Source organism: Eulemur rufifrons, chromosome 8 (genome assembly GCF_041146395.1).
Source record: "Eulemur rufifrons isolate Redbay chromosome 8, OSU_ERuf_1, whole genome shotgun sequence".
Taxonomy (NCBI): Eukaryota; Metazoa; Chordata; class Mammalia; order Primates; family Lemuridae; genus Eulemur; species Eulemur rufifrons.
In genome coordinates, this window is record NC_090990.1 from 60,893,934 (window position 1) to 60,966,022 (window position 72,089).

The 72,089-nt window shown below is 36.9% G+C and overlaps 1 protein-coding gene across 1 annotated transcript; it reads left to right on the forward strand.

Moving 5' to 3' along the window:
- The first annotated feature begins 9,631 nt into the window (after positions 1–9,631).
- Positions 9,632–46,919, forward strand: PTGFR (prostaglandin F receptor). Its single transcript, XM_069478114.1, has 2 exons — positions 9,632–10,429; positions 46,629–46,919. Exons 1-2 carry the CDS (start codon positions 9,632–9,634, stop codon positions 46,917–46,919), a joined length of 1,089 nt encoding a protein of 362 aa, XP_069334215.1.
- Positions 46,920–72,089: the final 25,170 nt, after the last annotated feature.

The window sequence follows — 72,089 nt, forward strand, 5'->3', positions numbered from 1 at the left end:
ATCCAGGGCTCTGGAGGGAGTGACCAGGAGCAGGGTCCTGGATGAAGGAGCGTTGGGGGAATAGATGGTAGGTGTAAGAGGGTCCGCACTGCCCTTGTATCCCCTGAGTGAGGCAGAAAGAGCTCAGCACTTCATGGTTTGGGCTGTGTCTCACTTTCATCACAGCTGTGTGATCTTGGGCAAACAAGTCACACTCTTTAAGCTTCAGTTTCCTTATCTCTGTTCTGTATAATGAGAGTAAACACAACCACCTGATGGCATTAATGTGTGCATTAAAAGAGCCTGTCACAGTATTGGACACAGGGTAGAAAACCAATAAATACTATCTCTGTATTCAGCTTTCTCCCAACATTTCTGTCTTTTCCACCTCCCAGACTTTATATTCTGTTCCTGTGATGAAGAGTTAAAAAAAAAAAAAAAGTGCCACTGTTGGTGAGGGATATTGTGAAAGAATGTTGATGTATTATTGAAAAACCTTCTGCACTGAATGAAAAACAATACAGACATCTGTCCTTCTGGTGGTAGAGTTAGCAGCAACAACCTTGTGTGTAAAGGACAGTATTTTATGTTTTATTAAACCCAGAGGCAGTATGAAGACTTGGTAAGAGTATGGGTTTTGTGGTCAGACAGACTTGATTTTGTCACATGTACTTGCCATTCCAACCAGCTAAGTTACTTACTTCTTTGTGCTTGGGTTTCCACATCTGCAACATATCTACTTCATTTGCTCATTCATTTATTCGTGCATTCGTTCCTGAGCACCTACCATAGTATGTGAAGATGCTGGAAACACAATGATGTTGACAGACTTGCAGTTAGGGTGGGGTACAAAAAGCACACTAACTCCTGGCGTGCCGAGCCCTGAAGACCGAACAGGAGTCAGGCACTTCGTAAGGGGTGGGAGGAAGGTTGTTGAAGATACAGGGAATCGGGTGCATGAAGGCCAAGAGAAAAATTTCAGGAGCTGAGAATGTCAATGTTCCTGAAGCGTAGAGTTCCAGGGGTGAGAAATTAAAGAATTCAGAGTTTATTCTAAGGCTGATGCTAGAGCTTCCCAAGTAGTACTTTCCAGAGTTCAATGAGACCCACTGAACATTCTCTCCCTTCCAGGATCTTCACATACACATTAGTACCTGTTAAGTTTCTACAGTAAATAATTCTATTTAACATTTGTTTAATAGCTTTCCTAAACCCAATTCCTATTTAAATATACATATTATACTTTTATGAACTAAGGCTCCAGAGAACCCAGTCGGGGGGAATGATGAGAAATGGGGAGCCATTTCAGGGTTGTAAGTTGGGGACCAGCATAACCATATTTGCATTTTATAAAGATATCCTAATACCTGCCACATATGGAGCTTCAGGTACTCTTCAAAGGGCTTAACTAATTTAATTCTCATAAAAAGTCTGTGAACCAGATAGTTATATTTTTTGCATTATTAAAATTAGGACACCGAGGCATAAAGGAATTAAGCAACTTCCTAATTACAGAACTGGTTATAAGGGGAAGGGCTTGAATATAAACTTGGTCAGCTGGCTTTGGAGCCTGTACTCAACAGGTCAGTCTGACTACAGGAGAGCAGCGGAATCCAGCAAGATGGGAGACAATTAGGAGGAGGTTGTCCATTTGGAATTCGTACAACTGTTTAGAGGATTAAATATTACAACATAATTAAAGCACCCAGTATAGTTTCCACTCTATTGTAGGCAGTCAAAAAATGATAGTGTTCCCATGCATATATGGAAACTTGATAAATGAGAGATGTATATTCTGAATTAGTGGGGAAGGCAGGGTGTGTAAGTGTGCTAGGTCTGCCATAACAAAGTACCACAAACTAAGTGGATTAAAGCACAAATAACAAATAAACAAAAAATTTATTGTCTTACAGTCTGGAGGCTAGAATTCTGAAATTAAGGTATTGGCAGTTTGGTTCCCTTCTGAGGGCCATGAAGGAAAAATCTATTTTAGGGCTCTTTCCCTGGCTTGCAGATGGCCATCTTCATGTTCACACTGTGTTCTCCCTACCTGGGAGTGAATCCAAATTTCCCCTTCTTATAAGGACATCAGTCATATTGGATTAGGACCCACTAATCTAATTAGTACTAGATTAGGTACTGGGCATTAACAATGCAATGTATAATTTTTGGGGGACAAAATTCAATCCATAATAGAGTTATTATTTATTAGTAGCACCACAAAAATTGGTTATTTGTATGGAGAAAAAAACCTCTGAATTCCTAACTCACGTTACATTCAAAAATCCTTATTTAAATATTAAAAACTTAAATGTGAATGCTAAAAATGGTAAAATATTTAGAAAATATATAGTAGAGTATCTTTATAATCTAGAGGTCTGGAAGAAATATTAAAATGCAATGCAAAATGCTAAAACACAAAAGATGATATTTAAAATATTTAAATTTGATTATATTAAAATTTAAAAAAAGACAGTATAAAGAAAAAAGAAAAGGCAAGCTGTGATTTGGGAAAAGATATCTGCAAAACATATAACTTATAGAGCATTAGTATCCAGAACACGTAAAGAATCAATAAGAAGAAAGATGACCCAATAAAAAATTGGGCAAAAGAGAGGAACAGACATTTCATACAAGAAGAAAAATGAATGGCAAGGGAAATGTAATTTAGGTACACAATGTGAAATCATTTTACAACCATCTGGTTAGTGAAAATTAAGAAGCTAGACAATTCCAAGCATTGTCATGAATGTGGATGAAGGGAACTCATATACACAGCTTGAGGGAATGCGAATTGATACAAGAGTTTAGCATTATCTTGTAAAGTTGAACTCTTATGATTTCATTCTGGTACATGTCCTAAAGAAACTCCTATACAAGGTAATGGATATAAGACCATTCATAGCAGAATGTTTCATAAGGATAAAAAACTGGGGAAACAGCCCCAGTAACTATGCCAGAATACTATTTCAAAAATTCGAACATCCAAAAGTTAGGATACTACGGAATTTTGTAAATGAATAAACTACTGCTGAATACATCAATATGCATGAATTTTGAAAATCTTGCATGAAAAAAGCAAGTTGTAGAAGAGTAAGTTACAAACCAAGAAAAATTAAATAATATATTGGTTCATTTGTGTATTTCTGTGATAAAACAAGATAAAACTGTGAGAGAATGATGACACACAATTTAGGGTAGTGTTTATCTGGGGGAGGGATACAGAGAAATGAAATGGAAGGAGAGGCATACAGGTAGATGTAATATGGGTAATGTTCTAGTATAGTCCTTGTTATGGGTTCAACTGCTCCCTCTCCCTAAAAAGATTTCTTGAAGTCCTCACCCCTCATATCTCAGAATATGACCTTATTTGGAAATAGGGTAGCTGCAGATATAATTAGATCAGATCAGATTGTACTGGAGTGCAGTGGACCCCTAATCCAATATGACTGAGGCCACATGAAGACACAAACACAGGGAGAACGGTATATGAAAATGAAGGCAGAAGTTGTAGTGATTCATCTACAAGCCTAAGAATGTCAAAGATTGCCAGGAAATCACCAAAAGCCGGGCAAGAGGCATGGAACAGATTCTCCTTCATAGCTCTCAGAAGGCACTAACCCTGCTGACACCTCGATTTCAGACTTCTAGCCTCTAGATTGTAAAATAATAAATTTTTGTTGTTTAAAGCCATCTAGTTTGTGGTATTTTGTTACAGTAGCCCTAGAAAATGAATGCAGTCCTTAAATCAGGTAGGAAGTTCATGGGTGTTTATTTTACAATTTACAATGTATAAATGTCTTACAGATATTACTTTTATGTATCAAATAGTTACATAATTGTGCTTGCTTCGGCAGCACATATACTAAAAAAATTGGAACGATACAGAGAAGATTAGCATGGCCAAAAAAAAAAATAGTTACATAATGACAATAAACATAAAAAAGTCATTGTTATTATTTTTATTACTACTGAACTGGGGCACGTTTGTACTATTAACCTTGATGGCAAATTCCAACAAAGCTTTTCCAGACAATTTTATTTAAACTATAAAAGTCAACTTCCAAAAACTCCCTTTGAATTTTATGGAGTTTTTATTTCAACCTCAGTGACACAGAGTCCCTGTTTCTCCAACTTTAAATATAGTGGCACACCTTTTGAGCAAAGTGTCCTTCCTCTAATCCTGAATGAAGGTGATTGCCAAGCACACACTTGTCATGGAATATTATCTTCTTGTGGACAGGCTGACATCAGCTTTGCCTTTGTTTACCATAAAGGGAATCCTGGACATCTGAAATCACATCAAGGTTTTGGACATGTATGCCACAAAAGTAAGTGCATTTTTCTAGCCTAGAAGCCACACCAGAGCAGGGGCTTGGGTGCTTTGTTTACACAGCTGTATCGCTGCCTCCTAGAAGCAGTGTCTGGCACAATGTAGGTACCCAATGAATTTGTTGAATGAATGTATAAATGAATAGTTCTGTTAGAGTGTCCACTTCTTAGAAGTAACAATTCAAACTGTACTATTCAAGAGTTTATCAACCATCCTCCACCCTCTACTACTTTTTGGTCGATTAGTTCCCTTCATCTGCTGATTCACCAGTTCTTTTTCTTCATATAAACACTCCAGGGCTGTCTTTGGGGACTTTGAATAGAGGGTCAGTTTTGGGTCTCATAAGGCCGGGCACAAACACATTTGTGTGTGTGTGTGTGTGTGTGTGTGTGTATGTTGCTATTGAAGGTAATTGTTTATTCTTCCTTCTTCCTTATGGATTGGTAACATGCTCTACTAATAGTAATGTATTCTACCTTGAGGAGAAGATATGTAGGTGTTTTAGAATCTTTTATTAATGCTTAGATTAAATGTGTCTCGATTAAGGAATGAATTCTAAAAAAGGAACACCAAAGATACATGAAAAGTTGATATTTCTTTTTTGCTATTCTATCCTTTATTTATTTTAATTTTTAAATTTTTTTTATTTCAGCATATTATGGGGGTACAAAAGTTTGGGTTACATATATTTCCCTTGCCCCCCTGCCCCCCCGAATCAGAGCTTCAAGCTTGTCCATCCCCTAGACGGTGTGCATTGCACTCATTATGTATGTATACACCTATCCCCTCCCCCCCACATCTGCCCAACACACAATTAATGTTGTTCCTAAATGTGCTCTCAGGTGATGATCAGTGAAACCAATTTGATGGTGAGTACATGTGGTGCTTATTTTTCCATTCTTGGGATACTTCACTTAGTAGAATGGGTTCCAGCTCTATCCAGGAAAATACAAAAGATGCCATATCACCATTGTTTCTTATAGCTGAGTAGTACTCCATGGTATACATACACCACATTTTATTAATCCACTCTTGTATTGATGGGCACTTGGGTTGTTTCCACATCTTTGCAATTGTGAGTTGTGCTGCTATAAACATTTGGGCGATGTCTTTTTTATAGAATGTCTTTTGTCCTTTTGGGTAGATGCCCAATAATGGGATTGCTAGATCAAATGGTAGGTCTACTTGTATCTGTCTAAGATTTCTCCATATTGCTTTCCACAGAGGTTGCACTAGTTTGCAGTTCCACCAGCAGTGTATGAGTGTTCCTGTCTCTCTGCATCCATGCCAACATTTACTGTTTTGGGACTTTTTGATAAAGGCCATTCTCACTGGAGTTAAGTGATATCTCATAGTGGTTTTGATTTGCATTTCCCTGATGATTAGAGATGTTGAGCATTTTTTCATGTTTTTTGGCCATGTTTCTGTCTTTTTTTTGAAAAATTTCTATTCATGTCCTTTGCCCACTTTTTGATAGGGTTGTTTGATTTTTTCTTGCTGATTTTCCTGAGTTCTACATAGATTCTAGTTATCATCCCTTTATTGGATGTGTAGCATGCGAAAATTTTTTCCCATTCTGTAGGTTGTCTGTTTGCTCTCGTGACAGTTTCTTTGGCTGTGCAGAAGCTTTTTAATGAGAATTATCTAGTACTTTGTGAAAGGATTTTATGTTATTTTGAATATGTCACATAATGAATGTTATGATCTGATATTACATTAATAAGAGTTTCTTCTTTTTTTTTTTCACAGTAGCTAAAGCAGCTGATGTTAAGTGAGGTGCCCCAGTGACAGCCTGAAAGATTTCAAGATCCTGAAGTATCATACTGAAGTGCTCACTACAGCATTTACTAATGCAAACATTTAGTGAGTGTCAGGCATTGTCTTAGGAGAGGATAAAGAGATGAACTAGACCTCTGCAGGAATTTCAATGGGAATTTCAGTGGGAGAGACATAAGTAAACTGATAATCATAATATAATGTGATTAAGTGTTATTAATGATTAAAGGAAAGAATAATGCTCAGTGTAATTCACATTTTCAGTGTGGCTTGTTACATGGTTGTTCTTTGTCTACTGGTCATCCAGGTATAGTAGTTCTCTACCAACCAGGATATTTGATTAACCAAAATATTTAATTCCCTGTCCGTATTTTTTTTTTTTTTTTTTTTTGAGACAGAGTCTCACTCTGTTGCCCGGGCTAGAGTGAGTGCCGTGGCGTCAGTCTAGCTCACAGCAACCTCAAACTCCTGGGCTTAAGCGATCCTCCTGCCTCAGCCTCCCGAGTAGCTGGGACTACAGGCATGCGCCACCATGCCCGGCTAATTTTTTGTATATATATATTTTAGTTGTCCATATAATTTCTTTCTATTTTTAGTAGAGATGGGGTCTCACTCTTGCTCAGGCTGGTCTCGAACTCCTGACCTCGAGCGATCCACCCGCCTCGGCCTCCCAGAGTGCTAGGATTACAGGCGTGAGCCACCGCGCCCGGCCCCCTGTCCGTATTTGAGTAGCAGTTTATTTTACACATTATAATCATATCTCAATACCTACCACAGGAGAAAACTGCAATCATTCTTTTCTACAGTTAATGGCTAATTTATTTTATCTCACTTTTGTATTTTATGATCCTTTCCAATTTTCAGGAATTTAGAGGCCCCTTTTGATTTCAGAATGGAGAAACAAGGTTTGTTTCTGTGTGGCACTGTTTTTTTTTTTCATAGGTGGTGGCATCATTTTACTAAAATGAAAAGCAAAAGTCAGTAATAGATTCACATAGTGTTTAGCTAGAAAAATGAGACACAGTTAATAGATATGGATCAAAAAGGTATGGATCAAAAAGCAATCACCGTATAAAAAATGGCTCAAATCATAATTCTTAATGAAAAAGTGGATATTTCTTTTCTTCATCGTAAAATCATCTCCACGAAATTTGTTAGATGCACATCTCTTTGGGTATACATATCACTAGAAAATTTCTCACCAATGGACTTGAAAAATCAATAAAATGTTACTAATCCCTTATCTGTAGGTGTTCTTAAAGAAGGCATCTGACCCCTCTCCCTTCTCACATTCCTTGGAAAACTGGAAACAGTCCAGTTCTCTGTGTGACGGGGAACCCTAAGGCTGTGAGTGTTTCCATTCAGAACACTTGGCTTGAATACCTGTTTTTAACTCCCTGGGGATATCTGCCACAAAGCCTTCCCGCAAACACAATACCTCTTTCTACCTGATTTCTGTATACTTTTCGAGCTGAACTTGGAACGAGTTCAGTCTGCAAGCTACAATCTGACAGCCCAACACTCTCTCTAAGCTTTCCTCAGTTCTCCAGACTCCTATCTTGCATCCTCAGAGATGACTCCTTTCGCTTGCAAATGAGTTTAAAACAAAACTTTCCCTAGCTGGTCCAACGGCTGAGAGGGCAGCTCCGCCGCTGATGGAGTGGCCATAGCATCCGAGCGCGGTGCCCTCGTCTCTTCCAGTCCTGCTCTGTGCCCGTGGAAAAGGGGGCGGAGAGGAGCGAGAAGAAGGGGCGGAGGTCACCCGCGCCCTCCATCTCTCCCAGACTGCGAGCGCAGCTAGGTGCAGAGGGACCGGAGGGCCCAGCTGGCAGGTTCTGCGCTAGGGGACCAGCGGCGGGACGCGAGCCGGCGCCTGAGCAGGAGTGGGGCGCTGCGCTTGGTGGAAGCGGCGGCAGCGGCGGCGCGGGGTCGGGCGCTCCATGGCGCACAGAGGGGCGCGCTCTTCTGCTCCGCGGCGAGCCCGGCTGGCGGCCGGCGATGCCAAGGTAACCACCCCTCCGGCGGCTGGATTCCCAGGGTTCGGCTTCCGGATGCCCAACCCGACCCGGGTTTAACAAACCCACTCCCGGGGCGCCCAGCGGCAGCTGCAGCCGGCTGAGCCGAAGGGCACTTAGGCTGCGCATGGCATCGAGTTTGGACTAGATTTCCAAGCTGGGGAGACTCGCAGAGACAGAGGGGTACTTGGGCCGACTCGTCCCCATTCTGAGCTGTGCAGATGGGGACTGGGTAGCAAGGGTCTCAGAGGAGGGAAATAGGCAAAGAGATGGATCCCCTTCTCGCCGCGTGGTTCCCTGCGGGCGACACCTCGAGTTTCTCACCCCGGACAGGCGCAGACCTTTGGCGCCCCCCAGGGTGGTAGGGAAAACAACTCTCTGGTGTTTGAATAATTGCAGAAAGTTTCAGGGTGTTAGTTAGTAGATTTGGGGAGGATGTTGCAAGGCGAGGCCTGGGGGTGGTGGGGGTAATAACCGGCGAAAGTCAAATTGTGAGTAAGACCTGGAGGAGGTGGCCGCCCTTCGGTCAGTCCACGCAGTCCCACTCGGGCCAGTCCCAGGAAAGGCTGGCTCCGGAATTCCCAGCCTCCGGGAAAGCTGCTTGGGAAACGCCAATTCAATTAGCTCGGGGCAGGGTGGCTGTGGTCGCGTGTATCGAGTGTCTGTGACTCAGGCCTCAATTCCCCTCCCCCTAGGGAAAGGGTGACAAATAAATACTTTTCCTTGCATGTTGCTACTCCGAAGATGTAACTTAGCCTGTAGGGAGAGGTGCACAGAGTGCGGCCCGCCCACTTCCTCATCATGAACCAGGATTTCTGCACAGGTGGCAGCTAGACCAGAAAACCTTTCTAGATTCTCACCACTCTGCCTTCCATGCCTCCGAGATGTGTGTGTGGTTTGCTATTACTTGATTTAGGCTTTAGAAACATATTCGGAAAAGCTCCATTTAACATGAGTAAACTTGCTGGTTCTCTCACAAAGTTTGGAGGAGATTATGTCTGCCTGACAAACAGGTAGTTCGGCTAAGGAATGATCTGCAGTTTGGGGACAAAGCCCATCATAGAAAGGAGCAGAGAGTTTGAAAGGACATGTAGTTATTTCAGTAGGCTATTATGGTTTTTAAAACTTTATTGGGTTTAAACCTAATCTTGTTGCCGATTTTGTAAAATTTAAAAGTTTTACGGTGTCAGTGAAGTGTCAGGAAGACATTTAGGAGGTGCCCATTTGCAGAGAGGCTACAGAGGTTAACCAAGGGGTCTCAATTTTGGCAGCTTCTTTACCTTGAAAATGAAATGTGGAACCACAGGCAGATGTGTGCTGCTTTCAGTATGATGCAACCTTGCTCATGATAGGCCAGATAAATCCAATCCCACCGCAGGGTGCTGGGGCTCTTCAGTCATAAATGTCAGATGAGCCGTAATGCCGTGTTCATAATTCCTTTCTCTTTGTGCTACAGATGCTTGGACTGCAAGGCTGCACAGTTTTGAGAGGGAGATGACTTGAGTGGACGACTTTTATTTCTACAACAATGTCCATGAACAATTCCAAACAGCCAGTGTCTCCTGCAGCTGGGCTCCTTTCAAACACAACTTGCCAGACGGAAAACCGGCTTTCAGTATTTTTTTCGATAATCTTCATGACAGTGGGAATCTTGTCAAACAGCCTTGCCATTGCCATTCTCATGAAGGCATATCAGAGATTTAGACAGAAGTCCAAGGCATCGTTTTTACTTTTGGCTAGTGGCCTGGTGATCACAGACTTCTTTGGCCATCTCATCAATGGAGCTATAGCAGTATTTGTATATGCATCTGACAAAGACTGGATTCGCTTTGACCAATCAAATATCCTTTGCAGTATTTTTGGTATCTGCATGGTATTCTCTGGTCTGTGCCCACTTTTTCTAGGCAGTGTGATGGCCATTGAGAGGTGTATTGGAGTCACCAAGCCAATATTTCATTCTACGAAAATTACATCCAAACATGTGAAAATGATGCTGAGTGGTGTGTGCTTGTTTGCTGTTTTTATAGCTTTGCTGCCTATCCTTGGACATCGGGACTATAAAATTCAGGCGTCGAGGACCTGGTGTTTCTACAACACAGAGAACATCAAAGACTGGGAAGATAGATTTTACCTTCTACTTTTTTCTTTTCTGGGGCTCCTAGCCCTTGTTGTTTCATTCTTATGCAATGCCATCACAGGAATTACACTTTTAAGAGTTAAATTTAAAAGTCAGCAGCACAGACAAGGCAGGTCTCATCATTTCGAAATGGTCATCCAGCTCGTGGCTATAATGTGTGTCTCCTGCATTTGCTGGAGTCCATTTCTGGTAAGAGCCTGATGTTTTGACAGTTTTGGCTTTCTTGGGTTTATCCATGTTGAGTTCAAGATTTGTTGTCTTTTTCAAAGTTGTTAGTCTGTAAGTTCAATCTTTTAAATACTAGCATTCACTCTTACCCCAAATTTATGTCAGCACTCAGCTCTGGCTTATTTTCCCACAAGTCTGGAATTGAAAGAAATGTGCTGCTACATAGTTATAACCATAGTGTTACCTGCTTACAGTGCAGTGTAAAGTAGTTTTAACAGAAGTAATATTTGTAATGTACTGCATATGATTAGTTTCTAAAATGTGAACAAAGTGACCAACAATAATACAACATTGGAATGGACTCCAGTAGGTCTTGGTAGAAAGTCACACAGACTTTTAACTTGTAGACATGGCATATTTGCTGCCAGGTTCTTCTAAACATGCAATGTCCAGGCCTCAACTAGCAAGGGGTAGTGATGCGTTGAGATAGTTGGATAGTTCAAGTGAAGAAATTACTAGTTCACTAATCCAGGAACAATGCCGCTAATTTTTTTTTTTTTTTTTTAATGTAGCCTGCAGGTATATGTGGTAGCTTGATATTTTTATTTGGAAATGAAGGCTAAGGTTGAGGAATTAGCAACAAACATGAATATTTCATATTACCTTCCAGATAGAAGACAACTCCTTCCAACATTTTACTTTATGAAGGAAGGAGGGACAACATGATGTGAATGAGAAAAATCCTTCTGTAGGGAACAAGTGACAGCAAAGCCGTTTTCATTCCTTTTTCTGTAACAGTGGGGAAGTGGGCTGGCATCCAGAGATAGTCATACAGGTCATGCAAAGGTGGAAATGAGACAAAGGTAGAGGTGAGGCAAAGGCTGTGGTCATACCTTACCTGGTAGAACGAAGGTGCTTGTTACTAATGAATTTTCCTAAGCCTCAGACAAGTCCATGGCCCCCAAATTGTTGCCAGTGAAGTTTTAATAAACAATGCAGATGATTTTTATACATGTAAAAGCTTGTGAGAGCTGCTGCCGTAGACAGATGCTACGATGAAGTCCATTGTATTTTACAAATTGAGTTCTACTTTTCTAATATTTCTTTATTTCTATTCATATTATTGCCTCACAACCAGAATTTGGCTTCTTGAATTGTTAAATTATTGAAATATTTTTTCATGTTGTTCTTGAGTTGGCCAGATCTGAAGGACCCACCCAGGGGGAGAGTGAGCCTATCAGTGGCTAGTCAACCTTTAGAGATCTGCTTATTGTCAATTTAGGAGTCCTTAGGTGAGCCCAACGAGGCTCTGATTTGTGCTTATAGTATAGTTGTTTGAACTGAATAACAGAGATCAGTTCTAACAACACTGGAGCCACTTCACTGTTCATTTTTGGGGAGTTTAATTTATGCCACTTGACAAAAGGAATTTCCTGAGGGCAATGCTTTGTTTTCCTTAGTTAAGTTTTGAAATAAAGTAGCTTTTCAAAACAAAAAGTGAATCTGAGTGAATTGAAACTAATTTGGGGGTTGTAAAGGGAATACAAAGAAAATGAGAAAAGAAGTGGCTGAAAATGTTTAAGGAAACTTTTCAAATGAAGGTCCTAGCTCTGGAGAAAACCTTTAAAAGATGAAATAGCGAACTAAATGAGAGACAGATAATCTGGACAACTGAGGTAATCAGTTGTGTTTTGGTTTTTGTTCTGAGGTATCTTAAAAATTCTGTTTAGTTCTGGTTTTTGATTTTGAGCAACAGGAGTGATAGACTACTGTAAGACCATGGGAGAAAGTGAAATTTTAGGCTCTTGCCATGAATATTTTGAGTTTATGTTTTTCCCTAATTTCCTTTCCTGGATTTTTGGTTTCCTTCACTGTTAGAGTAGATACTACAATTTAATTCACATTTTGGACCTATTTCCTGGTGGAAACATAGCTTCATTTTTCACAAAACATTTTCTGAGGCCTATTTGCTCTTTATGAATTGTTGATACGTCTATCACACCAACATAGCAATATTTCTGAGATGCTTTTTCATATGAAAATTATTTTTGTGTTAGAGGGATAGGAGGTACACCACAGAAACTCCTCGATGGGTTGATTGTTTGAGTTGTTTTAAGCATTCTTTTCATTCCTGGTTTCTTTTGTGGAGAATTGGGTCTTCATGGCAATTTCTGACTAAAGGATTTATAACTTTTGTGGTCTGGGCACAAGTGCCTTGGGGATTAAGTTAGGGTCATCAGGCAGGTATAAGTGGAACTCTCGTAAAAAATCTCAGGCTTGAGAATACCAAAATAACACCCGACACTAAGACATCAGGTGAAACATTTCTCCTTTCCCCCCCAAATATCTAGGAGGATTTTAATAACTGAGCCATCACTCTCCTGCCCACTTCGTACTTTAAAAGCTTTTTACTTTTTAAAATGCCTTGGAAATCAAGCTTCTAGAATCCCATAGATACACAATGATGGTGACAGCTTTTAGGCCAATGCACTGCTTTATACCATGTGCCTTTTCTCCATGATTGATAAACCCGAATTGTTGGAATTGTGATTCGAATGAGCATCTGCACACACCCTGACCTGTGTTCACTGTCATTTTCTAGCCTCAAACTAGAAAAAAGTTATAGGTGGATACACTAAAAGGAGGAAATGAGAAAGGTGCAGATGATGGTGTCTGTGCTTGACAGAATGTAATGTGTTAAAACTTATCAATAGTGGCATCATTTCTAAAACTACATAAATTTACTTGGAAGGGAATACTTATTAGTGATTGTTTGAATACTCTCTTTTTAATAGATTATATTTTGTTTTTTGAGTAGTAAACCTTTTCTAGGTTTACAGAAAAATGAGTGGATATCACGGAGAGTTTACATATTCCCCCACCCCAGGGGAAATGTTTCACCTGAGGTATTATTAACATCTTGCTTTGGCACATTTGTTTCAGCTGAGGAGCCAATGCTGGTACATTATTATTAACTAAAGTCTGTAGTTTACATTAGGGTTCTCTCTTTATGTTTTATATTCGTAAGTTTTGAAAATGTATATTGACATGTGTCCTCCATTAAGTGTCATACAGAATAGTTTCATTGCCCTAAAAATCCCCTGTGGCTTTAGAAAACTTTAATGTGTTTTATTTTCCCAAAAGGGAAAAATGTGCTTTTTTTCCCTCAGTAAATGACATTTAGGAATGTAGTAAAACATAGTATTTGTTTAAACTGTAACATGCAGAGGACTTTTAAATTTTATAATATCTGACTTTTATAGTTTTAAACATGGTTAAGTCATATAAATTCATTTAATTACAATCTCAACTGAAAAGTGCAGGAAACTACAACAGGCACTTATTAGCTTATGATTCTGTTTAGCAACAATTTAATTTCAAAAATATTTCAGAGTGAAACAACAATTATAAAATTGTTTCATGTGCATGATAGGTGAATCACTTTTCCTTAATAAGTAAATCTTGAAGACATTCTTTTGATGTTTCCATTATGAGGGGAAAAAAGGCATTTATCAGCATTTTCAAGAAATATTTTCTTAATAATATTTGTTTCTGCCTTTATACAGGTAATGATTCTTTTTAATGCTCCATTTCTAGAATGTGTAACTTTAAAAAGAATAAATTATTATTGCTATGAGTATCTCGCCTATTTGGCAGAGCAACAAATACTTGTTGACTGGTTGACTGAAACTTACGTAGTATGGATGTCAAGAGATTGGAAATGATTGACCAGAATATGGATTCTGAGTTTTGTAGGTAAGAGTTAAGCAAATACTGAATACTGGTAATTTTAATCTGTTCCCTAATCAGCAACTGTAGACTTCAGACACTATTAAACTTCAGCTGTCTTTTAGTAGAAGGCCATACATTTGTTTTACCTTTTCTTCATGGATAGAAAATCATTTTGAATTGGGAAAAAAAGGCTGTGTGGGTGAGTTTACCCAAGAAATGCCTTCTCTTGCATATGCAGGTTTTGAGTGTGGGTTTTTCTAAGGTTACTTTTATGCTAATACTTCCATTCAACATAGTTAAACATTATTTGGTCACTAAGGTGTTTGTCAGATATAGATCAAGTAACTGGGTGGCTAATTGAAGTTTGAGTGAAATTACTAACAATATTGGCATCATAATGACCAGATCTTAGAGGGCTAATGGCAAGTGGTGGAGGAACATGACATCATAAAGCATTTTCATATTAGTGAAGATTGTTTTCTTTGAAAGGCTGACCCTCTTTGTCATATTTAAGAATGGTGTAGTGGGAATCTGTGTATGGGTCTTGAGTGCATGCCTCAACACCCAAAGGATGGTGAATGGATGTACATTTATATGTTTTAAGTGAAAAGAAAATGTATAAACATGCAAATACATAAATGTGTATGTGTATATATATTCTGTATGACATGTGTGTATATATAGTGTATGTATTTCTGTATATACTTATGTACCTCTATATATATATACACGCACACACATAATTGTTAAATTATTCTTCAAATTAAAAAATTAACCAATCCAGTGTTGGATCTGATTAGACCAAATAATTAGGCTTATAAAGGCTGGCATTCTAAAATTTAAAAACACAATGGACTCTTTTATACTGTTGCATTAGATAGTGGAATGTGGATCTTTTTGTTTTATTCTTGGATCTCTGCTGATTTTGGAGGCAATATTGTCATAAATTGTTTTAGTTTTATTTTTTGCGTGTGTGAAGTGAGAGTGTCCCTTTGTTTGGAATGTGGAAGCAGCACTGAAGTTTCCTGGGCACAGGACCTGATGTCAGCTGGGTTCTACTTCAGTGAAGTTCTTGAACAACTTAGACCCATAAAAGTCAACATTCATATCTGGAAGAAAAGGTACACCTTAGAGATACATTAATGTAGTTTAAATTACGGGAGTTCAGACTGCTTTCTCATGTTCGGGTGGGCATGCAGTAAGTGGCCTGGGGTCAATGACTGCAGCTGGCAGAGGAGCTGTTCTGAGAGATTTGGGAGCACATTCTCACCCCCAGTCTTCGGCGATCTCTTGCCTGGAACACTCCCCTCCTGACACCCCTGTGGCTCTCTCTCTCATGCCTCTCTGATCGCTCAAATATCCCCTCCTCTATCTGGGCTATCTTAAAAAGTACCCTTTCTCTTTTTCTCTCTTTTCTCTGCTTTATTTCTCTCATAGCACTTAGCAGTATCTGATAACACCGGATACATTTCACATTTCTTTGTTTATTTGGTTGTTTGGCTTTTGCCCCTAGCATGTATGCTCTTTGAGAGAGGGGACCTTGCTGACTGCTGTATCCTCAGTTCCTAAACCAGTGCCTGGCACATAGTGGCTGTTGACAAGTATTTGCCAAACGAATCTCATGGAAAGGAGGGCCTCGTTAGTGACTGCACTCATATCTGATTTGGATTCATTGTGCTGAGGAGGTCGGGACCTGGTTGATAGGCCCTGGGAGTACTTTTAATACATCTAATTGTGATTTGTATTAAAGAGATCCGAGAGGTGGCGGGTCTCTGTTCAGAGGTTCCCTAAGAGCACCAGTTGGGAGTGGAGTCCTGGAGAATCCTGGACATTCTAAAGTTGGAATCCAGGGTTAGCATTTAGGCATTTTGTCAGCATCTAGAAGAATTTCATGGATAAACTGGACTTGGTATTTTATTTTATGATATCACATTTTTTTTTTTTTTACATGTCACTGCTTCTGTTAGTCTCAATAGTCCTTGGTGGCTTGATTCTATGTTATTAGTTTGTGTTTTAGTTTCTAAAAATAGTGGGCCATTAATCAGTGTTTGTTAAGTTAATACTAATAAGCCAAGTATCGAATGGGAAGTATAGAAGGCAGAGGAAAATATTAGGTAATAGAAATTTGGATTAATTTTGTCCCAGAGTCTTTAGCACTGCCTTTTTCTCTGTAGTCACACGATTTTTTAATAATGTATTTATTTTTTTAGTGGTGTTTTATCCTTGAGGGAATCAAGTCAGGGGACAAGAGGAGAAAATTGCTTTGAGTAAAGACTTCCAGATATTGCACGTTTATTGTCATAAAATGAAATCTTTATGGTAAGTGTTGAAATTTGTCTGAAAAACGGGCTTGCTTACATCATGTCTTTATCAGCTGATTGAGTGAATGCATATGCCTCAGTTTGTACTGTTAAGGAGACTAGAGGTTAAGTAGGTTTTATATTCACCAAGGATTAATTCTCAGAAAAATCTGACAGGCCTGTTTAGTGGACACTGTAGTACTCCACCCAGATCTTCCTTTGGGTGAGTCTTGCTCAGGCAAATTTCCTTCAGCTGAAGGAACTGCCTTGCCTGGGCTTGTGTCCCTGTGCCTGGGGTCAGTCTGTGTGCAGTGACAGGTAGATGTGGGGATCCAAGGCACTTGCCCTTTGCCTCATTTGGGACATTTCTGAAGGGCCATTGGTGCTTCAGAGCTTGCTGAAGCACCTGCCGAGGACTTTCCTTGCATCTGCTTTGCATCTCCTCTCCTTCCCAATCCTCTTCACACCCCCCAGAAAGCCTCCTGCCTGCAGATTGCAGTCTCAAAGTCTATTGCCTGCAGAATGTACATCAGGACTATTTTTCAGAAGTCCATATATTGTCTACACATAAAATGTATTACACAGAGGTTTAGAGTGTGATTTGATAAATATAGTGAGCTATGCATAGGCTATATATGGAATTGAGCTCACTGAATATAATTGAACTCCCCCATGGGAGTGTGGTGTACAGTTGGCCCAGCAAAGGCCAATCAATTAAGAAGTGACACTGCTAGGTTGAGAATTTACAAGAAAATGTGTTGTTTTGGAGGAGCATGGTGGCCTGGAGTACTTTGTTATTTTAAATCCATTTACTCTTGGGAAAACATGACTTCCTGTTTTTAAGGAGAAAGAGTTATAAAAATGCCCAAAGATATCATAGACATTGAGACGGCACTTACAAAACATTACTTGAATGATTTAAGTGTAAATGAATCAGAAACATGTGGATTAAATTTATACCCTCATGGATATAAAAATCTTCTGGCTTAATGTGTTTTGGGCTTTTTATTAAGCCTCAAAACATTTGAAGAACAATTCAAGATGTTAATGTGTTCCAAATCTCTCTGGGTTGCCAGTTTTAATTTATTTGCTTAGACTTATCCTTATAGAAGATATATAAAATGCATTCCATTTATATTTGCTTTGGAAGGCACTTACAGCCACACCAATTTTGCCTGGTATATCAATGTCATTTATCTGTATTCAGAGAGGACTTTATCCAATAGGAGAAATTTGTCTTTTGATACTTGTAAATATACCTTTCAAAGCTGTGTAAACCTGTCATTCTATCCGTCCTGTGTCCTGGGTATATGAGTGCTAATGCCACAAAGGAGTGGATACAGTTGTGGTTTTATGTAGACAGGGTGGTGGCTTTTCTCACTCCTCCTCAGTTACTGAGTCCCCAAATAAAGTTCAGACTATGGAATGCCGAAATGGAGTGTGGCTGTGGTGTGATGGTGAAGGAGATAGAGACCATTGGATTATGTGAAAGGAACTGCTTCAGCTTTTTGTGCACACTCCCAAATCAGACCTTCGCTTGAGAATAGTGTAGTTATTTGGAGTACAGGGTGGGGACATGAATCTCAGCCTTACCACTTTTTAGCTATGACCTTGGAGTTACTCTAAGGTCACATCCGTGGTTATAATAATAGTACTTACTCAGAGGTACTATAAGATGAAATGATTTGACTTCCCTAGAATCTCATAACAGAGTGATTGACACACAGTAAATGCACAAGAAAATCCGAAAATACTCAAGAAGTCTATTGGTATTATTGCCGTCCACTGTCTCAATTAAAAGTTCAGATGTGTTCCATTTTCTCCTCCATCTATAGGGTTGGTTGTAGTGGAAAGGAAGAAAGAAGCTTATAGCTTCAGAAAACTTTCTTGAACATCTCCATTTGAAGTTTCAGATTATTGCTTCTTATTTCACTATCTCATCAGAAGTAAAGATATTGCCTGCTTATCGCTTGCATTTTATTCTAATTAAAATATTCTAATAGTTTATAATTATAATAATTTATAAGGTAATAATTTATAAATAATTAGAATCAAGTTAAAATTTAGTAAGAAAATATTGCGATCATAAGGTATAAGGCCCTATGCTCAGAATCGTGCGTAGTGCAAGGGAGCAAAAGATAAAGCTCTTTACTCAAAGAGCCTGTAATTTCTTTGAGATAAACGACATAAGATCTTAGCCCTTGGAGAGGAAACATAGTATAGTGGTTCAGAGTCTGAGTTCAAGTCCTGTTTCTTCCACTTTCTGTGCCTTGATTTCTTCATGCAAAATAGGTATAGCAATAGTACTCATTTCATAGAATGGTTGTGAGAATTAAATAAATTAATATATGTAAAGCACTTAAAATAGTGTCTGACATAATAAGTACCATATGCTTCTGTAATTATACAATTAGCATTATTGTTGCTGTTATTATTAAATAATGATGCCACCCACTAATAATTTTGTCAATAAGTTGATTGATTGAAAGCACTTTAAAATTACTTATTAAATGAATAATGGGAGTTATGGGAGCAAGCTCCACAAGTAATTATTTGTTTACTGGGCACCTATGATGTGTCAGGCACTGTTCCAGATACTAGGATAACAATCACTGTGATTTAACTGTTCATAATATTAATATCTATGGCATTAAGCAATAATATTAATACTTATGGAAAATGAAAAGAGAAGAGATGTAGGGAATTGAAATATGAAGATTCTTTCTTTTGTTATAACAGAATAGCAGGTATTCTGTTATGAATGTTTGTAGATGAGATTATTTTTTGATAATTTATAAAAGGGAAAAAGTTTCTATGGGATATAATTTAGAAAGAAAAATTATTGGAAATAAATGTGATCCAAAGTTAAGTAATGTAAATTGTAAAAGAGAGAATAATATGTATAATTCCTAGAGATAGAAAAGTATACAACTAGGCCGGGCGTGGTGGCTCACACCTGTAATCCTAGCACTCTGGGAGGCCGAGGTGGGCGGATCATTTGAGCTCAGGAGTTCGAGACCAGCCTGAGCAAGAGCGAGACCCCATCTCTACTAAAAATAGAAAGAAATTATATGGACAGCTAAAAATATATATAGAAAAAATTAGCCGGGCATGGTGGTGCATGCCTGTAGTCCCAGCTACTCGGGAGGCTGAGACAGGAGGATCGCTCGAGCTCAGGAGTTTGAGGTTGCTGTGAGCTAGGCTGATGCCACGGCACTCACTCTAGCCTGGGCAACAGAGTGAGACTCTGTCTCAAAAAAAAAAAAAAAAAAGAAAAGTATACAACTAAGAAACTCTTTAGTATTTGGGCCGGGTTTTATAAGATTAGAATACAGCAGGTTGTAATAAATTAATATTAAAAGCCAGAAGATTTTTCAAGTCATGAGCCATGAGTAGAAAAATTAAATCAGATGATAAACATTAATAAGTCAAATTAATATTTTATACTATCTTTTGATAAGAAAGTGACCCAATATATGGAAGAGAAATAAATTATTGGTGAAATGATGCATTACAAAAGCTACTAACTCTTTTTAAGAATTTAAGTTAAGAAAGTTTTAGAAACTAGGACTAAAAATAAACAAAAATAATTAAATTGCTGTGAACATGAATAATAAAATTCATATATGCTTTCATTTAACAATTAACAGTTTACTCCTTGATGTATTCTTTCAGCAAACTTTGCTGGGGAAAAGACTGTGTCTCTCCAGGTGGAGGGTAAAGGGTAGAGACAGAGACATGATCTAGGAAAATATTCCTGAGACAAATTCTAAGAATCATACTTTCTAGGTCCTTCATTTTTCTGTGATCTTTGCACTTCCTTCTCCAGCCTCTACAAGTATCTTCCTTTTCCTTTTCTTTCCACTTTTAATATAGGGTAAATATAACTATTTGCATTTTTCTGATCCTGCTTGGGAGCAGTCAGGGAGGTTACTGGCTTAGTAATAATGAAGGAACTTTTGAGCACAAAGGTGCGTTAAGAACTAGATACAATGTAATATTGTTGCCATAGCAGCAGCAGCAATATTGGTGGTTGTTATTGTTATTACATATTCCTTTATTTTGCTTCTTGCATTTACGTTCACAGAAGGGGACTAGAAAACAAAAGGAAAAATAAAAGTCCCATGAATGACAGAGAAACAGAATGCAGGAGTGGGGAGAGGACTGGGACAAAGCCATGAGGGCAGCAGAAAGCTGGTGGTGTGCGGGTGGAGAGAGGCACTCATGTGTCAGGAACTCTTCTGGCAGGGCCAGACTTCCCTTTAGTTTTATACACATCTTTTCCTTATTGAAGAATATTAAATTTCATGGATTATGTTCCCCCAAGCAACTTAAAAAGACACAATGTTTTCTTTAGCTATAAAATTCCATTGTAAAAAAGTAAACTACAAATTAAATTTTAAAAAATCTTCCAGCTTACACTCTCCAGAGATAACCGCTATTAGCATTCTGGGTGCATCCATCCTTTTATCCATCTAATAAGGTAAATATTAATATAATATTTTACTTCTTTGATTAATAGAGTAGTTAAACATTTCTTTCTTACAGTTATTGGACATCATCTCCTTTCTTTTGTAAGTGTATTTATATTTTTCTAAATGATTTTCAAGTACTCTTTGGCTAGCAAAGAACACATAATTTTAATATATAAAAATAATTGTAAAATCAATTGTTATTAAAAAAATTGCTTTTCCTTTGTTTGCTTTTGAATTCAGTGTTTTAGAGAGGACCTGCACTTTGTTATATTCCTCTGAAGAGTGTTGATGTTTCTATTTTAACAGGAAATTAACTTGAGCAGACTCAAACTGCAAACTCTCTTAACAGCTCAAATACCAGTTAAATTCTTTTATCCTGGCTAATCATGGTGGCTCATGCCTGTAATTCCAGCACATTGGGAGGCTGAGGTGGGAGGATTGCTTGAGGCCAGGAGTTTGAGACCAACCTGGGCAACATAGCAAGACCCTGTCTCTACAAAAACATAAATATAAAACAAATTAGCTGGGTGTGGTGGTATGCACTTGTAGTCCCAGCTACTAAGGAGATTGAGGCAGGAGGACCACTTGAGTCCCTGGGATTCAAGGTTGCAGTGAGCTGTGATTGTGCCACTGCACTCTGGCTTGGGTGACAGAGTGAGATCCTGTCTCCAAAAAAAAAAAAAAGTAATAATTTTTAGCTAGGTTGCATGGAGTCTACACAACAAATGCATGGTTCAAGGGTCAGCCCAAGGTTTGGTCAGAGTTTCTATAAAACATTTGGGATTTACTTTTGTTGACTCTCTTGTTTCCAAGAGAACTCTGTCCTCTGGTTCTTCAGGCTAGAAAGACTGTGGGTTTAGTATCAGAGTTTTAGCTACTCTGAATGGCACAGACCAGGGTGTGCTCTCAGACTAGGAACTATAAAATGGTAAACCTATCCTTTTCCAAGCATTGACTCTCCTCTAGAATTTGCCTGCTTTTGGTTGTTTCTTCAGTGTCTTCAGGTGGTGTTTTTGTTTTTGTTTGAGGTCCAGAGTTTATGTTAAATAGCTTTAATTTGAGTTAAGGTTGGTTCTGTAGGAGCTTATTTGACTATACTGGAATGGAACATCACGTTTGGAGTTTAGATTTGGATTATTTTTTTCTTAATTCATGTCTCCCACTTTCTAAAATTATTTTTGACATTTTCAAAACTTCCCTGAGGATATGGTCTATGTTATTTTTGGTAATCATTGCATTTGCAAAGCCTAGTACAGTACCTGTGACATAGGGTATTCAGTAAAATTTGTTAAATGTTGAATGCAGTAAGTTTCATACCCATGCTATAAACAATTAAAAATTATGTAGAATTTGACTGGCATTTTGTGTTATTGGCATTGTTATTGCTGTAATTTCTTTTTGATCATGTTATCTCATTTCTAATGTTAGTTATTTTTATTGATTTCTAGATCAGCTGAAGTATAAAGTAAGACTTAATATGAAGAATAAGGAGAAGGCTTGCTTTCAAAATTGTATGTTTGAAAATATATTTCTCTTGGTCAATAGTTTTGCTGGTTATTGAATTTTGCATCAAAATTATTTTCCCTTAAAGACTTTGTTAACCTTATTCTGCTTTGTTTTCTTCATTTAGTTCCATAAAGATGTCTAAAAATCAATAATCCTTTTCCTTCCTGTATGATTGCTTATACGATTATCCTTGCAATTTATTTTAGTGTGGGCATACTTTTATTACTTTTTGCTTATACTCAGGGTACTCTTTTAATCTGACTCAATTTTTTTTTTTTTTTTACTTCAGAGAAATTTTCTTTTTTTTTTCCGTTTGTACTCTGCCTACTTTGATTTTCCTTATGAAATACTTATTACAAGTATATCAGAGCTCCTTGATTTATTATTCATAATACTTACCTTTCCATGTATCTTTATTCTTTTCTACAAAAAGTTCTACAAAAATTGTATAGACAAATTTGGTATTCTCTTTTTATTGCATTCCTCATATTTGAGAATTTGGTAATTGTATTTTTCCTCTGGCATATGGCTGGGAACTTCATGGTTTTGCTGTACAGCTTCTTTCTGTGAGTGTAGTCCACAGTTCCCTGGTGCGCAGTCCTCTGTCTGAATCATGATGGCCCTCATGACGAGTGGGCGGCAGCCATGCCCCCTTTCCTGTACCAAGTACAGCCTGACAATGAATGTCATTGTCCCCTGCCACATGTGACAGCTTTCACTCTATACCTCAGAGAATTTCATGTGGCTCAAACATTTCCCTGCCATCTATCTCTGACCCACTCTCAACTTTTTGCCTTGCCTTTGCCAACATTGGTAGATATATGTGTTGTTTATAACTTGGTCATTCCAGTGGGAATTTGGGCAGGAAGAAAGCAAAATATGAAGTTCAAATTACCTTCTCAAACCACAGTGGTCATGTTACTTTAAAACTTGTATTTCTTATAATATTCTGTATAAATAATAAAGACCGGCCTTAAAATGGAAAATTAATTTAGCATATAATTTTTTTGTCATTCAGTCATTTTGTCTACAAGATACTAAGTGGTATAATCAATTCTTTTTATTGAGTTGATTTTCAAAATTGGACTGGGGGGATGTTTAGGTATTTGGGTATAGTCTAAGATACCTTTAGTGCCATTCTTATTAATGCAATACAGTATCATCATATCATTTAAACGGAACAAGTAGAAATTTTATTTCCTTCTTTCTCATGTCCACGGTACCTCTTTGCTGCGCTCCAGAATTCTGACATTAAAAAAAAATGTAATGTGGGGAGTAACTTTTCTACTTACATTCTCCTGTCTATATTCTGGTAGTCATTTTAGTTCTGCAAATTTGGAAGTATGAAGTTGAATTAGAAGGGAGTCAGTGGATGAAAGATTCATGGCTAAATTACCATTTAGAAAGCAGGTTCCTCTGCCTAGTCCCGGGAATGTGATGCTGACAACAGTGGTCTTCAGAGTTTGTGATTGCCTGTCCCTCATCTAGGGCTCTCTAGTTTTTGTTTGGAGTTGCTCAAGACCTGTGCATTGGGAAGAAACTTCTGAGAATATTCCTTCAATGCAGCATATCCTCTGGGTCTGCCTAAGTTGTAAGTGCATCTATGGGGAAAAGCTGGGCTAGAATTGCATACAGAAAGAACAATATGAAGCCCTTCTTATTTCTCATTTCCTAGTATAAAGACTTATTTTCAAATTGCAACAAAAAAGTAGCAACTGATATCTCTCTCATTATTCATGTATTCATTGAGGTGAACAGAGAATTAGTTTCTGATGCATTTTAATCTTTGTGTGCTTCTGTAATGTTATATACATATTTTGTGACGGAAATCTAGCTTTCCTGGATGGTGGAGAAAATAGCAGTCTGTGTAGGAGTAATTTTCATTGTGTGCTATTAACCTTCTCCTAATTGTTCACTTTAGGTTGTCTATGTAAGCTAAATGGTCATAATAGAAAAGCCAGTCTTCTTATTTAGATAGTATTAGATCGATTTGGGTTTCCACGTGGTCTATTTAGCAACACATCTTATGTTTGACTGTAAAGATGAATGAATGACCTGTTTCACCTATTATCAACGGCCTTGTCTCAAATGCCTCCCTGGAGTATTGACGTTAAGGTATAACCACAGCATTGGTACCACGTTTCTCTTGGACTTTTGGTTTGTTTTATATGGCTGCTAAAGACTCAAATTCAAATCAGGTCAACTCACCCAGAGGATGTTTATCTGCTAAACAGTATAAAGAGACAAGCAGCAATCAATTAAAAATCATGCATCACACTGATGTATCTGACTAATGTCCTGTGCATTCAGGTACTGAGCAAAGGAATAGGACGCAGTAAGTGCTGAGGAATTTCTCTGCTACCTCCTGCCCCCCAGAAGCACTTTCCAAATCTTTCAGCTTGAAGGATGAAATTCTCCCTTTTGGAATTAATCTCCTTTTCCTGTCCACTGAAGGCCATGGTAATCTGCGGGAAACAGTCAGGAGGCTTCTTTAGGGTGGGTAGAGGGAAAAACCTAGCTTTAGGCTTCCCTTCTCAGTGACAGACCTATTCCACCCAGTCTGAAGAAGGAAGGGGAATTAACATGCTATCATGACTTTAAGAAAGGTAGATACAGTTTATTAAATAATGCTTTTATAATTAAAATCAGAGCACTCATGTAATTGCTGGGTAAGTAACTAAACATTTCCCCCTAAATTAGAAAATCCAAAGTTCCATAAATAAAATGCCCAAATTTCAAGGCTTAACATGAAGTGGAGTCATATGTATATGTGGCTAGTGGCTAAAAATCAACTCTCTAAGAAGAATATGTTACTATAGCACATTACACTGATTAAAATCTGATTTTTTTTTATTAAGGGAATTACAATTCTGAAATTCTTGACTTGTTTTTATTTACACATGCAATATTCTCCATGAAACTTGCTCTGATTATTCTATCTTAAATTTATCTCTATTTTTATGGATAAAATATAGTGTCTAATTCTATATAATACTAGAATTTGTGATGTTTGTTTTGTGACTGTTTAATCTCTCAAGTGGATAGGAAGCTCCTTAGTGAAAAAGTTAATGTCATATGTTTCCACTCTCTTTCCTGTGGTGCTTTGTACACTGCTTGGAAAGGATCAAGGAAAATGCAGCTCACCCTTTAGAATCCTTTCATCACATATGAAATTAGTGGATAAAACAACATCCTTATAGCTGTGGCCATTAAGTACATATGAATGTCACGTAAGGATTTTATTTTTAAAATGTTATTTTTGAAAAAAATAGTAAAGTTTTTTGAAATGTAAGTATAACTAAATTTAAAGTTCTTGTTTAGAAATTTTGTTTTGTAGTGTAAGAATTAATCAATTAAAAAACCACCTATATAGCTCCTACTATGTGCCAGACAGGCTCTAAGTGCTTTACAGATGTTAACCATTGAATCTTCATTACATTTTCCACTGTAGAATTCCTCAGACATGGAAAACATTTATGAATATGCATGTTCAGAGGGTTTGCCCAAAGGTTAAATCATATTAAACTTGACATGGCCTGTATTTAGCATCATGAATGGTTGCACAACATTATTAATCATATATCTGAAATTTTAGTTAAAATTAAAAGGTCTTCAGATTTAAATCAAGATTCATAGGGAAGAGCTATGACATGAAGGAAACTCAAAGATATTAAGTTGGCTATGATTTGTGGAGGAAGATATTACATGATTAAAAGGAGGATTATTTTTGCATTCTGTTATTATTCTGACAGAAGCCTGATAGACAGTAATCTTTGAGCAAATTTGCTCAAAGGATGCCTCCGATGATTTTTTTTTAAAAATAATTTTTGTTTCTCTTCTTCCTTTCAGAGCATTGACAATGCCCTTAGTCTCCTGCCTTCCCCTGCTCCCAATCTAAATTAATCCTAATTTATCTGAGTAAATTTAAAATTCCAAATTTTTAAAATGGCAGCTTTGTTAGTAGGCATCGAGTATTAACAATAACCTAGATTTTGTACAGATTTTTTTTTTTTTTTTTACCCTTTGAGAAGTGTTTTTTCTCTTCTCTTCTGCCACTGAAAGGATGAAGCCCCATCCTGGGGAATGAAGTCATCCATGAGCATTGGGCGGGGACCAATCATGCTTTGATTAAAACCAGAGGGTGCCATGAGGGGCCAGGTTCAGAATTTTGGTTACAACAAAGCAAACTTTTATTTGGAAAATTTCATTTCTCACTGAACAGCCTGTTTATCCCAAGTGTCTTGCAAAATCTGACGTTTTTGCTATCTAGTCACTACTGTTTGCAGTCATATCCGGGCATATTTGCAACTGGAGGATACCATAGTTCTTGATTTTTAAGGAGTCAAAGATAAATGGCCTTAGTAAGAATTCACTATAAAAAGGAGATTAAAACATATCCACAAATACAATATGCTTAGAAATACTCATTCAATTATTCAGTATTTCTCAGTACCTTCCATGAGTCGGATACTGTTCTAGGTTCTGGAGCTATGGTACTGGACAAGACAGGCAATATTCCTTCTCTCATGGAGGCTGCATTCTTCTGAAGGTGATGATTGCAGGGGTTAGGGTGGTTTGGAGAAGGATAGATAATAAGTCAAGTCAATTAACAGGATGATTTCAAAGAGCAGTAGGTGCTGTGACTGTGAGTGGGAACTGGGACTACTTTAGACTGAATGGTCAAGGATGTCCTCACGATGAGCTGAGCCAGCATGGGAAGACACTGGGGCAGGGTGGCTGGACAGAGGGAAAAGCCAGCATAAAAACCTGATGGTGGGAATGAGATTCTTGTAATGAGGGACAAAGCAACGGTTATTAACAGGAGCAAGGTAGTAGGATTTGAGGATACAGAAGACAGTAGTAGGGGTCTGATGATCTAGGACTTTGTAAGCCATGATAAGTTTGGCTGAAAATTTGTTTGGAAGCTATTGGAGGGTTTCTTAACAAAGAAAAGATATGATATGATGCATGATTTAAAAAGACCACTTTGACTTCTGCATAGAGAATGGATTATAATGGAGCAAGATACAGGAGAAGGTTTTTTTGCTGGACATTTCATTCCATGCGTAAGTAACAAATAGATTACTTTTCTACAATTTATATTGGAAAGTCAAGCAAATAATAAAGTACTATTAAAGATTAGCTTGTGAGTAACAAAGAAAATACTTTCAAAATAATTTTCCTTATGGCCTAAAATACAATTATATTTTGCAGCTAAAATTTCAATAGAAACATACTTAGTTATAATCTCATGACTTCTCTGCTGATTTAGCAAAGAATATTGTGAGAGGCATTCATTTGCTTGAGTGTATCTGCATTTTTCTTCTATTTGAGATGAAGTTATTTGGCTCTCTTTATTACTCTTTGTTATTAATTTTTTGGTTTTGTACAAATTTACACACACAAAAATTAGTAAACTCTGTTTTAGTTACCAATGGCTTCTTGACCTTAGAGAAATGAGCTTTGAAGTGCCCTAATAATTATTTGAATATAAAAGAGGAATATTTAGCCATTATTGCTTTTGTAATTACAGTATGAAAGATATACATGTACATAAATTTATAGGAGAAGCATATATTACGTGTCAGATAGACCATGGGCTAGGAGTTTAGACATCTTTTGTTTGGGGTTTCGTTAGGGTTTGATTCTACAATAAAAAAAAAAAAATTTTTTTCACCTTTGATTTTAACACCACATCTCCTATTGTTTTTAGACTGTGTGAAACATGAACAGTGCGTATCATTTTATTTTGCAGTGCCTTTTCTACAGGACTTAAAATATTTTGAAAAATTGAGTACCCTGCGGAAGTTAATCTTTCTGGGGAGACAAAGAGAGATCACTCTATTGTAAATTGCCTCAGAAAATTCTGACTTGAGAAGAAGCTGTGCTTTCTGAATCAAAGGGTTTAACTATACTCCAACTTCTGTTATTGGGAAGAAAGGATCAGCGTTTATTCCTGGTTGAATAGGATGCTTTGACTTGGGAAACTGATTGGGTTTCCTACTTTGGTTCTGCATACACCTGCCAAATATTTATCAGGCACCTACTATATGCCAAGGTATCCTGATTTATGTTGTCTGCATCAATGAGCATCTTCATCCATGGTGACTCCGCAACATACAACTATACTGAAACTATGTGTATGAGAGTAAAACACCAATCTCCTTAGTCTATATTTGAACCTCTACTTAAAATTGGATAAGTTTGTAGAGCCTATTGTAGTGTGCAGAAATTTCTCACTACCCGAGTTTGAACATACTAGCCACATGTCCTTTGGCAAATTATTAAGGATCTTTCTGAACTTCAGTTTTAAGCTCTGTAAAATATAGACATCAATACTGACCATATCGCTGCCTTAATCAGGTAACATGAGTTTTCACATGATGTCCGGTAAGCATCTGGTAAAAGATGCTGCCTGGTAGTTATTATTAGTTACCGCCATGATCCCATTTGGTACTCTAGTAAAATTCAGTGGTAATAAATGAAAATATTCATTGAGTGCTTACACATATGCTACATGGGTATATAAACATGATTAAAACGGGATCCTAACCCCAAAGGAATTTGTAGTTTATTTGGGGAGGCATGAACAGAACCGGCTCTGTTATAAAAGAACCCTATGAACAAGTGCCCATGGCCTTCCAAGAAAAACCTTGCTAAGAAACTTCATCTGTGTTTAATTATGCCAAAGACTAAGGGAAGAGAGTTCTTGACCAAAAGCCCCTTTGAGTTCAGGTACATTGTAGTCTCTGGTGGTCTTTGGGTACATTGGAGCAGGTTCTTACCTACCGATTATGAGAGTGGGTCCTCTTCTACAAATGCAGTTCTTGTCTTTTGATTTAATTTTTGATTTATAAATTTTCTTTTTTTCTTTTCTTCCTTGGGTTAAATTACCTCATCTTTTCCTCACACTGATTTCTTTTCCATAAACTTGTAATAAATGCCATTTTAGGTTTATACCACCTGCTTTCTTTTCATGATGTGCTTCTTAATATGAATGTGTTTAATAAGGTCAATTCTTCTCTACGATGCCAACCAGACACCATTATTTTTTGGGATTTTGGACTTCTGCAGTTCAAGGTTAGAGGATGTTCGATCTCGTATCTTTCAGTGTTTAACCCAACCAGAAAAATCTGAAAGGTAGGTCAGCCCACCTTCTTTATTAAACAGCTTATCTGAATACAAAGCCTCTTTTCTTGTTGATCACATATATTTATCTCCTCTCATTTATTTGTGAAAAAAGTCATGTTCTTTTAAGTGAGGCCATTTTTGTGGTATTATTTGCAGAACATCTTAAAAATACAATGTCTTCCATATAACCACAGAGGAAGGGCTTGGCTTTCTGGTATTGCAAATAATACCACAAAACTTGGTAGCTTGATGGAAAAAATAAGAGAATTTGTATATTGGAAAGAGACTGGTGAAACTGGAGCTGCAGTTTTACGGTAGTGAAAAAATATTTTCCTGAGCTTTTGCTGATGATCTCCTAAGGGCAGGAGGACGGCCTTTGGTGGTCATTTTCAGACCTACCTGGGATTACTTAGGCCTTTCTTAGTGATTTGAGTGACTCATTAGTGCAACTTAGCAATGGTTTGCATTCAGTTTGGCATTGATCATGGTTAAAGTATACAAAAGGTGTCTCCACTGCCTATCTTGAATATGTTCATAAAGCAAAAATAATTTGACCTCTTATGCTGCTTTTCATGTTAAATTTACCTACCACTCTGGCAGACTTTGTCAAGGTACTTATTTAAGTACGTTGATATGCTTTAATTGCTACCTTTTCATTAACTATTGGGGGTCTGAGAATCAAGTTCTGTAATAGATTTTTAACCTTGTCATTTCATAATTTGATGATAGGTAATGGTGAGTTCCCCAGCATTTGTATTCTTGGAAAAACTCTGAGTTCATGCAGGGAGAAGCAATCTGAGCTATACTTTTTACCTTGTCCCATCAGGCAGGATAGGATGGACCGCCTGCTGGTCAGATGCAGGCCACACGGACTAGTTCCTCTTTCTTAGTTTTCTATTCACTAGCTGTATGGACACAGTCTTCTTCTTTCTGTAACAGCTGTGATTTTTGCTTTTTGCAATGTTTTAAGTAAGCCATCTTGCCTTGTTGGTTTAATTGTGCTCTGTTCCATTTTCCCTGACTATAGGAAAAGTTATTGAAAGAAGTTCTTCATGAAGAAAGTGGAAGGCTAAAGTTTGCCCTTCCCAGCTCTTTCCAGGAGAGAAATATAATGATCACTTAACAATGATAAGGTTCAAGGCTCTTGCTCAGCTGGCATATACCTATATGGCCGAACTACTTGTTTATGGCCCGTGCCATTCTGATTAATTGGTGTCAATGTCCTAAATGTTTTGCATATGACCATTGGTAGAATATATTTTTACTAACAAGGTAATATATGTTCATTATATATAAGTTGAAATAGAAATTAAAAATTTACATGCCCTTAATAGTCTTCTTTATTTCTTAAGAAAATTCCAAGATAATTTATAAGTTCTTTGATATTTTAAATAGTATTTTTTAGTGTATTCTATAGTTAGTATTATTTGTTTAGAGAAATGTTTTTGATTTTTCTAAGTTGATCATATATTCAGCAACATGCTGAACTCATTGGTTGCAATTGTTTATTGAGTTTGTTTCTCTAGCTAGCAAAAGTTTATCTCTTCTAGTTTTTATGCTTTGTTTTTTTTATAGCATTGGAAAATAATTATGATGCTATGTTAAACAATGGTAATAATAATGGGCATCCTTGTTCCATATTTTAAAATACATTTTTACTTTCTCCATTAAGTGTAATGACTCTCTTGTAGGTTTTTGATGTACTGTATAAATTTCACTGTTTCCTAATTTTAAGTCACTCATAAGTACTGTATTAGTTTTCTATTGCTGTGGAACAGATTCCTACAAACTTAGCAGTGTGAAACAGTGCCCATTTTATTATCTCACAGTTCTGTAGGACAGAAGTCTGGGTGCATTCAACTAGGTTCTCTGCTCAGGATCTGAACAAGGCTGAGTTCAAGGTAAGAGCAGAGTTGCCTTGCGGGAAGAAACCATGTCCTATGTAAAGGAGCTTGTGAATTACAATGTGATTTTCGACCTTGTAGATTTTATATAGTCTTAGCTCTGACACTATTATCTTGTGGAAATCGCCTGTCTCCCTTGCTTCAGTTATTTTCTCTCCTGTGAAATAAAAAAATTAGATTATGTGGCTTTTTCAGGTCTTTCCAGGTCTAACCTTTTATACTTTTCCACAATAAAATCTTTGTCTTATGCCAATTGGAGGGAAGTAGGTAAAAACTTCATGTAAAACCCTACACTTTGGCAAATGCAAGAATTTTTTTTTTTATACTATTAGTATATTTGACCTAAGATAGCCACTTTGGCTTAATCAAAAGTTCACATATATCTTCCAACTGCTTCTTAATGGTATGAAAAGGGTAGCCCAGTCCCCAATTCCAACGTGAGAGATGAATATCAGGATGCGTAAATTGAAGCAGTCCAGGGCTGTTGTAGTACCTCCACCCTTGCTTAACCTTTGTGGTGCTGCCGTGCTAAAAGATGTACCAGGGACCTGCAGTGCAACTCTGACGCTATTTGGAGTTGGTTCAAATTTCACAGGTTAAGGGCACAGTCCCCCACAAGTCTCCTCTAACTTCAGACACCAGCTCTAAGTTTGGGGATTCCCAGGCCACCTGCTCTTCTAAAAATTGGCTACAAATTCAGGGGTTCCCACTACTTCCTCAGGTTTGATGATTCACTAGAATGACTTGTAGGATGCAGAAAGGTATTATACTTACAGTTACAATTTTATTGTAAAGGACATAAGTTAGGACCAGCCAAAAGAAGAGATCTATATGATGAGGTCTGGGAGCATCCCAAACACCAACGTTCCATGTCCTTAGGATGTTTTCCCCTCCCATCACATCAATGTGCATCACCAACCAGAGAAGTACACCTGAGCCTTAGGTGTCCAGAGTTTTTAATTGGGTTTCATTACCTAGGCCTAATTGATTGAATCATTGACCATGGCATTGAATTCACTCTGTAGGACAGACCAATACCATGTGGTTCAAAGCCCCAAATCTCTAATCATAGGGTTAGTCTTTCCAGTAAGGCCAGCTCCCATCCTGAAATTATCTAGAGTCCACCCTGAGTCAACTTATTAGCATAAACTCAGATATGGTCCAAGGTGTCCGTCATGAATAATAAAGATACTCTTATCACTTAGGAAATTCTGAGGGGTCAGAGGCTCCCTTTCAGGAACCAGGGATGATGGCCAGCTAATTTTGTTTTTTTTTTTATTATACAGTAGGACTTAAACATAGTATCAGAATATTTCGTTTGTTGTTTTGAAATCTTAGAAACTGTTCCAACTGGAAGCAGTCTTCTGGAATTAGTACTATTCTTAAATAATAATTCTTTATGTAATGATTATACTGAGGAGAACTGTAGTTGATTTTGGTCTGTTATTGAGTCCTTATACTAGATCAACAATATGCCTTTAAAACCCCAAACAGACACACACACTCACACATACACACAACAGGTCCTGCCCCATACTGCAAGAATTATGTACAATTTAAGCTATTCACTGGAACTAAAATATTATTGCTAGATCTTTGTTCCAAAGTGGTGTCTTATTCAGAGATAGAAAATTGAAGACAAACCAATATTTTTTTCTAGAGGCTGTGAAGTGTAGGATTGCTGCAGCTTCAAGCTCAACACCACACTGAGAGCTGAGATACGATGTATTTTAAGAGACAGTCTTAAATGAGATGACTGGATCCTACTGGGCACGTTCTAGTGCACTTGCCTTTTGCTCTGTGTTTGGTGTCATTGGTCAGCAGGGAACAATTGAAATGTGAGGTGTAAACTGACAGAGTAGAGAGAATCTGTACAGTTCTAACACCATAGCCACAAACATACGGGGTCCCTAACAGTTTTGCCTGTCGATCTTCCCAAACATCCAGGGGCAGGGCAAGAACACCAGTGATTTTATTGGAATAAAGCCACGTCACCAGCATTTTTCTTTGTGCTCTATAATATAGCTTCTCAAGACTGGACCAAAAAAAAAAAAAAAAAAGAAAAGAAAAGAAGAGAACCATGCATATCACTGTTTAGCAAGTTATAAGTGAGGCAGTAAGCAATCTTTAATCAGTATCACGGCAAGGAAGACAGAGACTGTGACCAGTGAGAGTAATGGGAAAGAGGTGCCTTGGTGAAGCAAAGGTTTGGGCCAATAGTGAATCAAGAAGACATTTCATACATGGGCTGCAGTCACTCATTAAAAGGGACAGAATGCTCCTGTGCTCACTGTAGAACTAACTGTGACTTATCCATAATCTGTTTCATAGAAAGCAGATCTGTCTGGGCCTGGTAGGCATTATGAAGGATACGTTATGGTTAGCATGGCTGAATTTTCCTTTCTAGTAGACCACTTTGACAGATTCTCAAGGTTTTCTCTTTATGCTTTACCACAAGCCATAGACTTCAGCCACAATGGCAACAGACATAATTCAAATCACCAACTATGAATTTTTAGGTGAGATAAAATGCTTCAAAAAAGACTATTAGTCACAAATACAGTGATTAGTATTTTTTTCGGAAAGAACATCAGCTCAAGCTAAAATTTGTTTTTATTTAAAAGTTGGATGTTTGTGATTTTAAAAAGCTATAGGAATCTTAATTTAAAAGTTTAAATGGCATAAAGACAGCAAATTTTCATACTGTGGTAAAATTGTTTGATTTTTAGGCAATGATTGATGGCCTCTCTTAATTGTCTATTAAACTAACAAAAAGATTCACTGTGATTTTTTTTTATGATCCTTATTATGCAAATACACCAGTAAATGACAGCCTTTCTGAGGTCTTAGGGAAGCAATGATTAATGGAATATGGAAATGTCATTGTAATTGCATCCTCAAAATCATGCCATGGCACATGCTTCTGAAATGGGTGAAGCATGAATAATACATAGAAAATTGTCAAGAGAAAATCATGTGGGGTATAGCCATAGCACTAGATTGTTTTGTAGAGGAAAGAACTTGGAACTGAGTTTGGGGCTAGCATTTTAGGTCATGAGGTAGGACATGTGTTCAAAGTGCTGAAAATTACATGAGAGAAGGTGAATATGATCAGACAGTTAAGCCATTAGCCTATTACCTAGTGTACATTGACTTATACCTAAGAAAGATGAATTTCAACTTGCTACTTAGGTTTGCTGAAGAAAAATTAAAAGTATAACCCCAGAGAAGTACGTTCAGAAAGCTAAAAACAAAAAATGTCAAGTTGTCTTATTTTTGTGACCAAATAACCAGATTGATTCAAATACCACCATGAAACTGAATTATTTTTAATTAAATCCACTGGATAATCACCAAGGGCTGAGTTTTTCTTGACCAGAAGTATAGATTGATTTCATTTTTAAGTATACTCATATTATGCTTTAGAGTTAAGTAGACATGGGTTATTAATTCTGCCCTGGCCTCTTCCTATGTGTTCCTAGCTATGTTCTCTGTGTGACTCAATTTGTTTGTCTTTACATAACTTTGTGTTCTATCTGTAGGTTTAGGTTGGCTTTTCCAAAGATGAGTTGTTGCTAAAATTTATGTATATCCTTTATTTTTGAAGGAATACTCATTTCACTAAAAATTCTCACAAAATAATAAATTATTGTACTAAAACTTTGAAAATGCTTTGGAAAATCTTTCCAAACTACTGTAATAATAAACCACCTGGGCCAGTTGGAAACTTCGGTCTGGAAAAACATAACGTGTTTCAGGATGGGTGGTTTATTGAAATACTTTACTAGTACAATCGGCTTTTTCTATTAAAACTATGTTGCTAGCAGTCAAACAAAGTAATCTTTTGTTCCTGAAACAGTGTACCTCCAATGCTACAGTTAATTTCTGACTAGTTGTTTTCTCATTTTCTCACAGAAGATGTGCTGATGATTACTTTCTTATGATATTTTAGATAAATCTTTCTTGATTAGGATGAAAACATCTTATGCATCTATCATTGCCGATATTTGGAGCATAAATTTTCTTAGCTTAACTATGGGTTTGATGTTGATAATAATAGCTGGAAAGAGCCAAATTTTACAGTGATGTTAAAAGCATAAAATAAAATGCCACAAATTCTTTTTGGAAAAAGGCACGGCATATATACAAACATATATGATTTATACACGTTTTCTTCTTCTACCACTTCAAACTTTTGGGCTACTGATCTTTTAAATTTCCATCATTGCCAGAGAACAGAAACGATGTAATAATGGTAACAATTTGGTGAATATGTAAGTTTGGATTAAAAAAATGATAAAAAAAAAAACAAGGTCTAAAATGACATCTTAACACCAATCTAGAGGATGAGAGAAAAGAAACTACTGAAATGAAAATCATGCCACTCATTATGGGTTAGGTAGAAAAAAGGAAGTAAAAAAAAATACTGAGCATTGCTTCATTTTGCCTATCACTTATATCTATTAGTTAATGCTTTTTAAAAGTTACCTTTCCATTCTGGGACAGATAGTTCTCCTCTGCCCTTCCATTATTTTGGCAAGCATCCTTGGACACATCGGTTATGTGGTTCTCAACTGAGCTGATTTTCCTATCAGTTAAATCTTTTTTTTTTTTTTTTTTTGAGACAGAGTCTTGCTCTGTCACCTGAGCTAGAGTGCCGTGGCGTCAGCCTAGCTCACAGCAACCTCAAACTCCTGGGCTCAAGCGATCCTCCTGCCTCAGCCTCCCAAGTAGCTGGGACTATTTTTTTTTTTTTTTTCTATTTTTAGTCTCCCAGCTAATTTTTTTCTATTTTTAGGAGAGACAGGGTCTTGCTCTCATTCAGGCTGGTCTCTAACTCCTGACCTCAAGTGATCCTCCCACCTCAGCCTCCCAGAGAGCTAGCCACCATTCCCGGCCCCTTGTCAGTTATATCTGTGTTATGGGCACAAGATATTTGGACCAAAACATTTATTAGCATAGGTTCCTGATTTTTAAAAAGTATATACACTAGTAAAAGTATAATGGAAATACTGATGCTGGAGTGCTAGAATCACTAGCAATAGTGGTTCTACTAGACATAGGCAGACAAAACTAGAAACAGAGTTAACAATAAGATCTACCCGTGCCAAGGAGGCCAGCACAGGAATTCTTACCCACCATCTCCCACTATTCGGATCTTGACTCCACCACATTCTAGTTGGGTGACCTTGGGCAAGTTAAACTCTCTGTGCCTCAGCTTCTTCATCAAGGAGGGATAATACTATTAATACTTCTCCCAGAGGTGTTAACAGGATTAAATGAGATAATAGAGGTAAAGTATTAAAACAGTGCCAGGAACATGGTAAGTACTCAATAAATGTTAGCTGTTTTCTTTTTTAACATCTTGTTCATAAATATAGCATGCCACACTGTTCTCATTGCTGGGAATGGTGTGGTGAAAAATCAAAGGCTTTGCAGCCAGATAGACTTGGGTTTTAATTTTGCCTCTGCCACTTCCCAGCAGTGTGAGCGTGGGCTAGTTAACGTCTCTGTGATTTGGTTTTCTTATTGGCAATGTCAGAAAAATAGCAACTACCCGAGGGGTTTTGTGACGACGAAGTGAATTAAAACACATAGGATGCCAACATGACTTTTCCCTTCCCTTTCCCCTCTTCCTTGAAGACACGCTGAGGTAAAGGGTTCCATGATCCCTACTGTGCCTAAGCTGCTGCAATGGCCCTGGTCTTCCTGCACCGCTCCTGTGGCTGGAGGTGTCCCATACCAACAGGAATATTCAATGGCCAGGAGTAGGTGGGCCAAAGCTTCTTTAAAGTTAAATCAAACTAGTGGATGAGTCAGTGAGCTTGATTTAATAAGGTTGAATCTAATAATCTATTACGCAGAAGATGCAGGGATGGCAGAAGTCCGTTAACCAAGAGAAAGTCCCTAAGGCAGAGACGTCTCTGTTGTATCATCTTGAATGTCCCCATCCCAAGCTCCCACACCCTTCTGGATCCAGCTCAGGTGGGTGTCTCTGCATCTGTGTCTCTCTTCTTCACTCACCCCAGTGGTCCTCAGTTGTGACCCTTCCTTAAGGACAGCCAAGGCTTATGGGGAGATGTATGGTTTATCACCTTAAAAACAATTAGAAAAGTTAAAACACACTTTAACTTTACCAGGTTCTTTAATCTTAAGTAAAGAGGCACTTTGGGGCAGACTAGAGGTTAACGTTCTCAAAGGCTTGAGGCATTCCTTGAGACAAAAGTTCATATAAGCTTCTTTTTTATTCTCTAGTTTTTCACCGTAAATCCTTGATTCCCTGGACTGGGGGTTGTCTGGCCTGCTTTCTGCCTAAGCCTCCTAACTTTTGTACTCGTAACAGCCTGTTTCTTCTTGTATTTCCTGCCTCAACTGCAGGAGTCTCTTCCCACTTATCTTGTACAAAGCAGAGGAGGAGGATTTGAGAAAGTTAAGGACATGGTTCCTACCCTCAAGACACTGACAATATAATTGAGGGACTATCATACGTATACTGACGTTATCTCATTATAGTATAATCTACATAACAATGCTGATATCGTGTCTATTAATGCTAAAGGAATGGTGCCAACCATGATGGGAGTGTAGAATGGGAGATTACTGAGCTGCAGAGAGATTAGGGAAGGCTTCCTGGAGAAGATGACATGGGAAGGAAGGCAGGATTTAGATAGGTCATTTCTAATGAGGGAAGGACAGGGAAAATGGGATGCTTTTGACATTTATGAAATATTTGATAACTAGAATAAACAAGTCAAAATAAGAAAAAGAAATAAATAAATAGGATCTGGAAAACCACTTAGGAGCCTTAATGTAATGTCTGGTTTTTAAGGGATAAGACACTCAACAAGAGTGGGTTGGGGAAGCAAGGCGTAGATTTGAGAGGAATCAGGAAAGTGGATCAAACAGCATGTGCATGGGTGTTGGCTCCAGTTTGACATTTGGGGCTCCAGAATTGGATGTTTATACCATCAAGTGAAGTCCATACAGATATGTGACTGTAACTCTGCATATTTAGGTATAAATATTTATATATCCATATATTGAAGTCTTTAAATAATTTGAAAAATAAGCAGGGCAAAGTGAAGGTTTCCTTACTCTACATATTCACTGAGAGTGAAATTAATAGGTAAGAGGCTAATTTCCTGTAATGTACTGTGAGCTAGGATCAATTCATAAGGTAATGTGCAAAGGAGAAAGTAGCTAATATGATCCTGGAGGCACAGTTAGAAGTAGTTCGTCCAAATCACAGGAAATGATGTTCCACTGAACTTTGTACTCATTGTATTGTATATAGAATGTTAAGTCTATTTCTGGCCAGTGCATTTCTTTTAAAGGAAGATTGAATAACTAGAGTATAAGGTAGACACTCAGGGGTTTGCAAACCATGATACGTGAAGGACAGTTGAAGAAATGGAGAAATAATGTAAGAGATGTGTTATTTTTAAAGCACGTGAAAGGCTGACAGTTAGCAAGTGGACTTATTCCATGATTCTCTGGAGAACAAAACTAGGATTTTAGCCCCTGACAACAGAGCTCATAAGTTCAAATGGAACAGATTCTCTCCTGAGTAGCGTCAAGGTTTTCACAGCTGATACTAAATGTTGCAAGGAATTTCTGCTTGGTGAGGAAGACTGGATAAAACTTTCCTGCATCCTCTAAGATTTGTGATTCTGTCTTCTCATGGGAAGTTATGTAGACAATCTTGTGTGTGCGTAATAAATGAAGCACAGTTTGTTTTCCTCTGTTCTCAGAATCACTTCAATTACATTTCTGCTTTACTCACATGAACTTTGGTCATGGTGGTAGTGATCACATGAACACATAATCATTTACTGTAGATCCTGACTAGCTTTGGGCAGAGAAATTTGAACTGACTTTCCCGGACACCTCTGCCTTGGAGACGTCAATCCTAAACCTTGCTTGGTTGCGCTTGCCTTATCATCCTCTGCCTGTCTCCAGGGCAAAGGGAACTATCTATGTTGATCTGGTGCGAGAAAGAGAAGAGCTTCTCCAGGCATTTTTACAACCAGGGCAGGGCTTCAAATCTGCTTTGTTTTCTCCTTCCTTCCCCACCATGGCCTTGGTGTGGGTGGAGATATTGGCCAGAGCAGAGGCAGGGCCTGGGCCAGGAAAAGCCATTCTCTTGACACTGCTGCGGGTTCCAAGGGCCTCCTTCCGTAAGCCTGGTTGCTGTGAGGTCTCTGTTCCTCTAGGCAAGTTCCCCTCTGAGTGTCTCCCATTCCTTAGAAAGCTTTTCTACTCTCCCGAGCAAAGTCTGATAAGAAGATTCAGCAAACAAACTGCCAGGCCCCTAGGGAGTCCAGTGTAGTAATTAAGAGTACAGGCTATGGACAGGCTTTTATTCAGGCCCCTATACTTACCACGGGCAGGTTCCTTATCATGCTGAGCCATAGTTTCCTTATCTGTAAAATGTAGATAACAAGAATACATATGTCAGAGGGTTGTAGTGAGTGTTAGTTGACTTCATGTATAAAAAGAGCCTTCCTAGCCCGGAGAAATACTCAGTTCTAGTTGTAGTCATTATTTACTGTTCTCTCACTTCTAGGTGGTATAGCATGTGGCTGTGGTTTAAAGAGGAGTTTCTGCCTTTCCCATGTTTAGGGTCCAAGGCTAGCTCTCCCATAAATGCTGGAGTGATCACTTCTTGTGGACTCATGCTAGCCAGTGTTTTGATAGCAGTTAAGTTCTATGATAGCTTCTGCAGTTTTAATATGGATATTTTTTAAGTATATAATTTGTTCTCATTCAGTTATGAATAATTTACTTTTATTATAACCTAGTACAGTCTCTGGTCTGTAGAGCATATCTTTCAATTGTATTCATTTTGCATTTCCTATTTTTTTAAATGATATGAAATGTGACTCTCTATGTAATATATAAATATTTATTTTTTAAAAAATTATTAATACATATTAAATTACATTTTTACATGTTTATGGAGTACATGTGTTATTTTGTTATGTGTGTAGAATGTGTAATGATCAAGTCGGTATTTAGGGGCTTCATCATCTTGAGTATTTATTATTTCTATGTGTTGGAAACATTTCAAGTCATCTCTTCTAGCTATTTTGAAATATATAACAGGTTGCTCTTAACTATAGTTACTCTACTCTGCTAACAAACGTTAGAACTTATTCCTTCTACCTTTATTTTTAATTTTTGCTAATATTTGGTATTCTGGAATCAATACCTATATTTTATTTCCACTAAAAGTGTCATAAAAAGATATTACATCATTTTGTAAGGACTAGCAATAGAGGACCACAAATAATTATTCTTAGGATTTTGCCATAAATTTTCCCACTAAGCCTCAAAAAAAGTGCAGGTCTGGAAGAAGGCACTAGAATAGCAAAGGAAAATGTATGGATTCTAGAAATGAAACTTCCTTAGAAAGAGTAATTTTCTGATTTTTCAGGTATCACACATATTTTCTTCTCTATGTACAGTTTAAAAGTTTTCCCATGGTTCATTTTACACATCATTTCCTTAGCTGGTATGAAGGAATGAGGATGCACATAAAGCACAGTATTATGATTTGGGATTGTCTCGTTCCAAAGGGAGCAGTATCCCTATAGTGTGTCCTGTTTTCTCATATCTTTGTGAGTCTGAAAGTCTTCAGACAGAGACAGCAATGTGCTGCCAATTGGGCTGCTGGGAAATCCTCTACCAACAAATCAACCAGAAAAATATTAATCTGTCCAAATTTTTGTATTTTGTAGCACTGCTGTATACCGTGGGGATGGGTAGCATTTCATAGCTGTTCCAGAGCTATGGGGTAAGAAATACCAAGTGCTTTTGTCCTTTTTTTACCCCAGTTGTAATATTTGTTTTACTTATCTCTGAATCATTCACCATGTACAAAAATTGTCTTAATTTTAATGAGTATTCAGTCAATGAGAAACAATTAAAATATTATTACCTTCTCTATTCAACAATGTAGGTATGGAAAAGTTCACAGTTGAAAAGATGTATCCTATCAGAGCCGCTACATTTCATTATTTTGCAGTTTTTTTTAAAGCATATTATTCTGGAGTTGCACAGAGTAAGACCTTTTCTTATGAAGTTTCTTGTAATCACTATTGCAGAGATAAAATATTCTATACTCAAGAGTAAAATCTATAGAGTTAAATCACCAAATATGTGTTTAATTCTAAAAGTAAGCTGTTGAATTGAGATGAATTCAGTGTTTTATAGAATATGACTTTTCCAAAGTTGACATTGAAGTTAAATTAAAATGAAATCTATCACTTGCAAATACTCATAGGTGCTGTGACATTTCAAAATTAATCATTTACACGTAGTTTTTCAGATGCTATTGTCCCACTTAACACCTAGAGTAAACTTCTCTGAACATGGAGACTTCATGGAATAATTCCTTGGGAAAGCCTCCTGATGAAACTTTTTCATTATACAGTAATGCAGGATTGTAATTACGTAATCACAATCAGCCCCCTATTTCTGTGGTTTTTCAAGTGCCAAACTTACAGATTTTTCTTTGCATGATAACGTTAGAAGGGGCAATAACCTATAAGTCAATAAACTGTACTTCTGTGTACATGTTCATTCCCCCAAAAGACTGTCCCCAAACCAGTCTTCTTTCATGATGACAGAAAGTAGGAAAAGAACGATCTGCTCCCTGGAGTAAGATGAACTACATGTGAAAGTATCTGCTTCAGTAACTGTATGAGAACCATGTGTAATTTTTATAGATATTACTCATATGAAAATAGATGTTGACAAAATTCTAGAAGGTGGTTTGGTATTTAAAGAAGTTGAATATTCCCCCAGAAGGGATTTTGATAACGTATTCATTTAAATTTCCTTTAAAAAGGAGTGCCAAGGAGAAATTCGGACAGACTGCAGCAGAATCACCATACATTCAAAATTAGTCAAGTCTAAATATATGAAGTTTTGATGTATTAGAAAAATTGCCAAGTCTTATACTTTTTAACGATTACTTCTGTGATCATGTAATGGTGAATAGACCTGCCTTTGGCACATTTTACCTGGCTTTATTATACCACATACCCAACTTTCTAACTATTTGCTTTTTGTTTTTCTCCTCATAGAGACTTCATTCATTCCGCAAATACTGCCCTATTGCATGCCAGGTGCTGGGGATACAGCACAGAACCAATCAAATATATATATGTTTTCAAGAATATGATACTTTAGTGTCAGAGACAGAAATAAGAACTAGATGAATAAGGACAATATGTCATATGTTAGGATTTCTCCAAATATTCATGTCTGCTTCACTAGCATCCAGCACAATGCCTAGATATAGTAAGCACTCAAAACCTATTCACTGATGTGTTGATTTGTTTCTATGAGTACTCAAAAGAACAGAAGCATAATCCTTGAATTTACCATTGCTTTTAATCATAAACAGCCACTGGAGTCCTGGCTCTGGCCAACAGGGCAGGGGATGATGGAATAAAACTTCCAGAATAAAACTTTAGGAAACATGGGCTCTGTTATCTATGAGTAAAGTACCCTGGCAGGTTCATTAATTTTGGTGACCTTAACAGTTAATATAATTGTTTTATGTGGCCTAAAGGAGTGTGGAGATTTTATTGTATTACCTACTTATTTTGCTCTTTGCAACCTGACAATGAATATAGATTCTCCTTCCTATACACTTCTTTCACCTCACTGTTTCTCTCTTAGTGTTGAATGCTGTAAAGGTATCAGGTGAATTAATTAATTTTTCCACAGAATATTCAAATACTTGGTCCTGTTCACTTCTCCATTAGAATTCTAGTCATTAACAAAGATGAACAACTGTAATGTGCCAAGGTTCAAAGGAAGATATTTTAGAAAACAATATATATTCCCTTTAGAAGACAGTATATATTCCCTACTCCTGGAGACTGGATGAAAGGCTGTGTGTGTGATGAGAATCTGAACACAACTACCTGGAAGGCAAGCTCAGGTGGGCTAGTCAGAGGAGACTGCTCTCCAGGCGTGTGAAGTGACTGTCACCAGAGTCCAGGGAAAATGACTTCAGACTGCTTTTGTGGATCTGGCTTGCAGACATTCTCACTCTGACCCCAGCTCCTGTAAGTCTCTTGCTGGTCTTACTAGGGATTCGGTTTTCCAGTTAATTCTGTGGTACCTTCAGTACGGCCTCACTCACATGTACATAAATATTCCACATTAGCTCTCATTCTTTAGTAAAATGGTATCTTTCCACAGATTTCTAGGGGAAAAAAGATACACACATACGCAACAATGCATGATCTAGCTAAAAAAACTAGTAAATTAGAGACAACATTAAAGGAGAAAATAGAAATCCTCTGTAGTTTTACTGCTTAGAATTAACCAGCGAAAACATTGATATACACCCCAGGCCTTTTTTATGCACAAAATCACTTATTCTTTTTTTAATTTGGATCCCACAATCAAAATTTGCTAACTTGTTTTTCAAAAGTTAACCGTGAATTACAAGCATTAGTGTTTGCATATTTTCCCATTATTATGTGAAAATATCATAATTTAGCTTTTGTTGGATACTTAGGTAGCCCTGAATTATCAATAATATACTATTGTCAATGTCTTTATTATCAATAATATACTAATGATATTTCTTTTACAGAAATAGTCTCCACACATCTTTATTGGTGGCTAAATGATTAGCGTTGTTTTCAAGCCAGGCTGTGGAGCAACCTGGTTTTAAGGCTGGGGTTGGGGGTTAAAGGCGGGAGAGAGTGATTCTGAGTGCCTGGGCGCTGCCCTGGTGTTACGGAGAGAAGCCTGGGCACTGGGCTCTCTCAGAAGAGAACTCAATGTCTTTTCACAGCTGGTGACCACATTACTGTTTGCAGGGGATAGAGGAGAATCAGAGAAGTGTGTGCCCTGTAAATCGGGCATTTTAAATTTACACATCTCTAAAACAGGGCCAGCTGCTCCATGCAATTATACTGAGCATGTTTGTTTCCATCTATATAGAGCAGTGTCTTGGCTGGGCTAGGAGATCCCTAGGAATACACCTAGTCATAAATAGGAAATGCATGCATTTAATACTCGTGAGGCAAGAGAACTATTCATTCATCCTTGAACAGCAACAAAAATTCTAGCAAACAGACTGTAAATTCCACAAGGCAGGCACAGTGTCTGCTTTGTTCAGCATTGTATCCTCAGTGTCTAGCACATTTGCTTGGCACACAGCAGATAACTGACAAATATTTGGTGAGTAAAGAAAAATAAAGTGGAAATATCTCAATCCAACTGCCAATCTGGTTTTGGCCCTGCTTTCTTCTAAGAGGAGCTAGGCCCATATAGGCGTATTTCCTTAATCCTGTATCTGACACAGGTGCTATTGTGCAGGGAATGCTATTTTTATTTTTATATTATTTGGCTACATTATATTTAGGGCTTCAGTTTGATGCCTTATTTTCCCAGGAAATGAACCCTGAGGGAAAGAACCGTTTCCCAGGGGATTTGCGTGAACAAGATCCTGTTCATTTTAAGTGTCAACAAACCACCCTGGAAACCTTCACTAGTGGATGCTGTTGTATTAAAATATTTAGAAACAATTAAAGACACTAGGCTCTTATGATGGATGGTCAAGTGTTTCTCTGATGATTAGTTGTGCGTGTGTGTGATGATAACCTTGGTGAATAAAAATAACCAAACACTGAGTACATCCTAAATGTCAGCTTTTTACTGGGTATTAGAAATAAAAAGAAAACTGAGAGAAGCTCATATACAGAGAGATACACAGACAAATGCATAATTATTATGTAGTGTAAGTGATGTAACTGGGTATGAGTAGGGTGCTGTGGGGACACAGAAGAGGGAGCAACTGCTAATTCATCTCTGTGAAGATGGGGAAGGTTTCATGGCGCCCATTTTTACATGGAGAGTGAAGGATGGACAGGAGTTTGTCAGGCAGAGAAAAGGGGGATGGGAATTCAAAACAAAGGGAGTTATGCAAGCTAAAGCTCAGAGGGGAATGGTGCATCTGGGACAGGTGAGGTCTTCACAGCAGTTGGATCACAGGGTCTTTGCAGGGAAGATGAGATTAGATCTGTAGATTTCAGATGCATCAAGGAGTCAGCTGAGGAGTTTGTAGTTTGTTGTGTAGACAACGAAGGTTTTGATAAGGAACATTTATCCTTCAACCATTGGTTATCAAGCCATATTAAGATATTTTTTTCTGATAATGGTCTTGATTTTCCTTTTATTAGGCTTTGTTACATCCTCTCTTAATCCTGGAATCCTAGTGGTGCAGTGGTCCAAGAAGCTTCACTTAATTGTTCAGTTTCACCTTTTGTTCATTTTTCTTCTTCTTCTTCTTCTTTTTTTTTTTATCCAAGAGGTTTTCAAAGCCCCATTATTTGTCCTGCAACTGTTTGTAGGTCAAAGCTGTGTGCAGTCATTTGCCTACTTCTAACATGTAGCTTGGGCCATTTATAGAACTGATTACACAAAATGATCTCTTCAAAATCATGGGTGGCCAGGAAATGGATACGTGAAACCAAAATACACATCGTTATTGTTACGTCAGGATGACAATGTAGAGGGGAACTGATTTCCTCAAAGCCATTAGAAAATTCCATTGCATACTTTTTGGAATGTTTTAGCCAAGTTAAGGCTAGGGTGAAAGATGCAAAAAAGGGAATATGAAGTTGAAGACATTGGTATCATTGTAGGTACCAAACAAAATTCTAAAAGTGACATTCCAGAACAATGTCACATGCCATGTGCAAATTAATATCAGGTGCTCTAAATTCATTTAAAAAACTATTTGTTAGCTTATCTATAATTTACTTACATATACTTAATTTTTCATTAAAATATAAAAATGTGCATTGGCTTTGAATTTACTATTCCCACATGTATGAGAAAGTCAGTTACTGAGATCAATGTTTGTTCTCCCTTGGGTCATTCTATTTGTGCACGTTTAACTTAGCATAGAAGTTATCATTTTTGTAATTCTGATATTAATTCAAATTCAAAGGATTTAAGTGTTTGCATCAGTGTTTCTGCTCTCATTCATTTCTTTTTGTCAGTATTTTGCAAAATAATATCATTTGTGTAGTATAGTTAAATTAAAAACCTATGGAACTGAAAAAATGTTCTGTATCAACTGATTTCCCTGGTTTTTTAAATTTATTTTAAATTTTTTTTTAATTTTTCTTTCTAGGTGACAATGGCCAACATTGGAATAAATGGAAATAATTCCCTGGAAACTTGTGAAACAATACTTTTTGCTCTCCGAATGGCAACGTGGAATCAAATCTTAGATCCCTGGGTATATATTCTTCTGCGGAAGGCTGTCCTTCAGAATCTCTACAAGCTTGCCAGACGCTGTTGTGGAGTACATGTCATCAGCTTGCATATTTGGGAGCTTAGCTCCATTAAAAGTTCCTTAAAGGTTGCTGCTATTTCGGAGTCACCAGGTGCAGAGAAAATAAATCAGCAAGCACCTAGTTAAATAGGACAGTAAGTCAGTGTAGGGCTAGAACAAAATTAAGAAATGTTTGACAACATTTCAGTTAATTAGATAATATATACGTATAGCCTAACTGGAAAATTCAGACCTCAGCATGTGGTTTGAGGGTACTTTGGTCAGATTCAGCTTTTGAAATTTGTTAAATTAACAGTATAATTGTACATTTTCACTTGCTTTTGTCAACTGGAGGTAGATGCAATGAAATAATGTCATGGGAGTCAAATTGAAAGCATTTTCGAGCTTATCTGTGTTATTCATGCTTTGAGTAAATCTGTTGAGGCCAAATGTATTTGCTTGGCCTATATGCCAGAGATCATTTAATGCTACCTGCACCATGGAATGGCTATTTCGGGATTACTGCTCTGTAGCTATTCCTTATAGACGAGGCTCAATGAAATGGAGCCCCCTCATTTTTCTATCTGGTCTGTTTTTACGCCTCATTATGTAGCCTCAGTCAATACATGAATGCATGGTCATGACATCTGGGATTCACTGTGATTTATTATAACAGTCTCCACATATGCCAGGTCTGGCTGACAGGTTGCCTGATCTTGCAAGCTTGTTTAGAATGGATCCAGGCTTCTCTTATTTGACAAATATGACTGCTTGCATTTATTATTATGAAGGTCAATTGTGGTTTGAAGGTTTTTTTTTAAGTCATAGATTTGCAGTTTTCAAATAATTTCCTTTTCTTCTGAGAATTTTAGTGCACTGATACATAATAAATAACTTTTAGAGAAACAAAGGCTCTATCTCAGCACTTACTTATACAGGCAACTTGAGTTATAGTAGTTTCTAAGTAGCTATACCATGAGTAATGCAGACAAACAGAACCTAAACCCCAGTGGTAGGTGCAAAGAGCATTAGCAAAAGGTGTTTTACCTTGAGCTGTCATTTGTGTCAGAAAACAAAAGAAACGTAATCAATATATAATATTCAAAGACTATCTGCAGCTAGTGTGTTTCTGTTTTACACATGCGCACACACATACAAGCATATCAGAAAATTCTGTTGATGGTACATTTATTAAATCTATAAAACTGCATCTTCTAAGGCCTGTGCTACCAGAATCAAGGGAGGAAGACTGGCGATTAGCCAGGCATTTGGGGATCATTATAACTGTTAACCAGGAGATCAAGGGTTAATAATCTCTCCCCCAAATTTCCCAATAGTAATTCAGACTTTTTCTTTGTTTGTATAATTCAATCCAAAGAATTTTTAGTACTCATTCAAAATATCCTATATCCATCACAGAATAGGGTAAGTAGCTCTGCTTTATAATAGGGAAATGCATTTCTGTACCAGAGATTTTGCTTTTATTAACTTGAATCCATTTAAAAATTAATCTTCCTTTTTAGACTGATTTCAGATTCTCTAGGAAATGTGCAATTCAACTAGACTTAAATTAACATGCTCATAAACTTCTGCTTTTGATTGGTAATTTACATTGGAAGTTGTTATGAACTTTTGTGAATTTTCTTATAGTAAATTAAAAGAAATTAAGCAAATAGCCTCATTGAAGATTTAAAAGCAATCTTTTTTTCCCAGTGAGTTTAAAGAAGAGAAACACATATACACTGGCACATGATGTTCTTACTTTAAGGCCAGTAAATGATTAATCACATAAGTTTATGTTATTTTTGTATATAGGGCACATAGTAGATGCTTGATAAATACTTGCCAGGTTGAATTATAGGCAAGAGTTTCTTCGTACAATATAGACATGAAATTGCAAATTTTTGTGCATTTTTAATTTAAACTGACATTTATTTGTTATTGTGGTATATATATATGTGTGTATGTATGTATATATGCATGTATGTGTGTGTATATATCTCCAATGCATATGCTTGAAAAGAAAAGTCATTGCAATTTATGATTGAGGTTACATTGCATAAACTTTCTCATGTGTCTCAAGAGCACTTAAAGCTTAGAAAAACTTTCAGATGGTTCATTTACTTTCATAGGAGATATTTATTTTGTACAGCTGCTTAGTAGTGTTGGTGTCCTGTAAACTAAGGGACAAGGAACCAAATCTCCATACTTCCTTATCATGGGGGATAGGAGGCTGCAGTGAACATGTCCATGTATTTTGACTGGGGAGAGGCATGGAGAAGACACTCATTCAAGAGCTCCAGGCCTATTCTCTTCGAGACTTCTAAATGAATGGCGGAATTCTTGCCCTATTGCCATGATGTCACCCTGGCCTTGAGGAGATCTTGTGACATGACCATGTGTGAGCATGCAAGGTTTTGGGGAGTGAGAGGGGAGTTACTCTGTGCATATCCTAGAAGGGTTATCTGTATTATCTGTGCATAGGTTTGGGACAACCAAATTGGTCTTAAAATGATGTTAAACCCAAGAAGTAGTCAACAAAAATTGAAAATGAATTAGTAAAAGAATATGTATTTGCATTGTTTTAGACTTTTCTTCCAAGGAAAACAAAATTAAAGAAAGTGAACACAAAAATGTGCATATCTGACTTCAGAATTTTATTTCTGTTATTATATGTGTTGCATGTAGTTTGGCAACTTACTGTATAATGAATAATAGAGTGGAGCATCAACTTTCATATAAATGTTCAACATAGAAGTATATTTGTTCAGATTTCTGGAAATAAATAGTACAAATAGTTTCAATGAGTTTGCCAATGTGAGTGTTTTAAGTCCTATTTTAAAACTCATAATTAACCTTCAGAGTAATTGAATTTTCCTTCAAACTGGGTAAAGTAGTGTCCAAGCAACTTCACGTACTATTTGAGCGTGTAATTACTAGTGAATTACATTATATTGGGCAAATGACCTAAACGTTGTCAGGCTTTTTCCAAGTGTTAGTGAATTTTTTAAAAAATGAGACAAAAATACCCCACACATGGGTTTTTATGATTGCAAATACAAAGACAGGTAATTCTGACTTGTAATTAGTTGTGGGTACATCCAAAAACATCAGACATTTTACTAATGGGTTTAACTAGGTGATAGAAATATGCCCTTTTAAAGTTTTTTTTCCCTAGAAAAGTTGCTTCTAATTATCTGTATATCTAAAGTGGAAAATACCTAAAAGTTAATATAGGCACATATAGATTTATCTGTGTTATGTGGCAGATGGTCTTGTTTGCTCACTTTTATACTTAAAAAGAAAAACCTGCATTAAATTTGTGCCTAATCTGAGTTTAGAACTCAGACAAGAGCACTTGCTAAACAGAGAGTAAAATTTTTGTGAAAACTGTTGCAAGCTTTGCCTGTATACCATCATTGCTACAAATTAAGTAACTGTTTAGGGTCAGAATATAAATATTGGGAATGCACATTTTATTGCTTCTTCATCTAGGTGTCAAAGATTTTACCACCTGGTAAATAATGTTGGACTTCAACTTGTTACACATTTAATAGTAGACGAATGTGTTTTTCTTTGTTATGTGAATAAATGTATTTTGTGCTCTTAGTTGTTGGATTGTATAAGATATTCAGTGGTGATATATATATTTTTTTGCTTGTGTTGGTATGCAACTCATGTAATTTTAGTACTTTGACTGGCTTAAAACTCCAAGCAAATGAATTTATAATAAACTTGGATTAATGTTTATCAAGAGTCGTTATTTTTAAGTAGGTTGTATAAAGCTTTGAACCTAAACTCCCATTTTTATCTGTTATTAGATGGGAAGAATGTCAACTTGGTTTACGTGATTACCTTTTGCTATTCCTCCCCCGCCCACTCTTTTGTGACATCTGCTCTCTTTCTTTAACCTGTGTCTTGCCTTACCTAGGCAAGTCATAATTCAAATAAGAATATGACAATTTCCCAAACCTGGTGGCCTATGTGTATCAGTCAGAACAGCCTAGATAAGTCTGCAATAAAAAACAACCCCCAAATCTCAGTTCTGTAAGCTCCACAAAGGTTTGTGCCTCACCCAAGTCTCCTGTCTACTCTGAAGGGGAACTCTGCTCATTGTAATCACTCAGATAACTCAGGTGACAAAGCAGCCACCATCATATGTTGCTGTTCCTGTGCTAGAGGGAAAAATACAGAGCATGGTGAATCATACACAGGCTCCTAGAGCTTTCACCTGGAGGGAATAAACATTTGCTCACACTTCTCCAGCTAACACGAACAATATGGCCCTACTAACTTCAAGGGGGACAGGTAAGTGCAATGCTATGGTACCCCAGGAGGACAACTGAAAATTGGTACATAGCACTAATGATTTCCCCATTGGTTAAATCTTTTTCCATTCTTGCCTTCCTAATAGCACTTAAACAGGAACCATTTTTTTTTTCATATTAGTTTTATTTTATTTTATTATTTTTTATTTATTTATTTATTTTTTTAATAATATGACAGGCACTGTTTTAAATGCTTTAGGTGATTTTACTTTTAATCCTTTTAACAAGCCTATGAATAAGGTACATTCATTGTCCTGTTTTATAGTTGTAAAAACTGTAGCACAGAGAGGTAACTTAACCTTTTTTGCATCACAATTCAAACTCCAGCAAAGTGGTATCAGAGGCTGCACCTTCTTTTTTTTTCTTTTTTTTTTTTTTTCATCTTATTGTTATGGGGGATACAGAATTGCAGGTTACATACGTTGCCCACGTACCGCCTTTCTCCCCAAGTCAGAGCTCCAAGCGTGTCTGTTCCCCAGATACTGCGCGTTGCACCCATCATGTAGGTATATATCCCTCCCTTCCCCACCCCCCCTTCCCGAGTCAGCACTTTCAAGCGTTACCATTCCCCAAAGGGTGTGCAATGCACTCATTGTGTAGGCATACCCCCATCCCCTCCCCCACCCCCCACCTCAGTCTGATATCCGATTGGTGTCGTTCCTAGATGTGTATTTTAGGTGATGTTCAGGGAAACCAATTTTCTGGTGAGTACATGTGATGCTTGTTTTTCCATTCTTGGGATACTTCACTTAATATAATGGGTTCCAACTCTCTCCAGGAGAACCATAGAGGTGTCGTATCTTCATTATTCCTCATAGCTGAATAATATTCCATGGTATACATATACCACAGCTTACTAATCCAATCATGTATTGATGGGCATTTGGGTTGTTTCCACATCTTTGCTATTGTGAATTGTGCTGCTATAAACATTCGGGTACATGTGTCTTTGTTACAGAATGACCTTTTTTCCTTTGGGTATATGCCCAATAATGGGATTGCTGGATCGAATGGTAGGTCTACTTGAATCTGTTTAAGATACCTCCATAATGCTTTCCACAGGGGTTGCACTAGTTTGCAGTCCCACCAGCAGTGTATCAGTGTTCCTGTCTCTCCACATCCACGCCAACATGTGTTGTTTTGGGTTTTTTTGATAAAGGCCATTCTCACTGGGGTTAAGTGATATCTCATTGTGGTTTTGATTTGCATTTCTCTGATGATTAGGGATGTTGAGCATTTTTTCATATGTTTGTTAGCCATTCTTATATCTTCTTTCGAGAAGTTTCTATTCATGTCATTTGCCCACTTTTTGATAGGGTTGTTTGATTTTTTCTTGCTGATTTTCCTGAATTCTAAATAGATTCTTGTTATCAGTCCTTTATCTGATGTGTAGTATGCAAAAATTTTTTCCCATTCTGTAGGTGGTCTGTTTATTCTCGTGACTGTTTCTTTGGCTGTGCAGAAGCTTTTTAATTTGATCATGTCCCATTCATTAATTTTTGTTGCTGCTGTGATTGCCTTGGGGGTCTTCTTCATAAAATCTTTACCTAGGCCAATGTCTGTAAGAGTCTTCAGGAACCATTTTTTTTAAGTTATTTTTTTGATTTAGGAATGTCATGGCATGAACACATTTAGGACTCGTTCTTCATAATTACTGTAGAAACATGCTCTTGTAATCTATAAAGGTAAGGCAGAATGAATGCCACATTTGCTGTTTATAATTAATAGAAATTTTAGATGATTAAAAACACTGTAGAATAAAAAGGAGAATCATGGTTCTTAAAAATTCATGAGACTGAAATATTTCTGCACAATGCCAAACATTGCCTAGTTGTAGTATTGTCTGCAATGGTTGCTTTTCTAATAAATGAGAATGACTAAAATAAATTTTTGCCTTTGTACTTTTAATTTCCTTATGATAGCTTATGTTTACATTGATATACCCTCTGTCAATGAATTCTATCAAACTGTCAGAAAACCTGAAATAGTATAATAGCACTGGAAAAAGATTAAACTGTACATTTCTTTTTCTCCAAACAGGAACAGTCTCTTCATTTTGAGCCCACACATGACAGTACATGAAGTAAGACAGAAACTTGACTAAAGTTAAATCCTACCAATCTTGAGATTTAAGTTCGTTTATACTACGCATTTTGTTTCTAAGCTTCTATAGGGAGTTATTGCACAGAATTTCTGGCAGAGCTGTCTTTCTGCCCTGTATAGATATCAACTTAAAACAATATGATATGTGATTATGAGAAAGTAGTTTAAAGGCTTTTATGCTATCAATCTCATATTTGATAAAGAATATTTTCAGTTAACAATCTAGATAGTTTATGAAAGAATAATGAAAATTTCATTTTATATTCATCTTACAGTAAAGCAGAGGCAGAATTATTGGAATCTAAAAGAACTATATGTTGATTTTAAATGCACTCTAAATTTTCACTTTAAAAAGGATATGAATTCAGTCTTAGAGTTTAATATTTAATCTTATTTGAATTAGTTTTAATATCTGATTTGTAAAATCCTAAATTAGCAAGGTGCATTTTGTTGTTTTAGTGCTAATTTCCCATGTTAAATGAGGCAATCCTACACACTAGTATATACTTATATAATTTTAGTTTTAAAAATTGAATTTGTACTAGACATAATGTTGTTTTGCAACTTTTTATTATAGTCAATCCACGTCAGTATATAAGAATATTCTTTTTAACAGCTAGATAGTATTACATAAGTGTACCATAATTGAAATAACAATTTTCTTATTGATGAGTTGTTTTATTTCCAGTTATTTTCCTCTTTTAAACAATTCTATTTCAATATGTATGTTCAGATATTTTTATCTTTGTGGTTTGTGGAATCACTAGATTGAGGCATGTTCATTTTCAATGTTGACGTGTCCTGCTAAAATGTTCAATGTGTGCTCTGATTCTCTTCTATGAGAAAATTCCTGATTCTTGATATCACCTACTGTGTATTTTAGCAGTCTTTTTATTTTCACCAATCTGATTGGCAAAAATAAATCATATTTAAACTATACTTTATATTACTTGTCTTTCACATTGCTAATGAAGTTGAGCATCTTTTCATACATTTGTTAGTCATTTGTACTTCTTTTATCTTGTTCCTGACCTTTGTCCATTTTTAATATGTTTGGTTTTTTTTTAATTGACTTGGAGGAGGACCATGTATATTAAGAATATTAACTTTTTACTTTTTATATATGATACAAATATTTTTCTTCCAGACTGTCATTTTATTTTGCATAGAGGATGTCTTTCACCATATCAGAGTTTTATATTTTGCTCAGGCAGACAAATCTTTTATGGATTCCATGATTTGTTTCTTGTTTAGAGAGATTTTCCCTTCTCAAAGATTATAAATATATCCCCCTTATCATTTTCTATGATTAGAGTTTTGTTTTTTATTCGTAGATTTTCTAATTTTCCTGGAATTTATTTGCTGCATATGAGGTAGCTATTTAACTTTTTCCCCCCAAATTTATAGCCAATAGACTCCCCAGTATTTTTTTAGTTACATTCTTGAAATGTTTTCTTGGGTTAGGTTTCCATTACTCTTTTTGACATATTGAACTTAGCTTGCCTGGCCTCTATTGTTAACTCAGACTGGGAAACGCCAGTGTAGGTCATCAAATAATAAAAATAATACCATACTTAGTATTCAACAATGACACTAAGAACAATCACCAGTTTTTCTAGTAAAGAGCATAATTTTATGTGATACCATTTTCCCTTTTTGCCAGATGTCTGCTGTGACCAGTAGCATATAAAGTTTCCAGATGCTTAAGTGGGTGAATTAGGAGTCGTATTAGTTTGCTAGGACTGCCGTAACAAAGTACTACAGGATGGATGGTTTAGAACAACAGAAATTTATTTCCTTACAATTATGGAGGCTAGAAGTCTGAGATCAAGGTGTGGGCAGGGTGATTTCTTTTGAGGCCTCTCTCCTTGTCTGGTAGATGGCCATCTGCTTCCTTTGTCTTTCTGTGGTCTTTCCTCTGTGTGTGTCTATGTTTCAATCATCTTCTCATCAGGACACCAGTCATACTCGATTAGGACCCACTCAAGTGACCTTATTAAATCATTCCTGTAAAGACCCAACCACCAAAAACAGTCACCTTCTGAGGAACTGGGGATTAGAACTTCAACATATGAATTTTGGACAGACACAATTCAGTCTTTAACAAGAGTATATTAGTCAGTGATGTTGAGACAAAGCTACAGTAACTGGTCCACACAGGGATTGAGCCTGTTAACTCAGGTTTATTGGCACAACTGCTTATCCAGTTGCATGTTGTTAACAGCTTATCCTGTTGTATGCATGTTCTCAAACATTAGCATGCATCCCTTTTACGTGGAGAATTTTCTAAATCAAATCGCTAGGCCTCACTCCAGTGACTGATTCAGTAGTATGGGGTGGGGCCAGAGAAGTTATATTTCTAACAAGATCCCAGGCAAAGCCAGTCTGAGGAACATGCGTTGAGACCTACTGGCCAAATCAACTAGGCTAACCAGCCATATGGCATGATATGAAACGTACAAAGAACCATGAAGTTTTTTGACAATGCAAAGTTGCACCACTATTTTTTAGTACTGGAAATTTCATTCCTTCCCTAAATTTTTTCTTTTTCCCAAACTCCAGATAAATTTGATCTGAAAAATGTAAAATCTGCACATAAAGGGGCTAGAAGAACATGGAATTACACAGAGTGACAGTAAAAATTGTACACAAAAAAACCAAAGCAGACACAAGTGAGCCATGAGTTAGCTGGTCTCAAATCTCGTACTGGTTTAAAAAGGGTTTTTGTCATGATATAGACAGCCAAAATTCTCATACTAGTCTTTGGGGATATTGCTTACATTTTATTATTCTAACTAAAGCTTTTTTTTTTTTTTTTAAAGAAAATGTTCAAGGCCATTTGGATTAATTTTACATTTTCCTCCTTACACTTATGATGTTTATAATCTTCTTTGATCTCTGTATTTTCCACTTTTGTTTGAGTCCAGTTGGTCTTAAAATAATTTCCTACTCTAGTAAAATGAATCTTTCATCAGTTGTTGGCTTTTCAGGGAGACACCGGGTATTTATTTTCCAGATAAAATATAATACTAATCCTTTTCTTCTGGGAGAAGTAAATTAATTATAATGGATTTTACTCAAAAGAATTTAGAATGACAGTTGAGAATAAACGGATCAAAAACAAATAAAAATACTTGAATACAAAATCCCATTCTAAAGGCACTAAAAATACAGAGTCTTTTATACAAGTCCAAATGAATGGTATTTCCAAGGTAAGGGGAAAATAAAAGGAAAAATACCTACATAAGCAAAAGCCCAGGCTGTGCTTTTTCAAGACACAGTTCCACCCAGAACCCAGAAAAGTTTCTCACTTTCCAAGAAAGAATATAATAGTATTATTGGTTACTGTGAGATTTACAAAGGATATCAAATGTAAATGTATAATAGATAAAAATATTTTAAGTAGTCACTTCTTTAACTGTATCATTCTGAATCTCAGTGCCAAATATATTAATTTGTAAGACTTGAGGTATTAGAAGAGTTGAAAACGGCAACAGAATACAGTGTTCTGGAGATTGTTACATTTGTCATTATTTTATCCTCACAGGGATACTCAAAAGAAAATATAAAATAGAGAGCTCAAAAATGTTCTGAGAATTAAAGAAGCTAAAAATTAGAAATACTACATAGATATTTGCTTTCCAAATTGTGCGTAGGCAGATATTAAAATTGTCCTTTAGTGATGCCTTAAGAAATAATGTTTCCCATGAAATAGAATTCTCCAGAAGCTCTAGCTCTAGTTCCTGAGGGTCTTACCCCTTTTCTGACTTGTGGCACACACCCTTATTCATCACACTAATCAGAAACTCGTGATGATCAGGAAAAGTTTTCCAAGAAGAACCCCACATGCCAAGGCCCTGAGGTAAGGAGGAGCTTGGATTTGTGTGGTGGCTGTGTTTTTGTGTTATAATGTAGTTCAACTATAGAATCATGGCTTTTGTGGCTTTTGTCTCCCATGTTCCCTAAACATGCTGTTAGCTCCTACTGTATGCCTGTTAAGACAGGTTTTTAGTCCTCAACTGATTTAAGCTGGTTTATGGCTTATGTGCAACTAAATTATAAATATATTTGACCAGCCTGAGCAAGAGCGAGACCCTGTCTCTACTAAAAATAGAAAAGAAATGATCTGGACAGCTAAAAATATATACAGAAAAAAAATTATCCAGGCATGGTGGCACATGCCTGTAGTCCCAGCTACTCAGGAGGCTGAGGCAGAAGGATTGCTTGAGCCCAGGAGTTTGAGTTTGCTGTGAACTAGGCTGATGCCATGGCACTCTGGCCTGGGCAACAGTGTGAGACTCTGTCTCCAAAAAAAAAAAAAAAAAAAAAAAAATATATATATATATTTAAAACTCACCAAAAAAACTTATGATGGATTGTGATTCAATTCAGAATTAAGACAGCAATTCATCTGGAACTAGTGAAGCAACATCAACCACTTAGCCTACGAGCTGGCACTGCTTTCATTCATCTGTACTTGTGTTTAGGAACTTTCCAGATTCCTGATTTGGGGAGGGGGATAAGTATGAGGGGAGAAGGGAGAGGATTTTAATGTCTGGAAGCCTCAGAAGAAAAATCTCTGCAAATTTCAAGAATGGAAGATGATCTATCAAGATATGACAACATTGTCTTTGGAAATCATTTAAATCTCATGAATATTACTAGTAATTCTTTACAAGATTATGACTGCCTCCTGAAATTCAACATCTCAATTGTAATTTTGAGTAAATTTTGCAAGTAGGTAAGCATGTCATTATCAGACTTTAAAATATTGACACCATCTGAGAAGCAGTCTGTGGTTAGAGTTCCACTTGCCTGATGGCATATTTTTATTAATATTTACTGATACAAGCCATTCCTTGCTCTGACTTGCATGAAATAATGCTTACATTGTTGCTTTATTAAGAGGTGGTACATGGTTGTTGAGTCCCAATATGTAAGCTTAATTTGGCTCTTCATTGCATTAGCCACCATAGGTCAGGCATCATCATGTTTTACTTGATGTGTAGCTTCCTAGTTGGGATTTCTTTTCCTACCACTTTGTTCTCCAAAGGGTCATGACTTTGACCTTTCACATTGAGTTTGGAACTTTCTTCTGAAAAAACAATTATGTCCGTTTTACTTACATGCTTTCAAAAGGTTGTTCTTCCTTGCCTGCAGAATAAGGTCCAAACTACTCAGCGTGATAGACAAAGTCTTTCCTTATCCTATCTTTAGTGGATCCTTTCTGGAGAGTCTAATCAGCCTATAAACCATTCTTTCTTCTCCGAGATTTTTGAGTCTTCTATCATTATCAGGGGTGTTTAATCAGTGACTATGCTGGTACTCTGAGACTGACTGGATTTGACAACGTTTAGGCCTCTTCATCAGTTGTGAAAATCTGATTCTCTTGCCTGAAATTTTAGATTCATAAGCTTACAAATTATTTAATTTGATCTTTACTGTAGTATTATTATATTATTGTATTATGTCATTTTAAATAGACAAAAACTATAGCTTGGAGAAACTTTTGCTTAAAAACAGAGAGAGAGGATTAAAATCCTAGCTTCTTAAAATCCAGGCTACACTGCTGTCCTGAAAAAATTGTAAAATATGGTGGTATAATTGAAGAGCCTAGTTTATAGGGCTTGACACTGGAGCCATCATTAAGAATTCCATTTGTCTAATGTTATTTAAAACTGACTAACGTAGTCTATGTTTAATATACATACCCCAAATGCTACTCGAGTTTTTTGTTTTTCCAGAAATATGCCTAACCACTTCTAATCTGCATTGCAGGCATATTTAAGAAACAAATAATCAGGATGAGTGTACTTGTTTAAAAAAATAAATATTTATTTCCAGTTCATAAGTTGCTTTAAGAAATTTTTGAGCAACAAAGTCATTTGACGTTATTAATGAAAATGTACTTCCATATCAATTGCAAGGAAGAAGCTGGGAAAAGGGGATATGTGTGTAAAGGGAAAATGAGTGGGGAATACAATTTTTTGGGTATACTCTATCCCAGGCATTGTACAAGGTGCACGTTTCATAATCCTCAAAAACCTCATGAGACAGGTACTATTAACAGTATGTCAGAATGAAACTGAAGTAAAGGCAAAGTGTCTTACAGGTTTCTAAAAGGCTTTGTGCATTTATCACAGTATAACTTTACTGTTAATGGTACAGAAAATTGTTAGTAAAACTGCCCCCCCCAACCAAAAACCAAAATAACAATCCCCTCCACACCAAAACAGAACAGAAAAGAACAAAACAAACAAACAAACAAACACACACCAGGAAAATTGCACTAATAAAATGTTGGTAGGTAAGACAAGAGAGATTCTAAGACAGTAAAGTCTCTCCAGTGACATCTGAATTTAATTTGTGTCATGGGAATGTTAAATGACTTTACTCTGTGAATTACTGAACTGTGGCATACAAGTGTGATATCAAAAGTTTGCAAATCCAGTTTTTAAAACTATCTGCACCACTTTCTTTCACTGGTGTAGATGGCTATCTAGAGAAAAATCACATAGAATTGATTAGTTCAGCATTTGGGGCAGGAAGCAGAAGATACAGTTACAGAAATCACTTAGTCCTAGATAGTTGGAGACCTTCTTGTGCACTGGGAAGGACTATGGTGCAATATTCATGTTCTCTCTTCGACCTTGGTATTTTGTGCCTTCAGAATCCCTGTATTCATATACTAGCTTCTTTGAAACTTTAATATAATAAAAGAATAACTGTTAAAATTGATGCTATTTAAGCAAAATTTTCCTTGGTCAAAAACATTTGAGAAACTCATTCTAAATCATTTTTAGGGCATGTCAAAATCGACAATAGAATAAAAACCTGTTTAACTTTTTTTAATATCTTGAAAATATATTGGCTAGGGTAAAAACTTTTTGCTTGGCATACTTACTGGAATTCCTTAACAATATTTTGGGAAACAGTCTTTGATGAGAAGCAGAACATAGTTTCTTGCTGTTCTGGTTGTAATTTATGACCTTTCTCTGAGTACTGTTACCTTAGATACTAATCAAATAAGGAAAGTTCTAGAGCAGAAAGTCATAAAATACTAAAAATTCAAAGAATCATCAATGCTACTATGCATTCTTGATCTTTGAGAGAATAACTAAAGATAGCTTACTGACTTCTGAAATACCAGTAATACTCATTAAAAAGAGGATAACCAGGAAGGACCAAATAAAATCATCTGGGGGACTAGATGAAGTAATGCTTACATTATTGCTTTATTTTCCAATGTTTACTTGTTTGTTCCTTAAAAGAAATATATTTCTTGTCTTAACATTCCTAAGAAATGCTTTATGTGGTTTCATCCTTGAATGTCTGAGATAGTTATTAACTGAGAAGGTGTTATATGGAAACTAGCCAATAAGGGAAATTTTCCCATTCTCTGACACAGATTTAAGAAATTTCTTCTGTCCTGAAGAAAACTTTTATCTAATACCAAATATATAATGCCCATGGTCCTCTCTTAGCCATCTCTAATTCTTCCAATTGCTTTTCCAACAGTAAACTAAGCAAATCCAAGCATCAATTAGTCGTGAAAATATGTAGAGTTAGCCTGCAAAATCAGGAAATCCGGTTCCCAGGATTAGTCATAACTGAGGGCTACCCAATGGTAAGGCACAGTGTATTAAGTGTCTTTTTACAATTAAGTAGAAAATAAAGCAAAGAGAATGGAAAAAGTAATAGGATATAATGTGTTTCTTTCAGGCTAACTAGTTGATTTCACTTATACGCCTGTTTGATTTCCTTTTACATTCTTTTAGGCTACGCATCCCTGGAAATATCAAAAATTAAATTTTACAGACTGTCAAGTGTGTGAAAATAATCTAGACCAGCCAAAAGAAAATCTCCATCACAATTATAATATCACATCAAGCTATGGTGCCTTGCTATTGTCAATTACTTGGAGCAGTAGAATGACTGATTTCAGCCTGTTACACCAGTGGTCCCCAACCTTTTTGGCACCAGGGACCGGTTTCATGGAAGACAATTTTTCTATGGACTGGGGATGGGGGGCATGTGAGTTATGGGGAGCAGCTGTAAATACAGATGAAGCTTCACTCACTTGCCTGCCCTGCTGTTCACCTTCTGCTGTGCGGCCCCGGTTCCCAACGGGCCATGCACAGAAGGTACTGGTCAGCCTGGGAGTTGGGGACTGCAGAGTTTCACAATTTGAGGTATTTGAAGGATCAAACTACTGCACTGTTTTCAAACAATGGCCGCCCCTCTTTCTGACTTCTGTTAACTCTTCCCCATGAGGTTGAGGCAGAAAGAGAAAGAAGGAATGAATACAATGGCATTATCACATTGGTGGGCAAACCCACTAGACTGAATGTTTGCAATTAGAACTGGGTCATTTTTCTAGTGACTCTTGAAGAGGAAGAAAAGTGTTCCTTACTCGATAGGAAATATCATCTAGCGAGTACAGCAGATTTCTAGGTAACTTAACCACAATAGCATTTCTCTTTGCAGCTGTGGTGCATCCACCAAGGACTTTGCAGTTTACCACATCCTGCCATTGCTTAGTACGAGAGACACACAGAAATTTTGAGGGCATAGGGAATTAATTGTCTTACCACAGAAAATTTTAAAACACAATCTTCATCTAAATTTTAAACAACAGTTAAACTAGATTCACATTGATTAACAGAGTTCAGGGCAACTGCAATGGTAATTTTGCACTTTGGTGTTAGTCTTGTGAATTTGCAAGGAAGAACTTGCAGGGGCAAAGTGCCTTTGTGAAAACATAAGATAGGCCTCCATGAAATGAAAGATTCTGAATCAAGATTTTAGGATTCTGCTGGAAATGTGATTTGGTATCATGTTGTGCCTAGAACTTTAATATTACCATGCATTTCACAAAGGATAAAACAAAGTGAATATCTGGAGAGGTATCAGGGCACTAGGTATCCAAACAAAGATATTTACATAGATTTAAAAGGAGATTAAATAGTATCAAATAAACTACTAGGCTTTCTTTTTCTAGAAAGAAGTAACACTGACAAACTCATTTACTAAAGAAATGATTTCACAGAAATCACGTATACCATTTAAAACAATGTAATTCACTTTAAAATGATATTCATAGTTTTAGGGGGGAAAAACCCTGACATTTGTCAAAGATGCTGGAAAAGCGAGTGAAATAAAGGGGGTTGATAGAATAGTAAGTGAAATAAAAACAAAGGATGAAAAAAGTTCAAGTTTGGGAGATTATGAAAATGAAGCTGCACTGCAGTGAGACCGACTGCACTTGTGTCCTGACCTTGAGTTCTGCACCGGTGACCTTGGTCGCTCATTATGGTTTCTAGAGTTCAGCCTCTCAGTTTTCCTCTCCACCCCTTTTTAATTTAGAAGAAAAACAGAAATGCTTCCTTGTTTTTTTCTCTGTGTTCTCCCTCTTTTCCTCTGTCATCATTTTTCCTAAAATGCCTTTCTTCAATCTAAGTTCAATTTTCAGATAATATATATTTCTGGAAGAAAAAAAAGTGAATTGTGTGGCTAAATATGTTATTTCTTCTACTCTACAGCTTACAGCTTATTTATTCTGCAATACTCCAAGAAGATCTGCTTTGTTCTTACGGCTTTTACCATTATTTTGTAAATCCATTGATTTTATTAAATGCTTTTGGCAAATAGAGGATTTTTTTTTTTCCCTGTATCCAGAAATTGGCTAAATAAAACCCATTATGGAAGATTTTTTGCTAAAGATTTTTAACCACTGGCCACTCATCTCTTGAAAGCTTTGGTAGTATATTCCTGGAATCAAAGTGGTTGATGTTTTGGAGATATTGACTATGCTTAGGATGTTTTAAAGAAGTTTAAAAAATATCAGAGTCTCAGAAGGCCTATTCTTTATAGAGTAATTAAGTACATTAGTCACTAATAAAATTAACCCAATCTTGTTGGTGTGTACCTCTTCAATATTAATTAATTGTCACAGTACATTATGGAGCTCACCAGGTAAAGAGTATTGTACTGGGTACTTTAGAAATTGATGTGGAGACCTCAAAGTGGAAATGAAGGCATCAACGAGTTGACTCAGAGAAAAATCCATTGGAAATGTGCTTTTTATTTATAAGTCAGAAGGGCTATGCACTGATAAAATAAGTGAGAATTAAAGAATAATGTTTACTCCATAGATTAGGCCAGGAATGCTGTTGCACTGGGGATAAACAAGCTGTTTTGATGAAAAGAAATGTTTATTAACTCACGTTATGGCTTAAAATCCTGAGTCTGCAAAGCTAGAGCTGAAGCTATTTCAGATGTGAATGGAAATCTGTCAAATTAAAGTACACGAAGGATTCCACAAATCATCCAGATTAAGCACTTTGACACATCTGTTTCTGGGAGGACAGTACAGCCTCTGGCAGGAGTAATCAGGGCACTCCTACCAAGAGAGAAGTGGACCTTGAAACAGGGCGGGAGAGCCCTGCCTTCCCAAACAGTGCTGGGGGTTGTGTTAACCCAGGGGTTTCTGCCAAGTTTTGCGAAGCTTGAGACTCCAACGAAAGGCAAGAATGAGGAAAGTGTAAATCAAGGCCAGGATAGCTTCCCATTTCTTGAGTCGCCTGCTCTTCTAAATTGGAGCAGAAAAGAGACCTGGAAAACAATAACAAAGGGCTGATATTATGATAACATCAGGGAGAGGCTTCTCAAGGGCCAGCTAGTTTCTAAAGTGAGAATTGTTCTTGAAAAACTGCTATGTCTCCTATGAAGTACAGTATTTAAGGTTTAGTGTATACAACAATACAGGGTAATATGCCTACATAATGACAATAGAAGTGTGCCAAGTATAATAAAGAATTACTATGGTTTGAAGTGTTGTGTCTCCTCCAAAATTTATGTCCCCAATGTGGTAGTATTAAGAGGTGAAGCCTTCTGGGAAGTGATTGAGGCAGGGCAGAGCCCTCGTGAATGGAATAGTATCTTATAAAGGGCTAGAGGGAACTAGTTTAGGCCCTATTTGCTCTTCCATTCCTTCCACCATGTGAGAACTTGTAGACAGAGCCTATCTATGAGGAACAAGCCTTGATCTTGGATTGCCCAGTCGCCAGAACTGTGAGAAAATAAACTTCTGTTGTTTATAAACTAACCAGACTCAGGCATTTTGTTATAGCAGCACCAACAGACTAAATCAGACAAGGTTATTATAGAGGTCATAATCTCCATCACTATTTACATGTTTTTCCTCTTTCTTTTTCCTCTTTTTTTCTTTCACTGAGCCTGCTGTTCAATTTCATATTAATTGTGCAAATAATGTGACTCCACTGAAATAATATTAATAATTATTTTAGTGTAGCTTTCATTTAAAGAGTGGCTTATTCTTAACCATGACTTTGTTTTAGATATATTATTTCATTTGATATTTACAACACTGTGAGGTAGGGATTGTTGTCCTGTTTTACAAACGATGAATTTGATACTGAGAGATATTAATAACCTTGTAACCAGGATTTGAGCATACTTCAGTCTGACTCTGAACCTCATACACCGTGTGCTAATCCCTATAGCATGAATGTACATATACGACCTGCTTACACGCACACATATAATACAATGTCGCTGTGTTTCTCTCTGAATTGCATGACTTTTTGCCATTGATAAAGTAACACAATTGTATTCATGCTGTTCTTGTTCTTATATTCCAAGTTGCTGAATACAAATCTGCTACAGAGAAGAATTAATGACTGAGGGACTTCACACAAAAGTAATGAGGAAACCACTGGTTTCATCCATGATGATACCTTTTAGAACTCACTCTTTACAGAAGCCTAATTATTGGCTCTAGACAGATATTATTAATAAAAATATAAATACCTGATGTTTAATAAGGCCTAATTATGAACAAAGGACTTTATATATGTATTGTAATGAGTTAGGTTTTATCTTCTCAAAATTCATATGTTGCAGTCCTAACCCTTAGGACCTCAGAATGTGACCTTATTTGGAGATAGGGTCATTACAGATGCAATTAGTAAGATAAGATGAGATCATACAGGAGTAGACTGAGCCTTTAACCCAATATGGCTGGTGTCCTGATAATAAGAATGCCATGAGGGAAGAGACACGTATAGAAGGAAGCCGATGTGTGGGCGCAGAAGACGGCCATCTACAAGCCAAGAACAGTGGCCTGGAACAGATCGTTCCCTTGCAGTCTGCAGAAGGAACCAGCCCTACCCACATCTTGATTTTGGATTTCTAACCTCCGAAACTGTGAGGAAATATATGTCTGTTGTTTAAGCCATACAGCTTGTGGTACTTTGTTACGGTAGCTCTTGCAAACTAATACATGTACTATCTCATTAAATATTCACAGCAAACCTAGGTGGCAGGTGTTCTTATTACCTCTGTCTCACCAGGGAGGCGACTGAGACCCAGAGAGGTTACGCACCTTGCTAGGAAGCAGACTGGGCTGTGATGTGGGGTTCAGTTTTCATTCCTGATGAGCCACACTGCCTCCACTGGAAGCAGAGTCATCTCCCTCAGCACTAAAGAGATTTCAAAACACCCAGAGAAATATGTTTCTGGTGTGAAATAAAAAGATTGACTTTATATTTTGACTCCCAACAGATTTAAAAAGCCTTAATGTGCTTTCCTGGGGTACTTAGTAGAGGGTGACAGACATGGAGTTAGCTTTCCAGGCCCCCACAGTGTGATATTCCTGCCTGTCACAGTCACAGACACAGTCGAACACACACAACACTCCCAAACAGGCCTTTGTAATATGGGGGGTGGGGTGGGTGAATAGCAGTTTGGGAAGCTTCTTTCCCAGTTTCCCTTTAAAGAATCCCCAACTCACTGGGCTGTTTGGGGCAGACACTGAGTGACCACTAAGACCCCAGAGGCTTAGAATAGGTACCTGGGCCAGGAACTGCAGCTCCTCTCAAGATGGGGTATCCTGTTTTTGTATGACATCCAAATCATACCAATAGTTTCATTAATAACAACTGAAGGATGGATCACATGGGCTGTCAGTAAACCAGGCCATTATTTCCTTAGATTATTGCTAACACTTCAACGTGATTCATCTTTCCCTTTTATTGCTTTGCTTGTACCTTTGGTGTTGGAGACCTGATTTAACCCAGGGTTTCAGTTTTTAATGTCCTAAAATAGCATGAGGTTAGTTCTAAAATAATCTCCTAAGGAATGCTTAGTTTTTATTATAGAAAATGATCCTCCAACAACTAAGGGTGAAAAAAATGTAAAGTCACATACATTGCATCTTCTTGTCTACTTTGTGCTTTTTTATGTTTTGAGGCATTGTAGGAGGAAAACATACTTTTGCAAACAGAACAAGAAGTTTGGAATCAAAGTGAGTTTGAATTCAGCTACATTATTTGTGTTATCATGTTTATTTCCTTAACAATTTGAGCCTCAGTTTCTTCAACTGATAAAAATCCATATTTTTAATAGATTTTTAAGGTTTCAACAGGATAATGACATGAAAATTTCATTGTTAGGATGCTTAGCACATAGTAGGCGCTATTATTTTCATTTTTTTTAGATTGAAAAATTTGACTTAAAAATACTAATTTAAAGATATATGTTGCATATCCCTAGCAAGAGAAGATGAGATGGCACCATGTATCCACTAAAACAACAAAAATTAAAAAGTAAATGATACCAAGTAGAGGCAATAACATAGATAAATGAGTACTCATATTGCTAGTGAGTGAGCAAAATTAAAAATAATTTTGGAGAAGCTGGAAGAGTATTTAATGAAACTGTGTAGGTACATATCTAAAATACCCAGAAATTCTACTACAAAGCATATTGTCAGAGAAATTTTTCAATGGATGCATAGAGAAGCATGTATAAGAATGTTTATTGGGGCACTTTTTGAAATAATAAAGAATTAGAAACATGTTAAATGATTAAAAAGTTGAATAAAAATTGTCTATTCATGTGATGAGATGCCATACAATGTTAAAAGGAAACTAGATCTGCATAAATCAAAATTGGTAGATTGCAACATCTCAAAAATTATAACTTTTGATGGAAAATAGATGCACAATGCTGGATACCTAGAGGAGGGGAGAGGTAGATCATCAAGGTTTGAGGGATAAAGAGGCCAAAAATGATGGGTTAGGTCTGGACCAATTTGAGTGTGACAGATTATATCAATCTCACTATGTTTAACTAAGGTTTATATAACAACAAAAGAAACAGTAACCAGTAGACATATTACATATTTTTATTCCTCAAAAAATTTATATTGAGTGGTTTTTTTTTTTTTTTTTTTTTGAGACAGAGTCTCACTCTGTTGCCCGGGCTAGAGTGAGTGCCGTGGCTTCAGCCTAGCTCACAGCAACCTCAAACTCCTGGGCTCAAGCGATCCTCCTGCCTCAGCCTCCCGAGTAGCTGGGACTACAGGCATGCACCACCATGCCCGGCTAATTTTTTGTATATATATATTTTTTAGTTGTCCATATAATTTCTTTCTATTTTTAGTAGAGACGGGGGTCTCACTCTTGCTCAGGCTGGTCTCGAACTCCTGACCTCGAGCGATCCACCCGCCTTGGCCTCCCAGAGTGCTAGGATTACAGGCGTGAGCCACCGCGCCCGGCCTATTGAGTGTTGATAGAAACAATTTGGGGACATTTTTAAAAAAAGATAGCAAGGTTTCTCTTTGCTGAGGCTTCTCCCCTTTCAGTTGGTTCCACTAGACAGGACAGGATCTGAAGACAGTCTCCACATGGGCTTGCTCTTGTGTGGTTCCCATGTAGTCCCAGTAAACACTTATGAACCTTTGCCCCTGAAAACTCCTGGTCAGGCCAGTGACCAGTATCTCTCCATTAATTTTTCTGCCAGTTTGTAATCAGGCAACCATTTGTCTTAAAATTTTAGGGCATCAGCATCACTCCACTGTGTCCTCCTAACTGCAAGGAAATAAATTAAGCTCCCATAGGAGACCCTTTGAAAACCATCTCACTAGGCTTGAAGTACAAATCCCTGGGGGAGGTGGGACTCACAGCATAGCCCTCTGAAATGAAATTTCTTTACAATTACTCTTTCTCTAATCTCCAGCAACCCAATTATTTTTAAAGTGGGTGAAGGATTTAAGATTAAGATTTTTTTCTTTTTTTATTCCTTGATTTTTTTCTTCCTCTTTTAAATTTTTATTTCAGAGTATTAGAGTGGTACAAATGCTTTGGTTACATAAATTGCCTTTGCACCTCCCGACAAGCATGCCCATCCCTCAGATAGCACCCACCGCAGCAGTTAGGTGTGGATTTACCCATCCCCTATTCCCCCCTCCCACCTGCCCAAAACAATGAATGCTGCTTCCCATATGTGCAGATTAGTGATGATCACTTACAACCAATTTCACGGGCTGTACATGTGGTGTTTGTTTTTCCATTCTTGTGATACTTCACTTAGAAGAATGGCCTCTAGCTCCATCCAGGGATATACAATAGGTAGTTCATCTTTTTTATATGGCTGAGTAGCATTCTATGGTATACATATATCACATTATGTTAATCTGCTCATGAATTGATGGGCACTTGGGTTGTTGCTACATCTTTGCAATTGTGAATTGTGTTGCTGTAAACATTAGAGTGCAGATGTCTTTTTTATAGAATGCCATTTTTTTCCTTTGGGTAGATACCCAGTAGTGGGATTGATGGATTAAATGGTAGTTTTACTTTCAGTTCTTTGAGGTATCTCCATACTCCTTTCCATAGAAGTTGGACTAGTTTGCAGTCCCACCAGTAGTGTATGAGTGTGCCTATCTCTCTGCATCCAGGCCAGCATTTGTTGTTTTGGGACTTTTTGATAAAATCCATTCTCACTGGAGTTAAGTGATATCTCATTGTGGTTTTAGTTTGCATTTCCCTGATGATTAGAGATGTTGAGCATGTTTTCATATGTTTGTTGACCATTAGTCTATCTTCTTTTGAAAAGTTTCTGCTCATGTCCTTTGTCCACTTTTTAATGGGGTTGTTTGATTTTTTTCTTGCTGATTTTCCTGAGTTCTATATAAATTCTAGTTATCAGCCCTTTATCAGATGTATAGCATACAAATATTTTCTCCCATTCTGTAGGCTGTCTGTTCGCTTTAGCAATGGTTTCTTTGGCTATGCAGAAGTTTGTTAATTTGATCAGGTCCCCTTTATTTATTTTTGTTGATGCTGTGATTGCTTTTGGGGTATTCTTTATAAATTATTTGCCTAGGCTGATATCTATAACAGTTTTTCCAACATTTTCTTCTAGAATTCTTATAGTTTCATGCCTTAGGTTTAAGTCTGTTATTCATCATGAGTTGATTTTTGTGAGAGGTGGGAGGTGTAGATCCTGTTTCAGTATTCTACCTATGGCTATCCAATTTTCCCAGCACTGTTTATTGAATAGGGATTCTTTCACCCAGTTGTTTGTTTTTGTCAGCTTTGTTGAAGATCAGATGGGAATATGAGGATGGCTTTATATCTGGGTTCTTAGTCTTGTTCCATTGGTCTATGTCTCTGTCCTTGTGCCAGTACCATGCTCTTTTGTTTACTAGAACCTTGTAGTATAGCTTGGAGTCTGGTAAATTAATGCCTCCCAATTTGTTCTTTTTGCTTAAGGTTTCTTTAACTATGTGGGGTCTTCTCTGGTTCCATATGAAGTACAGAATTATTTTTTCTAGGTCTGCAAAAAATAACATTGGTATTTTAATAAGGGTTGCATTGAATCGGTAGATCACTTTAGGTAGTACACACATTTTATCAATGTTGATTCTACCAATCCATGAGCATGGTATGGTTTTCCATCTGTTTACATTCTCTGTTATTTCCTTCCTCAGTGTTTCATAGTTCTCCCAATACAGGTTTTTCGCCTCCTTAGTTAAATATATTCCTAGGTATTTTATTCTCTTTGTACACATTGTGAAAGGTATTGAGTCTCAGTTTGCCTGTTGCTGGCATATATTAATGCTACTGATTTGTGTTCATTGATTTTGTAACTTGAGATTTTGGTGACTTTGTTTATCAATTCCAGTAGTCTCATGGAAGAATCTTTGGGGTTTTCTAGATATAAGACCATATCATCAGCAAACAGCAATAGTTTGAGTTCTTCTGCCCCCATTTGGATGCCCTTGATTTCCTTCTCTTATCTGATTGCTTTGGCTAGGACTTCCAGCATTATGTTGAATAGAAGTGGTGATAGAGGGCAACCTTGTTTGGTTCCAGTTCTAATCAGGAATGCTTTTAATTTTTCCCTATTTGGTATGACATTGGCTGTGGGTTTATTGTATATGGATTTTATCATTTTGAGGTAAATCCTGTCTATGCATATTTTGTTAAGTGTTCTTATCATAAAAGGGTGCTGGATTTTGTTGAATGCCTTTTCTTCATCTATTGAGAGAATCATATGGTCTTTTTTTTTTTTTCTTACTTCTATTTATGTGGTGAATTATATTTATAGATTTACGTATGTTGAACCATCCCTGAATCTCTGGGATGAAGCCCACTTGGTCATGATGGATTATTTTTTTATTTTTTATTTTTTTATTTCAGGATATTATGAGGATACAAATGTTTTGGTTACATTTTATATCTTTGCCACCAAGGATTTGGCTGGCACAGGGTGGGACAGAGTACAGATCCCTCCAACTGAACAGTTGTGGATTATTTTTTTGATGAGCAGCTGAATTTGATTTGCTAGGATTTTATTGAGAATTTTTGCATATATATATATTCATAGAGGATACTGGCCTGTAGTTTTCTTTTTTTGTTGCATTGTTTCCTGTCTTTGATATCAGGGTGATGTTAGTTTCATAAAACATGTTGGGGAGCATTCCTTCCTACTTCATGTTGTGGAATAATTTCTGCAAGATAGGCTCTAGTTCTTATTTGTAGGTCTGGTAGAATTCAGGTGTGAAAACATCTGGTCTGGAACTTTTCTTTAAGGAAGGTTTTTTATTACTGCTTCAATTTCGGTACTTGATATTGGAATTCTATTTTTTCCTGATTGAGCCTAGGAAGCCTGAGTGTTTCTAAGAATTTGTCCATTTCCTTCACATTTTCAAGTTTATGTCATAGAGATTTTTATAGTATTCATAGATGATTTTTTGTATTTCTGTGGTATCAGTTGTAATTTCCCTTTTTTTCTTCCTGATTAAGCTTCTTAGAGTACGTTCTTTTCTGATTCTGGTTAACCTAGTGAGAAGTGTATCAATTTTTATTATCTTTTCAAAGAACCAACTTTTTGTTTCATTAATATTCTGTGTAGTTCTTTTGTTATTGATTTCATTTAGTTTTCTCTGATCTTGGTTATTTGTTTTCTTCTGTTGGGTTTGGGGTTAGTTTGCTCATTCCAGTTCTTTGAGATGATTCATTAGGTTATTGATTTGTGCTCTTTCTATCTTTTTGATATAGGCATTTTTGTAAATTTTTGTCTCAGGACTGCTCTAGCTGTGTCCCATAGATTTTGATAACTTGTGTCTTCTTTATCATTTAGTTCAAAGAATCTTTTGATTTCCATCTTAATTTCCTCCTTAACGCAATAATCATTCAGCAGAAGGTTGTTTAGTTTCAATGACTTTGTGTGGAGATGAGAGTTTCTGTTGGAGTTGATTTCTAATTTTATTTCACTGTGGTCTGAGAAGATGTGTGGTATACTTTCTATTTTTAAAAATTTTTTGAGACATGTTTTGTGGCCTAGGATGTGGTCAGTATTAAAGAATGTCCCAGGAACTGAGGAGAGGGAAGTATGTGCAGTGGTTCTGGGGTAGAATGTTCTGTAGATGTATGTTAGGCCCATTTGTTTAGAGTTCTGTTAAAGTCCATTGTTTCTTTGTTTATTTTCTGTATGGAGAATTTTTCCTGTTCTGTCAAAAGGGTGCTGAAGTCCCTTGTTATTACAGTGCTGCTGTTTATCATTTTGTTTAGAT

Excerpts from the sequence above, each read along its gene's own strand:
- PTGFR (XM_069478114.1), top strand. The coding sequence starts at position 9,632 with ATGTCCATGAACAATTCCAAACAGCCAGTGTCTCCTGCAGCTGGGCTC. Across the intron at positions 10,430-46,628 it reads TTTGCTGGAGTCCATTTCTG|GTGACAATGGCCAACATTGG; the intron begins GTAAGAGCCTGA and ends TTTTCTTTCTAG.